General features: G+C 43.1%; 2 protein-coding genes across 2 annotated transcripts; one reads left to right on the top strand and one right to left on the bottom strand.

The window, feature by feature from the left end:
• The first annotated feature begins 8326 nt into the window (after positions 1-8326).
• On the top strand, positions 8327-20910 carry EMILIN1 (elastin microfibril interfacer 1). The gene is made up of 8 exons (XM_029283935.1): positions 8327-8436; positions 12541-12666; positions 13586-13779; positions 15937-17934; positions 18450-18548; positions 19288-19305; positions 19798-19932; positions 20363-20910. The coding sequence occupies exons 1-8, from the start codon at positions 8327-8329 to the stop codon at positions 20716-20718; spliced, it is 3036 nt and encodes a 1011-aa protein (XP_029139768.1). The 3' UTR covers positions 20719-20910.
• An 11578-nt stretch (positions 20911-32488) lies between these two features.
• LOC107286453 (cGMP-dependent protein kinase 2) lies at positions 32489-67216 on the bottom strand. The gene is made up of 21 exons (XM_029283933.1): positions 67141-67216; positions 65607-65751; positions 65266-65432; positions 62049-62162; positions 60529-60634; positions 59938-60001; positions 59730-59807; positions 58438-58526; positions 57715-57780; positions 55139-55170; positions 53636-53647; positions 50983-51025; positions 47067-47196; positions 44464-44606; positions 39061-39150; positions 37930-38071; positions 36624-36787; positions 36052-36168; positions 34262-34324; positions 33028-33103; positions 32489-32924 (listed from the first exon to the last, which is right to left on the bottom strand). Exons 1-21 carry the CDS (start codon positions 67214-67216, stop codon positions 32838-32840), a joined length of 2004 nt encoding a protein of 667 aa, XP_029139766.1. The 3' UTR covers positions 32489-32837.
• Positions 67217-71625: the final 4409 nt, after the last annotated feature.

Here is a 71625-nt window from a genome sequence, read left to right as displayed (position 1 = left end):
TTTTTTTTAATTATTTCTTCCTCTGGTGGCACTGCTTCATTTTTCCAATATTGCGCGAAGACTATTCTTGCTGCTGTTATGACGTGTAAAGCCAAATATAAACTTTGTTTATTAGTCTTTTCTGGCATTATACCTAGTAGAAAAAGTTCAGGTTTAAATTCCACATGTTCTCCCAACATTTTTTCTAACCAAACATGTATCTTTTTCCAATAAGCCTTTGCTTTACCACATGTCCACCAAATATGATAATACGTGCCTGAGTTATGTTTACATTTCCAGCATCTATCTGACATCTACAGATGGGCACATCTACAGATGCAAAATAGATAAGAAAAAGACGTGAAACTGTATGGGCTTTATAAAGAACAAACTGTATTTGATAAGATATTGTTAACTTCTGATGAGAAATTAATTAAGAAAATGTATAATTTTTTGTTAATTTTGGAGATGGAAAGTGAACAAGTCAAAGAAACAATGACAAGGTGGGCGGAAAATTTTGGTTATAATATAGGACTAGAAAAATGGCAAAAATTATGGGAGAGAAACTATAAATTGACAATGTCAACTTCGTATAAAGAAAATGTATATAAAATGTTTTATAGATGGCACTTGCCACCAGCAAGATTAGCAAAAATGTTTAAATTGTTGTCAGTTCTTAGTGACAACCTGGATAGATTTCCTCCATGGTGATTTTGTCCTAATCTGGTCCTTCAGCTCTCCCAATGTTTCCCACTTGCCATTCTCCACTTTGCTGCTGGTCATCTTTTGTTCCCCTTCCATCTTTCTCAGCATTAAAGCTTTCTGCAGAGAGTTAAGTCTTCACATAATTGTCCAAAGTTAGATCATTTGAACCTGATCATTTGTGCCTTGAGTGAGAAGTCTGAGCTGATCTGTTCAGTGATCCATTTGTTTGCTTTCTTCGCTGTATTCTGAGTTTTCCCCAACACCAAAGTTCAAAAGCATCAATACTCTATCTTGCTTCCTCAAAGTCTGTATCATATGTTATATGTTACATACTTATAATCAAGATAGCAGCATTTAGTGGTGATTTAGAACAAAAATAGTGGGCTTAAGGATTGGCAATGGAGGCAGCAAATGTTTCCCACCAACTCAAAAGACAGGTAGATGGTGTTTCTCTCAGCAGTAAAAGGGAGCCCTCTATCTCAAGATGATTTCAGATGGACAATTACTACTCCAATTTTCCCTAAGTAAAATGAAAATAAATAGATGCTGTCAGAAAATACTGGAAGGTTACATTTGCAAGGTATCTGGAGAGTTCCCCCTTGCTTTCTATTCAGTACATACCGAAGGTTTATTGAACAACAAAATCCCAAGAGGAGGAAACGCAGCATCCAAAGATCCCAAGATAAACCTAATCAGAGTGAATGAGAAGGCCATAGGAAGCAACAACTGGCAATTAGAGGAGCTCTGATTCTCTTGGATTTTATGATGGCAACATTTACTGTAGGTACAAAACTCCAGAGTCAGAAACGAAATCTCCCATGCTTGTATCTAGCTGGAAACCCGTCTTATTTTACCATAGGAAATGTACCATGCTCAGGTGGGCAACTTGATTTGAAATGGTACAGGGTTTCTTGCTTGAGCAGTGGGTTGAACTAGAAGAGCTCCTAGGTCCCTTCCAATTCTGTTATTCTGTTATTTTCTCAGCTCCGTGTTGCTGTCCCTGTCTTAATCCAGGAGCAGAGATGTCCACCGGGTATGGTAAAAAATAGCAAACAGGGTAGTCGGCACTGCATTTAAAGCTCCACACAATGTCATAAGAGTTTTGATCTCACTGTTGGAGCTGTCATCTTGATCTTTTTTTACCATACCCTGCATAAACCCCTGCCCACCAACCTTTCAAAAGAAACTCTAGATATGCAGCCTGCAGAGCTGAACATTTGGATTTAATCATAATCACAGTGCTCTGCAACTGAATCCTAGCCTGGAAATGTGACCACAGGGAGAAAAAAAAAAGGCTTTACTTAAAACTAGCCTCTCTCCTGGCCAGAGGCCCTGGAGGGGGCCAAATTTAAAGGGCTTCCTTCTCTTCTCCTAGGACCTGAATGATGGCCCACAGGACTGTCCAGCAAATCGGGAGTAACCCTGGACACAGCTCTCCCTTTTCCCCCCAGAAGAATCAGGACCCTGGAACTATAGAAGCCCCCCCCATGCCCTGATCCACCAGGGCTTCAAGGTTCTCTTTCAGAAGCCCAGGTCAGCTCTGCCCCTGCTCCAGGTATTCTGCTCCTTGAGGTCAGTCGGAAGAATCGTCAGGATCTTCCACATGTAGTAATCTTGGAGTAAGACACCAAGTGCCCCATGACTGCTTTCTTTTCTGAGATCATGTGCATTGCTGTGGCTTCCTTAGCCTGTGGTCTTCCACCACCAAATAATATTAAAGTTGTGGTGAGAGGCCAGGCTGGGTGTTTCCTTCAATCTGAGGGTAAGGAGCATGGATGGCACGTACTTTATGTATATCCGTACACACAGTAAACAAAACGTATATTTTATTTAAACGTGGGCACATTTAAAAGAGTTGTGATTTTATGATTTCTTTAAACTGAAGAATTACAAAAGCCCCACTGCACTGCAAACAAAGCTAGTTTAAAACTATTTAGACATCTTCACTGAGGAAAGACGGCAGTGGCCTTTTCCTCTCTATCTCCCACATGATATTATTGCTCATTTTCCTAGTCAGTAAGACTTGACTGGTTAGCTGGCTGGCTGCCTCTCTGATTATGTCATTCTTCTTTGATTTATGACATCATCATTTCTACAGAGGCAAATTAAGCCACAGTAAACCATCACTGATTTCTTGTGCGTACTTAATCATATGCCAACAATATCTTATATTTCTAGCCTGCACACAATATCCTAAGTCACTCTGGAGCTACTCTTGTATTATTATTATTATTATTATTTATTGTATTTTTACCCCGCCCTTCTCCTTGCGGACTCAGGGCGGCTAACAGCCTAATAAAAACAAATACAAAAATACAAAAAATACTATCATTAAAAAACATAATTAAAAAGAAATATTAATTTGGCCTATTGTTATTTTAAAATTATTTTAAAAACCCAGCTAAAAATTTCCCCTTAGGCCAGTCCTGCTAGCTGAAATAGCCATGTCTTAAGGGCGCGGCGGAAGGAAGGGAGATCCGGGATCACCCTGATCTCTGGGGGTAGTTCATTCCATAGGGTGGGAGCTCCCACCGAGAAGGCCCTCCCGCTGGGGGTCGCCAGCCGGCACTGTCTGGCTGACGGCACCCTGAGGAGACCCACTCTGTGGGAGCGTACTGGCCGATGGGAGGTAATCTGAGGCAGAAGGCAGTCTCGGAGATATCCAGGTCCGATGCCATGGATGTAATTGAGTTGACAAGTAAATAAGCTAACAAAATAAAATAAAATGTCATAAAAATAGATCATAGCTGCAGTGAGTTGAGAAGCAACATCTTTCACAACAAATGGTAAGGCAAAGACAGGTTAAGGTTGTTCTATCCCAAAGGCTGGAATGTAAAACCAAGTCTTCATTTTGTAAGGTAAAGGTTTCCCTGTCAGTTGTGTCCAATTCTAGGGCACGGTGCTCATCTTGGCTGAGGGAGCCAGTGTTGCCCAAAGACAATTGCCATGGTCATACGGCCAGCATGGCTATATGCCAAAGGTGCATGAAACGCTGTTACCTTCCTACCAAAGTGGTACCTATTAATCTACTTGCATTTGCATGCTTTCAAACTGCTGGGTGTGCAGGACCCCAAAGCAAAAAATGTTAGCTGCAATCTGTCATGCAGAGAAAGGCATTTGAAAGTGGGGGTCCACAACAACAAAGAAAACCTCCCACAACCTCACATCATGACTTTCTATCAGCCAAAGGATGTTAATGACCCCCACTACCCCCCCCCCCGCTGATCTTAATGTGCAATTAGTTACCAAGCGAGGTATTCTATCAATAGAAAAACCTCTTTAGCTGTTGACTTAATTTTCTAAATGTTGAAGTCCAACCTAGTAGCCAGAGCAGATCCTTTAGGATGTGTGTTACAGGATCTCCAAGAAATAGTCCAACTGGCCGTGCTTCTGCCAGATGCTCCAGTTTCCGCATTCTCTTCAAGGGCAGATCCACATAAAGTGGGTTCCAGGAGTCTAACTGGGAAGTTACTGGACCATAGATTACTGTGGCCAACTTCCTTGTTCAGGAAAGGTTGAAGCTGAGGGGCCACCCTCAGCTGACCAAAGGCATTCCTTAGTTTACTTAGGGCAGTCAAGCTTGGAGTTATTAGACTCTGGAGGTAGATATGTGTGCCTGATTTTATTTATTCTGGACAGCAAGAAATTCAAACGATCAAGCCCACACAAGGTTCTCCTTCCGTATTAGAATGACTTGGAGCAGGGATGGATATGTAAAAACTATGAGCCAAAGTTGTCTTCCCCACAATACTCATTGCAACTTCATTTAAACATTTTTCTCCTCTCGACTATTTTATGCTTGCTATCTCCCTGTACACCAAAATCTGCTGGTGCCTCCAGGATACTTACTCTCCCTCCCCCACCTAATGCAAACAATGAACTCACAGCCTGGAGTCTGTTTATGGAGGGAAAATAGAGTGTCCTGCACTTAAAGCCCTGATATGAGGGTCTTACAAGGGACATGGTTGGGGGGAGAGGCCTCACACAGTTCCATTCTTGGCTCCAGTACAGGAAGACTTGGTGGGAAATTAATGATTAATGGAATCATAGGGAGGCTAGATCAAGCCTCTATCCGAGGGCCAAGATCATTGCACAGTCTTGGATGGCAAGGGCCAAGCCTTGTGCTTGATGACAATTTTCAGTGTTTAACACTGAAATTATCCACTGAGTATGGAAACCTCTATTTCTTCTTCATCTGAGATAAGGGCAATTCTCATATACCTCGTGAGCATGGGGATACCAGGATGGGAAAGCAAAATTCATTGAATTTCTGCCCAATGTGCTGATGTAATAGATGTGTGTTCTTAGGTCAGAGAGCTTTTCATTCTGAATCTACTACCAGATGTAAGTCTCTCCCTCCCCCAGGGCAACCATCACTCATGCACAATGCTTTGATTATATAGGAAGGGGGGGTAATGAAATCCATAAGCCCGACTCTTGTTTGACTCCTCCTAATTTAGTCAAACTCTGCTAAGAAAACAGGAGTTAAGGGGCCCATTGTAAAAGATAGGGGTGCTGGATTCCCCCCCCAAATAATCTATAATTTGAGCTCTGTTCCATGCAAAAGGATCTGACCGGAGGTTGTTTCCTCTCACTCTGGGCCAAATATCTTGTCCCAAGATAAAAGTCATATTCATGTCCCTTAGCAATTTCCAGCTGGAAGTTGCAGCATGTGTTGTGTGTTGCATAGTTCTGGCTTGCGTGTCTTGTTCCTTTATTCCCCCTCCTGCTATTCAGAAGTGGGGGACCATTTTTTTTCCTGATGGTAGTTTGCTTTCCTCACACTGATGGCTTTTGCAGAGGGAAAAGCCAGCCAGCACCAGACACTAGCTCAGCATAGGGATGAACAAAACAACAGGAAAGGGGAGGCAAAGATAGCCTCTGCAGAGAAGAAGAACAGGAAAGTTTACCTGTTGTCTGTGGGTCTCAAAGATCTTTGGGGGAAGACTGGACTGTATTACAGTACCTTGTAGGTAAATAGCCCTGCAGCTGCACATCACGCAGGTATGTACTATGGCATACATACTATTTTCCTTACCCACATCTGTCTCAACTCATACTTCTTGTTCACATCTGTGCAACATTGACACCCTTTATGCATGAACTGAATGTTCCAGACACTCTGTTCAGGTATGCGATATGAACATACATAGATGAGAGGGACAGCACAGACATATGTTTCATTCCTCACCTGCACACATATATATAAGCAGTAAAGTCTCCTTCAAGCTGAGCTCAACTCCTGGTGACTTCCTGGCCACAGCAAACAGATTTTTGGCAGTCACATGGGGATATTTTCTTGGTGCCTTCTTCCAAGATTTTGTTTTAAATTCCAGTCTAGTCTATAGCCCTGAAATTTCCTGGTGGTCTCCCATCCAAATACTAATCTGGTGCAATTAGAATTTGTTGAGATTAGCCAAGGTTGGCTAGATGCTGCCACCTTACTGGATGTAACATCTGAAACTAGACAACTCTTCCTGGTCAACTGCTATGTTGGAAAATATAATGAATTCCATTGTTTCCAGTTGGAACTTTCTAGAAACCCCACCCAGCGCTTCTAGCTCTTGAAGATGGGAGGTATTATAGTCCAGGTACATCTACAGATTCGGAAAAGCTGGGAAAAGTCCTGCTGCCCTGACGTATCACACCCATCTCCTATTGCCAGTTCTACTGAGGCATAAGAAAGTAGCATTGAGAGTGGCTTTCTGGAGCTACTGTAGTCAGAACAGGAATTGTTATGCACATGGACTAGACGTCCTTTTAGAACAGTGGTTCTCAACCTGTGGGTCGGGACCCCATTTAAGGTCGATCGACCATTTCATGGGGGTCGCCAAGCAAGGCTGTCCGCCATTTTTTTTGTCCGCCATTTTTTTTCCCCTTTTCCGGCGGGTGCCTTACCTCCCTTGGGCTGGGCCAGCTGGTGGTCGGCCTGCTCCGTCTCTGCCACTTGCCAGCTACGCCTCGGCCGGCGCAGGGGGCGGAACCACGCATGCACAGCACTCCCAGGCAGGGAAAGTCCTCGACTTACGACCGGTTGGATAGTCCTCGACTTACGACCGGTTTAGTCCTCGACTTACGACCGGTTGGGGTCGCGGCATTAAAAAGGTTGAGAACCACTGTTTTAGAAGCTTGAAGAAAACACACTTCTTCCTTCTAGGATAGGGTGGTGGTGGTGGTGGTGGTGATGGGATCTAAGGTTTCCAGGACTGCCCTGGGAATAGCTACAAGCTGTTAGTAGGGAGAGGTCAAATAATATGCATTTGCCCATGAACTCAACCTTACTTGATATCTCACTCTGACATGTTCTGTTCTCCATATAAAGGGAATGGGGAATTCAGTTTCAAGGCCTTCTAAGGGAGATTTAATTTTGGTATCTCTCTTTTTTTGTTTTGCTCAGCCCTGTCTGGAAGCCCTCAGGCATTTTGAGCCTTCTAGGCAAAAACTTCCTATATACAGGAAATTTAAGAGGCTGGGGCGTAGCGCCATTAAGCCCAGATGGACTGAGACACTTTGTGTAAAATCAGGCCTCTCCAATAGTTGCAGGCTCCATGTTTCATTGCAATCCTGTTTGGGACATTGGAAAAAAATCCCAGCGTGGGATGGCTGGACTGTAGTCAAGGGGAGCAGGTGAGACTGACCAGGGAAGAGCAGCAAGATTGCAGGACTATGGAAACCAGTCAGAGAATACCACCCCACTTCTCAGAAACAAAGGCTCCCCTGTCTCCAATGTGTTTCTTTCTCACACACAGTCATGCACACATCTCTTTGGGGGCTAGCCAGACAGGCCGCTTGCTGGAAACTCTCCTGGCTAGTGACGTGGGAGAACCGGAGGGGCAGCAGACACCAAGACCCATGAATCGGACCCAGAGCTGAGATCATTTCCCCAGCCTTGGGGGGGGGAATGTGGCATGTTGAGGCACAGGGTCCCCGCATGGTGGGTACATGGCCTCTTGCCCTGTGGCAGGGACTTCACTCAGTAGCAGTGTTGTGCTGACTCCCTTGGGCTGGTCGGGCTTCATGCACACCCCCTCTCGTTTTTCCCATTCCTGCACACTCCCCCCCCTCGTTCCCATCCTGACTGTAACGAGAAGCAGATGTGAGCAAGCAGCCCAAACCCAGCACAGGAGGGAGGGGGTGGCCAAGCAGGAACTGAGACTGCAGAAAATCCCCATTTCGAACGAGGCTGGCTGGTGGAGGGGATGTTCAGAGGGCCAAGGCCAACCCAGGGGTGAGGGAGCCAGCGGTTGGGCAGAGAGCAGGGAAGCCCAGGATAGGGAAAGCTGGGGGGGGGGGAACAGGGCGCTGGGGCTCATAGCTGCCAGGCAGGAAGTTGGGGGGAGTGAGCAAGCCAGCTCTGGGAAGTTTGCAAAGCTGTCAGTGTGTGAGGAGTGAGCGGCTGCACAGAGCCCTCTCGGCCCGCGTTGTGCCTGCAGGCTGAGTGTCAGGGAGAGGGCCAGAAAGAAAGGAGGACTCCTGCTCTGCCAGCATCACTGGCCCTGCTGTCAAGGCCTAGGGGCCCAGGCCATGTGCAGCTGACCCGAGGACCCAGGGAGAGGACCACCAAGAACTGGGAATGGCCGGCCCTGGGGCCACCGCATGGCTCTGTATTTGGTGGGGCCTCCTGGCCAGGGAGGTCTGGGGCATGAACTATCCTCCCAGGTACAATCTATACACAGGAAGCAACCTGCCTTTCACACAGCTCCAAGGGACAGCACAAGCAACCAATGGGGCCCGAGTGGCCAGCCGCCACAGGTAAGACAGCTGACTATACAGACTATGGGAGATGCAGGGCTGGAGCAAAATCAAGCTGTCTGGAATAAGGGTCCTCCAGAAAGAAATGGAAAGGCAAAAAGTAGGAAGTCAGACTTCCACAGGCATAAATGCACTTCTGCGTCTGAGCTTCTGCAAAACTGGTTACTGCCTTCTGCTTCCCACCGGCCTGAGGGGAGGGCACTGGAAAAGACAGCTTTTATGTTCCTATGAGGTTTAAAGGATATGGAGAAGACCCAGGAGCTGGTTGGAAGAGGATGGAGGGTTGAAAAAAGGCCCCACCAGAGAAAGGCCTTATTTGCTTAAATATTGCATATTTTATATATGGCTGGCTATCCATCTCATGAGCGGCAAATCTTCATTGCATGTGATTGCAGGTTTAAAAGTACCCATTGCTTATCCCTCCATGTGAGTTTGGGGAAAAAATAAGATTCACACCATGTCAGTTTTAAAATTTAAATCTGAATAACGGCAAGCCATGAATAGTCTCATAATCTATTGCTTTTTATTGTAATGGACTTTATGTTATGTTATATTATATGTTTGTTATGGATGATTATACACTGGCTTGAAATCCCAAGAAAGATGCCTGACAGTGAACATGGAAAAGAGGTGGTGACAATGGTGTTTCCATAGCAACACACTTCAATTCCTGTCCATGTGCTTATCTTTCCCAACAGAAGGTGGAAAGAGGCTCTGGATGCAAATTAAGGGCTGAGGACTATCCCATGCCCAACATGATCCTAAACAATTGGTCTAGCTACCCACCCCATCAGCTTCCTCTTTTGTTTGGGGCAGTGGTCTTTCCCCACAAATGTGGGGTGAGCGTGGAGGCTTGCAATGGAGAGTCCTGCTTGCTAGATGTATCGTAAGCTGTTAATATTTGTGAGAATAAGACTTGGGGATGGGTTGTCTTTATGGGAGAAAGGGTTGTGCATCAAGATGACCACAAAATATTTGTGGGATGTTGAGGAATTGAGTTAAATGCTGAAGAATCAAATAATGGAAACAAGAGACAAGGTGGGAGTGGGGTGGGTGAAGGAAGTTTGCTGCTTTATCCAGTACTTCAGATTCTTTCTTAGCTAGTGTGGGGTGGGGGTGAGGGGGGGTGAGGAAAAGCAAAAACAGTTGGGGTTTGAATGGATACTGCTTTTTGAAGGGGGAATTAGATTCCAGGGTAAATTTGCAGCTAGTTTGGGAAATAGGAGCAGCATTGTACAGAGGCAGAAAGAAAGGGGCTCCAGAAAATAGTAACAAGAAATGGATCTTGGCAAGAGTTGTAGCTTAGGGGAGAAAAGCAAAGTAATACAAGACTTGTTCATTCATACAATCACCCTTCACTTCCTCCTCCCATCTTAACTACTCCATAACTTGCCCAGAATAGGATAGGTTTCTGCCCAAGATTTTTCCTAGTTAGGCCTCTTCTCATGGGCTGGTTTTGGAGATCTGGAGAATATTTATTTGTTGTTAGATTTATAGGCAGTCCTTCAGCCACACATCTATTGTAGTTTATAACAACCAAGACTAAAATCATCCATTATGGAAATGTACTGAATCAGTGCACAAACATTACACAAAAATAGCAGCCAGACAGAAACAACATATTATCTCAGATCTCCAAAGGCTGTCAAAACCAATGAGTTTTGCCATCTGCTGGAAATTCCCAACAGAGTGGGGCCTTCTGGCGGCTCTCAATGGAGGCAGAAATGTTGAGTGCCAGATAATGGGAAAAGGCTTATACTGAAGTCTGATTTGAACTGCCCCTATTCAAAATCTTCTCATGGTAATTATAATGCAGGAAAGGTTCTCAACACATGCTTAGAGGATCAATCTATTTATCATTTCGTATGAATTCCTTTCTCAAGTTGACCCTGGCATGCAGGAAATGCCCTAAATTTCCTCTTTTGAGGATGGGAAATATGATAAGGTGAACTGGGCAAACATTAACCGGTAGGAAAGTAACTTGTTAGTTCAGATTAATCTCTTCCAATAATGGAAAGAGGCATCCCTGCCTGGCCTTTGACCTGGCTGTTTTTTTTTAGCAGAATCTCTCTGCTAAGATCAAACCTCTCCTTGATTAAAGGCCCTTAGGCCTTAAGGATCCGTGGAGCAAAGGTGAAAAGCATTCTTGAGGCAATTCACCTGGATCCAATATGTAGTGCAACTGGGGTCTTGGTGACAAGGGAAGTAAGTAAGCAGGGAGTTAGGACTCCTTCATTAAGTGCATTGCCAAGAGACAAAAGAAGAGGGAATTGCTCTGGTGCCATTTCCTCTGTTACTCAAGATTTTGAGGGGTTCACTATACTACAGGAGGAGGAGGAGATAACACAGTTTTCTCTCACTAGGGCAGTGGGATTCCACAGATCATGAGCAACTTACTTAGTCTGTTCACCAAAGAGGATATTAAAGGCATTGTTCTACTCAAACCACCTAGTACAGGATCCCTTAGAACCTCTCTGACTATCCGCCTTCTCCCAGAGAACGCATTATTTTGTGTGGCAGTCTGTTCTACTGGCTGATAGCACATATAGTTGGGAAGTTCCTCCTGACATAATGCCTGAACTCCTTCCTTGTTATTTTAACCCATTGGTTCTGGTCCTGCCCTCTGGGGCAATGGAAAATAAATTCATTCCTTTTTCTTGTGACAGCAGTTCAGATAATTGAAGACTTCCGTCATTTCTCCCTTCAGTCTGTTGCTTTTTTCTGTCCAGATTCTTTTGCTGCTCATCATAGGGCTGAATGTCTATGAAGATTCTTAGTCATCAAGGTCATGGTTCTCCCAAAGGTGCTTTTTCACAAGGCAACTGGACTTTGTTTTTCCTAGATGTTTCACTTCTCATCCAAGAAGCTTCTTCATTTCTGACTGAATGGTGGAGGGTGGAAGGAGTTATATTCCTTGCAGTCATCTGGTTGTTAGCACTCTTTCTGAGAGTCATTGAGGCCACTTGGACTCAACTGTGCGTTCAAGGCCACCTGAGTAGTTCAAATGGGTCCTTCACCATTCAGCCAGAACTGAAGAACCTTCTTGAATGAAAAGCCAAATGTCTTCAAGGAAAAACAGAAGTCCAGTTGCCTTGTGAAAAAGCACCTTTTTTCATCATAGGGCTGGATTGCAGACCTTTATGGTTCCCAGTAGTCTTCCTCTGAGCTTACTCCGACTTGTCATTATCTTTTTGAACTATGGTACCCCCCTTTCCAAAATGGAGTCTGTGGAAAGGAACAATTACTTCCTATGATTTGAGTTTTATGCTTGTTAATGTAATGCAACGGCTCCCAACCTTTTCTATACCCCGTACCCCTAGAACGCTTCTGATATATTCTCCCTTACAAAAGTTCAAAATAACAGCAACAAATTATGCATATACACTATAATTTTGAAAACCCAAGTTTTCACACCCCCTGGAATATTGTCTCGCACTCCCGATTGGGAACCCCTGATGTAATGCAAGGTAGCATGTGCCTTTTTAGCAGCTGCATCACATTGCTGGCTCAACGTGGTCAACAGCAACAGAGTCTTTTCAGATGTTCTATTGAAGAGCCAAGTCTCCCCCATCCTGTGTTGTCTTTGTATAGCCATGCTCCACTTCTGTAGCTCAGCACGAAACTTCTCCACTCAGTACCTTTTTTGGTCTTTATCAACAATAACAACAATGAAGAAGAGTTTCTTTAGTTTAGATTAACATCAAAGTGTGCCTAGGCACATCTGCCTCTGGCTTTTACTTGAATCCCATGCTTTGTTTGGGGATTTAATTTATTTAAAACAAGCATTAAAATTTAAGGCCTCTCTCAAATCCTCATCCTCTCTAGAAGTTGAATCTTGTGCCAAATATGTCAAAGCAATGTTGCTCTTTATCTTTAGCAATGTGGAGTAGGCAGAAGTTAGAAACATGCTGCTCAGAGAATCTTGCTGAAAATGAAGCCGTTTAAGTCCTGGTCTCAACCCTGAATTAGAGCATCTCTGGCATGTGGGAATATGGAAGTGGGGTAGATTTTGGGCTTTGCTACTATTTGCTGTACACGGGCTGGAATAGAACAAAATAATTCAGTTGTGGATCAACCCAACCCTCCTTTCTTGCACCATTGCAGGAATTGGTGTGCTTATGTGGGGTCACGGAGTGTGAGCTGCGTGGTGGAGGATGGAGTCGACACGTATGTGAAACCAGATTATCAGCCATGTGTTTGGGGACAACTCCAGTGTCCTCGTGTTGTCACGTGAGTGAGGGGCGAGCGGGGAAAAGGGAACACCTGTGTAAGTCACTGTAGATCCCTTACTGTTCCGAGTCATTGCAGAGCATGTAGAATTGGGTTTGGACTGAAAACAGCAGCAGGGCAACGGAAAGCATTTGCCCCCTTCTCATTCCCAGTGATCCCAGCCTCACTGGCAAGTTGGTTTACTACCTGGGTGGAATAAGAGGTCATGACTTCTCTGGGCAAATGGGGAAGAGAGGCTGGATGCCTGTGGCTGTTGCCTAGCGTGTGCCCAGTCCATCAGGGAAATGCACTGATCCCAGTGCCAATAAAAGTTAATGGGCCATGCACATGGAAGTGATCTGCTGCCTCCTAGTGGTGATCTTGTGGGTTGCAAACAAATTATAAAGTTTTCTTCAAGTCAGATTTGACTTTTGGTGACTCTTTGACTGTATGTATTTGACTATATACAAATACATCCATGTGCTGTAATTATAGCAACAACACAGAAGTGGCTTGCCATTATCATCTTCTGGGATTTTTTTTTTTTTACTTCCCCGTCTAGACTACATCTTAAGGATTTCTGATGGTCTCCTACTTAAGCATTAACCAGGTTTGACTCTGTTTAGTTTTTTTAGATCAGTCATTGTCAAGCCTATCTGTCCAGAAGAGAGACCAATGCTTGTTCAAAGTAGATGAGCTTTTATCTTTTTCTGAGGAATATATGCAGGGCCCTCTGACTATCCATAGGTGAAAAGAACGCTGTAGAGAAGAGAACTACCTCACCCTAAGAAGGAAAATATCTAATGCTAGCAGTTTCCTTACCAGCTGCCTGCTAAGAATGTTACTACTTCTGCAAGCAAATAGTTAACCCACAAAAAGACCCCTGCCCCATTTCTTACTCCAAGCACAAATCCTCTTGGCTCTTCCTTCCACCTGACAGATATCGAAGTTTTGTGCGCCCACGCTATAAGGTGGCCTATAAGATGGTCTCAGACTTGGAGTGGCGCTGCTGCCCTGGCTATTCAGGCAATGACTGTGCCGAAAGCGGGACGCTACTTGCTACCAGCCGACCACGACCCCAGCCTGGTCAACCCAACCTATCCGGCTTTGGCAACCCACTCAGTGGTGGAGAAGGTAAATTCAAAAGGTGTAAATAAAATTTCCAGTTTGCTGTAATGGTATAATTGCTATCTTTTTAAAAAATCTACATGTGGTTTTCCTAGCATAAAAGAAAAGCTCTAAAATGAGGAACCCAGTGAGGTAAAGCATAACTATGTATGTGATCAGCATATGGAAATGTATATATACAGCATAAATCATAGCATTTGCCAGCTTCTTAAGAGATTGACTCTTTAAAGGTTGCCTTTTTAAAGACTGACGATTGCTCTGGGTTTATAACTTGGCAATATTGCAACACATCTTCACAGATTCTCACCTGGTTGGCTCCCAGCACCAACAACGCATCACTCTGGTTTCTCCTGCCACAAACATCTTCTCAGCCTAAATGTACATTAGAATAAATCTGATTCCTAGCATCGGGTATTTTCCCATGCTTCTTACTCCCATCCTGCTGCTTCTAGGGGAATCTGCATGAAATTGTCAGAGGAGATGAAGAACAGTGGAGCTCTTCGATCTTTAATGGGTGAAAATATGGCATTTTAGCAGGGCTTCTTTTCTCACCCCTCTGTGACAAGCTGCACCTGTCAAATCTCCTTCAAAATGACTACAATCTACCCAGTATCTTTGCAGCTGCTCATTGTTGAAGGAGGCTAATGGAAAGATAAATGCCAGATGTGGAGAGATTCAGGTTCTCACGAGATTATTTTAAAAAGGCTTAAGGATATGATTTTAAAGAGGATTCAATAAATGCATGGAGAGATGTCCTTAAGTTTTTCCTTATTCAAATGCAGTGCATTTTGGAAGACCAGATGTTGGAGGCAAGTTATAGAGGAAGCTATCATCAACTTCTTAGAAATATTAGCCATTTGCTATTGGAAGAAAGAGTGCTGAATGAGAGGGAGCTTTCGGCATAATCCAGCAAGTTTGTATCCTGTAGTTGCCTATTACTTGACCATAAGGCTGAAAAAAGCTATCAATCTTTACTTTTCTTCAGATTAAGTTCCAGGAAGGAACTTTTTTTTTTTCATTAGGGTAGAATAACTAAGTTATTCTAGAATAATTTAAAGTTACATTTTGTCCTGGCTAGTTAGTAAACTGTATTGTCCTCATTGGTGATTATGATAAAAACATCCTGGTAGATGAATAGCCAATGACATGTGTTTCTCACGTATGCTGCCCAGAGTTGCATAATCATGAGATGGGTAGCATATAAATGCAATAATAGAATCATACTAAAATACCCTTCTTATAGTTACTGATAATTATACTTGTTCATTATAGTTCTCCATAATTGGGGAGGGGGGACAATAATATCAATACCTCATGGTTCTGCGCTACTCTATTTGGAAAAGGTTTTACACTATACAAAGGACTGGTGTAACATGATTTAAATCACGGGCTGGAGATGATTAAAGATGATCAACGAGCATTGAGATGGCAATGAAAACTGCATGTAAGGAAAGGCTTATGTGATTTGTGCAAGAATATTCCAAGAATCAACAGCCCATTTTAAGCATTTCTGAATGCAGTTTTGGTTTCAGGAAAATGATCTAAGCATTTACTTGATTCTCAGGCCCTTCTAGTGAAATTTCCTAGTCCTTGGTGCTCTCTGAGCTTGGCTGTTTGTTTGCAGCTGATTCATTATTTAACTAGGTAATATCAGTGCAATGTTATGTGGGTTTGCTCCCTGTTTAGCACAGACAATGAATCATCTGCAAGCAAAAAGCCAAGATGAGAAAGCATCAAGGATTCCACTGCTCAACCCTGAACTACATATATATTTTTTCCTATTGTTTTTTCCCAGTGTAGGGCATCCCAAATAGAAGAGTTGGATTAAACTTCTACCGTGTCTTGATCATTGGTGTTATGCATGCTGCCCTCCAAACAAGAAGAGGGGAGCAGGTTAAGGGAAGTTATCTTAGAGCAGTGTTTCTCAACCTTGACAATTTTAAGGCATGTGGACTTCAACTCCCAGAATTCCACAGCCAGCAATGCTGGCTGTGGAATTCTGGGAGTTGAAGTCCACATGCCTTAAAATCGTCAAGGTTGAGAAACACTGTCTTAGAGTTAAGCAAGCCTCTCAGATTTAAGCTCCCCACCATTTTGTCAAGTTGACAAATTCAGGCCAAAGTGCCCTGATGCCTTTTTCAATCTCTCTCTCTCTCCCATTAGGACACAGGGACTCGGCGAAAGTACAACAGCTGGAAGAGAAAGTGCAGAGCCTGACCAAGCAACTGCAAGACTTGCAGTCCACCATGCAGGCCAACAACGCCAAGCTGACCGAAGACGTGCGCCGGGCAGTGGAGACCTCCCTGAACGGCAAGCAGCCCGCAGACGCCGCCGCCGCGGCCGCCCACCCGGAGATGAAGGAAACCCTCAACGAGATCCAGCGCCACTTGCAGCGCCTCGACAACCGCATCGCCAGCCACGAGAACGGGCGAGGCACGGGCGGCAGCGGGCCCGACGTCCGGGGCGAGGTCATCCGGGAGGTGGAGCGGCGCTTGCAGGACTCCTGCGCCTCCTGCCTGACGGGCGTGGAGGGCCTGAAGCGGCAGCAAGCCGACGACCACGACCGAACGCGGGCTCTGGAGAAGCTGTTTTCCTCCCAGGAGCAGCGGAACCGCGAAGCCGTCAGCGCCGTCCAGCAGCACGTGAGCCGCCTGGCCGAGCAGCTGCCCAAGGCCTGCTGCCCTCCGATGGCGACTCGGGTGGGCGAGCTGGAGCGCCGCCTGGAATCCGTGTCCGATTCGGTAACCGCGCTTCACGAGCACGTGGGAGGCCGGCCGCAGCCCCAGGGGCCCTGGAGCGTGGACAGCCGAATGACCGAAATGGAGAGCCGCGTCAACCTCACGCAGCGCAGCCTGGAGGAGCACTTGGTGGACTTGCAGGTCATGCTGCAGGGAGCGGACGATCGGCTCGGCCGGGCGGAGAGGCAGCTCGACTTCCTCTTCTCCCGGCTGAACGATTTCCAGAGCCACGTGGGCCGAGCCCTGGCCAACCTGTCGCGGGACGTCGGCGGGCTGAAGGACGGGAGCCTGCAGCAGCAGGGGGCGCTGGAGCGGGTCCGCGTCTCGGTTCACGCCTGCACCCAGATCTGCACCGAGCCGGGCAACCAGGACTCGCAGATCAGCAGCATCTTAAGCGACCTGGAACGGCGCGTGCTGGACAACGAGGGGCAGCTGCGGTTGCTGGGCTCCAACCTCCACCAGCTCGACGTGTCGGGGAAATTGCGAAACTTGCAAGGCTTGGTGGGAGCGAACAGCGAAGCCCTTGGCAAGCTGGCCGGAGAAATTGGCGAGCTTGAGAACCAGATGGTGATTTCCATGAGTGCGGGGCCGCCAGATTTAATGCGCTATTCCAATCGCACCAATCAGCGCTTGGATAAATTGGAGCAAGAGGTCGAAAGGTTGGAACGCCGTCCCTGCAGTCAGAGCTGCTCCCAGCTATGGGGGGAAATGAGACAGCTCAGGGAGCAAGTGGAAACCTGCCAAGCAGCCTGCCAGCCAATGGGGAAAAAGCCAGAACTGGGTACAGAGCAAGGGGAGACCTCCAAACCTTTGGATGGCTTCAGCGTGACTGGCGGCAGCTCCAGCATCCACCTGCAGTCTTTGCAGGGAGAGCTCTCCGAGGTGATCCTGGGCTTCAGCTCACTCAACGAGACACTGGCTGGGCTGCAGGCCACCGTGGAAAAGCATGAAACCGACATCCATGAGCTGGGCACTACCAAGGATCGCATCATCACCGAGATCAACCGCGTACAGCAGGAGGTGACGGAGCATGTGGGCGAGAGTGATGTGCGCTTCCAGGACCTGGGTCACGAGATCCATCGGTTTAGCGGTACTCTTCAAGTGGAGGCGTCAGACTGTCGGAGGGCCTCTGGAGGTCTGGCAGAGCGACTGACTAAGCTGGAAGGCACCTGTGAACGACTGGACCATGTCTCGGGGAGCTTGCGCAAGATTAAGGAAGGGCTGGACAAGCACATCTCGGCTTTGTGGGGCTGCATTCATGAAGTGAACGGGACTCTGCGCAGCCACGGAACCTTGTTAGAGAAGATCCACGGCAGCCAGTTGGGCACCATCCACCGCCACCTCAGTACTCTTAATGGCTCCCTTCATACTCTGAAGGGTCAGCTGCATGACCTCACCCTGCAGGACTTCACAGGTACTTTTAGCAGCTCTGATGGGGAAAGATGGACTAGGAATAGTAGCATGGGTTGATTTGAGGTAGGACTCAAGGTTGGCATAGTACAGGTAGTCCTCGACTTACGACCACAATGGAGTCCAACATTTCTTTTGTTAATTGAGATATTTGTTGTGAGTTTTGCCCCATTTTACAACTTTTCTTGCCACAGTTGCAGCTGTTACGTTAGTTACACAGTTGTTAAGTGCATCTGGTTTCCCCATTGATTTTGCTTGTCAGAAGGTCGCAAAAAGGGACCACATGATCCCGAGACACTGCGAACGTCATAAATATGAGTCAGTTGCCAAGCCTCCGAATTTTGATCACGTGACTATGGGGACACTGGAATGGCTGTAAATGTGAAAAACGGTTATAAGTCACTGTTGTAACTTTGAACGGTCACTAAATGAACTGTTGTAAGTCAAGGACTACCTGTATATCCTAGCCATCTTCCCCTTTCTTATGAGGTGCTATCTGGAATGACTGTCCTTTGTTCTAAATTTCAGGCCCTCCAGGTCTTCCAGGTCCCATGGGAAAACAGGGCCCCCCAGGCCCGATGGGAGGTCCTGGCAAGGATGGAAAGACTGGCATGGAGGGACCTCCAGGTGAGAAACTGGCCAAGTTCAATTACTGTTGGTGTTCTAGTCTGCGCCTTTAATATACGATGCTCCCAGGAAGATCAGCTTTACTGCTTAGCAAATGCTGTATCTCAGGGGTAGTCAACCTTGGCTCTTTTATGACTCGTGGACTTCAATTCCCAGAATTCCTGAGCCAGCATAGCTGGCTCAGGAATTCTGGGAGTTGAAGTCCACGAGTCATAAAAGAGCCAAGGTTGACTACCCCTGCTGTATCTCTTCAAACTCTCTGATTCCCTTTCATTCCATAGTCATCCTTGCCAAATATGTTAGTGATAAGAGTTTCAGTTTCCTCAACTAATGATTTTCAGACAGAAGAAAAACAGCTGCAACAGGTCTAGTTCTTGGATTAAACAGATGTTCTTACAAGGAAATTGAGATTGGAGATTTTTTTTTTATAGTGGATAATAAGGCTTAAAAAAAACAAGGAAGGTCTAGATTAGGATGATAATGGGAAGAATTGTACCAGAGCACTCTTGTTGGCATGCAGTATGCAAAAGTAACAGTTGCCAAACCTTCAACTATGAACTTAACTAGACCTCACTAAATGCAGTCTTGGCGCATCAAGGGCACGTTTTCTCCTTATTTGACCTGCAGTGTTAACTATCAACACTGTAGGAAGTACAATCCAATAAGGGCAAGACACTATAGCTTATCCCACCTCATGGGCATACCTGTATTCATCTGATTCCTTTTCTTTCTTTTGCAGGTTTCCCTGGAAAACAAGGTAATAAAGACCAGATAACGAGATGTGGAAGAGAAGTAATTTCTATTCTTGGAGGAAACTGAAGGCTTAAACTTAGGAAATTGGAACTACTAAATCCTGTGTTCTATCTAGTTTAGAACTGGTAGCAATAGTGCTTTAAAATCTCTATCAGAAAAGGAGTTTAGTGCTAAACCTGGCTGATATCAGGATAGCTTACATGCTTTACTACTGCACTATGATAAATGGAAGTCTCCTTTTCAGCCAATTTCTTTCGTCTCCCCTGTTTCTGTAATGTTATGGGGTAGGGATGGGGTAATGAAGGAGAGCGAGGAGAATATTTACAGGCTGTTGCTTGAATTATAGAAGCTAGGAGAGATCACACTTTTGATTGCCGTGTTTCATGTAAATGGACCAATGTGATTAAATTGAAAAGCTGATAGATTAGGATAGTGTAGGCAGAGAAGGAAAGCAAGTAGTAGAAGGTGATTCTTTCTCCTCCCAATTCTCTTGTAGGACCACCAGGTCCACCTGGAAGAGTGCCAAAAGTCTCCTTCTCAGCGGCTCTAACAACCTGGCATTTCAGTACTGGAACCATCATCTTTGACAAGGAACTGGTGAACGATGGAAATTTCTATAACCCAAATACAGGTCAGTGAATATAAGATGCAAAAAATGTATGGAATGGGATGATTGTCATAATAGCATGAAGGAGCCTGCAGCTGGGTCAGACCACTTGTTTAGCATCCTATTTCCCATGGAAGGGTAATAGCCAACCAGCCATTTTAGGATGAACCTGAATGCTGCAATCTTTTTTCACTAAGGTGCCCTAGCCACTAAAATTCAGCATGCCCTCTCCACTACTGAAGTTGCATATTGCCATTTTGACCATGACCCACTGATTACAATGGTCTCCCATGGAATTTTCTTCTTCAAGCTCTTTTTTTCTGTCAGATCAGCCCCTAGCCACCTCTGAAATTAAGACTTTGTCTCCAACTCCTAATGTGTACTCTGTAAGCTAGGATTAAAGGCAAAATCTCTTTCTTTGCCCAATGATTCTTCTGTCTTTTTCTCCCTTCAGGAATTTTCACAGCTCCTGTTTCTGGCCGCTATCTGGTCAGCGCAATTTTGACTGGGCACAGAGGTGAGAAGGTTGAGGCGGTGCTCTCCCTTTCCAACAAGGCCATTGCCCGCAGCGACTCAGCTGGATATCAGCCTGAAGGACTGGAGAACAAACCAGTGGCTGAAAGCCAACCAAGTGCTGGTGCTTTGGCAGTCTTCACTCTCATTGTCCCAATGGAGTCTGATGAGACCCTCTGTGTGGACCTCGTGTCTGGCCAGCTAGCCCACTCTCCAGATGAGCCACTGACAGTTTTCAGTGCTGCCTTGCTTTATGAGGAAGATTTGGGGGTCCATATAGTTCCTCAATGGGGGTAGGGAGCATCCCAAAGCAGCCCACAGCCCAGCAGGGAAAGGGATACCAAGGAACCCCAACTTGCACCCTAATAACACTTCTGTTCTTCCTTTCTGGGCTGGTATCACCCAGTGATAACTAGGATGGTAGAGATATAGTGATTAAGGTGTTGGATTAGGACTAGGGAAAAGCAAGGTCAAGTCTTCTCTTAGCCATGGAAATTCACGGGGTGACTTTGGGCCATTTACTCTTTCAGGCCAACCTACCTCACAGGGTTGCTGTTGTGGGGATAAAACAACAGGAGTTCCCATGGAAGCTGCCTTGAACCTTGGTGGAAAGGCAAGGTATAAATCTAATAAACCAATACATTGGCAGCTTTTGCCACCCCAGATTTGAAGCTGTCAGCTAACTTTCTGAGAACTTAAGTAGTCTCAAACAAACTTTTTCCTGGCACTTCCTATTTCCCTCCTGCCAGCCCTAAGGCATGAACCATGGAGAGTTTCCGCCTTTCTAAGGCCCTGCAGGCTACGCTATAGGTGTATTAGTACTCCCTGCATTGTCTAGAAGAAAAAGGCAGGAAGTGCAGCTGCCTAGACCAAAAAAACACATTGTCTAGGACAGTGATGGCAAACCTATGACATGCATGTCAAAGCTGACACACCACAACATTTTGAGTAACTCTCCAGAGTTTATGCCAACATTCAACAGCTATTCTCAAAAGCACACCCCATTCTCCTGCGATTTTCAGAGGCTGTGGAGGCCAGGCAAGAATGAGGTGTGCTTTGATACAGCTGCTGGGTCCTCCAGAAGTCGAGCAAGAGGGTCATGCTATTACATAGCCTCCTAAGCCTCTGAAAATCATGCAAGAACAGATCGTGCTTTTGTGTGGTTTCTGGAGGCTGTGAAAGCCATGGAAAAGCATTCTCCAAAGCCACTTCAAAGCCTTACCTGACCTGAAGCAAAGTGAGGTAGGCTGCAAGAACCAGTTTACAGAAGGAGAACATCCCCTAAAGATAAGTGGCACATAGCAGATGCTGGGGAATGTTGGGCCATGGGAGCAATTCTGCCATAGCCTGAAGCTTTTGTGCCTTTATTAGCGGCAGTGGTGGTGCTAGGGATGAAGTTGAGGCCTGGGCTAATGTTCAGGGTGGCCTAGATGGGGTAGATAGAGAATTATTTCTCTTTTGTTTGGTGTGTGTGTGTGTGTGTGAGAGAGAGAGAGAGAGAGAGAGGTCAGCAGAGTCAAGTGTTTTCTGAAGTTTTGACATGTCGAGCCAAAAAGTTCGCCATCATTGGTTTAGGAATTAGCCCTTCCTTACTTGCTGTGGAATGGAGGGAAGAATCCTTTTTGTTATTTATCTGTGTCTGTCATTTCCCGGAGAAAATGCCCACTGCTCCTCTCTTTTTGCATTGCCAACTGACTCCCTGCTTTGCCCACATTTTCTCACAACCCGCGCTGTCTCATCTACGTAATCATTTCTGCTGCCAAGCTGCCAAAAACCAGGCCAATTTGCTATAGATTTAAGAGTCCTGGATTTCCAAGCCACAAAGCCACTAATTCCTACAATAAACGAGGAAGAAAAGATATCTTTTGCGAATCTCTTTGGCAGAGTTGTAAGCAGAGGAAGGTGATGATGAATGGAAGTACTTCCACCTCTCTCTGTTTCGTCCCTTATGTATATGCTGTATAATGGCTAAACTCAGCTAATGATATAATTATTGAATAAAGTTTTTTTTTTAAAAAAAGGATGCACCTTTCTTTTCATTTGTGTGGTGTGTGGCAAATTCAATCATGTAAGAAAGGGGGAGGAAGATTACTGTTCTTTCTTCCCTTGTAGTGGCATCTCCAGATAGCCTGGAGGGAGGTGTTAAGAGGGTGCTGAGTTTATAGAGTCTTTGCACTGCAGAAAGCAACATGATCTACCTCTGAATCCCCAAAGCCTTATCTGACTGTGCCCAAGGGAATGTGAGAAATCTGGCAAGATTCTTGTAACACAGGTGACTAACACTAAAGCTGCTGTTTTGAGACTATTCACAAGTGGTTCTGGTTGCTTGCATTGATATCCCCTGATGCAACTGTCTCAGACAAGTAACAGACCAAATTAAGAAATACTTGACCTCCTAAAATGGGACTCCTTCTAAGGACCTCATAAGTGATCTCCTGTGGATAAGAGAGAAAGGCAGAGTAAAATTTTAGAATAAGAGTAAGAGTACTGTAAGTAATTCAACCAACTTGCCTAGTTGTGTAGGGCCAGAAAGATGTTGGCTCTCTTTAGTAATAAACATGTTCAAGTACAAACAAATGCATGGAATCTTTTTGTCCCATTTTGGGCATGGGTCAACAGAAGATGCATGTTGTTTGAGTCCAATGGTCATTTAGAAGAAAGATTGATTAATGTTCTTAATCAAGGAAGATTCCAATTGACTAAGAACTCCAGACTGCCCAAGCAAACAGACTGTTCTCAGATGAAAAATTGTGCTGTGTATTACTTTCTTGTCAGCCCAACTGAAGCAAAGGGATAAGACTGTAGATGAGCAAAGCATGTATAACGATCACTACCATCAGACTGAGTCCTACCATTAGACAGATTTTGAATATAAATGAGTCCCAAATGATTGGTTGCTACAGTACTCGATTTTTACTACTGATTTGACAGTCTGACTTTTAATCAGTCTGTGTGGTTTTAGGTACCATACATCTTAATATGGGTGGTGTTGATGAGGCAGTGTCATTTGCTGTTTTACTTCAAAAATAAATAGATCTTGATACCGATTAGCATGAAGCAGGAATATTCCCATAGAATGCGTTGTGGGGGAATCAGTGTGTGCAATTAGTATCATTAGGATTTTCTATAATTTGATAATTGAAATATCTGATTTGGCAGGTTGGCTTAATTTATCAGGATTCTGAAACTGCAGCTAAGAAATGAGCAGGTGAGTTCAAAAAGAGAAAGCAATACTGCTCTCTGTTACAAAATATATTCTCTCCACACTCATAGCATAGGTTACCCTATGAAGCCCAGATCTGAATTCTGCCTGGTTAATGTGACAATTGGATGTTAGAACTGTCAATAAAAATATAGAGGAGAAAAGAGAAGATTTTCAACCAGGAATAAAAGTCATTTTGAAAAAAACAACAACATGAAATCATCCCCACAACAGCGAAAGTACATGACAGTGCCTAATACAATATTCTGACATATTTTTTAAAAGCATTGTGTCTACAACCATCCTTAAGTCTTCTTCATCCCAAATTATTTTTTTAAAAAATACATTATTTTAAAACATGAATGGTAACAGTTGGGAGTTAGATAATCCTAGGCAAAGCAGAATGTAATGAAGAAAACAGTTCTCCCCATTCTCTGATTAAAAACCCTGATTTGGCAATTGCATATGAAAAATATATTGACAGTACAAAAATGTTGGTCTGTAAATACACACAACTGTCCTTTTGTTCAAATATTCTGAGGATAGGGCTATTTGAATGATTGCTAAGAAGTTAAATCGGGGTTTTGTTTTTTTTACAGTAAAGAGACCAATGAAAGGCCCTTTTTTTAGTAGCCATCTATCTCATCTCTCAGCAGATGCATCTTGAGGGAGACTTCTGAAGATTATATTAACATCTGGGCAAGAGTGTGTGGAGGAAAAGTGTGGTCCCAGACTGATTAATGTTTTAAGGGGAATATTAACACTTTGAACCGAGTCTGGAAATGAACTTAAAATATATCATGAGGCATAGACCTGACATAACATGATAATATCAGCCAGTTCCTGTTAACCATCTCGCTGTCTTATTTTAAGTCTGTTGAAATTACTGGCATTTTCAAAGACAATTCACTGTACAACATACTGTTAAAATTCAAACAAAATATTACCAGTTTCTTCCAAAACTGTCTGGAGTTGCATGTTAATTCAAGTATTTTCCCAGGAAGATCTATAATTCAGATCTTGTGCATCCTAGATAGGCCTAATTACGCCTGTTCAAATGGCTGGCTTATTCCTTCTCATCAAGCAGGAATATATCATTCCCTGGACACAGCTGGACATCACATATAAGTGAGCCCTCACAGATAATCAGTAAGGTTTGTCCAAGCAACTTTAAAATAAGCAACTTGGTATAAAAACCCATCCTGACTCTAGAACTTTATAAGAGCTTTATAAAAGCTATGATCTATTCATAATTCCTGTGGACCCCGCTCAAGCAATGCTTATATGCTATGTCCTGGATGGAAGGGAGGGACTGCCAATAATCTTTCCAGCCATCCTCACCACTCTCTGCACCGCCTTCCTGTCTGAAGCAGACTGTAATGCAATATGACAGGATGCTCTCGATCGTCCCTCTGTAGAAAGTGGTAAGGACAGGGGAAGGAAGATGTGCTTTTCTCATGCGATGCAGAAAATGCAGGCGCTGCTGTGCCCCCTTCACCAGTGTCTCGCTGTTGAGCGACCAAGCCAGCCTGTGCAGCTAACGAATAGTTAGCATAATATATCTGAAGTAGATCAGTTTCAGCTGCTCATTTGTGTCTCAAGTGAGAACTCTGGGTTGATTTATTCAATGATTCCTCTATTTGCTATCTTGGCTGTCCACAGTAGTCTCAGGAGTCTTCTCCAAAAACAAAAGTTCTAAAGCATAAATTATTCTTCTTATCTTGCTTCTTCAAAATCCAATTTTCCCTTCTATAGATTGTGACAGAGAATATCATGGCTTGCCTAATTCTGATCTCTGTAAGTATAAACTCATCACTCCATTTGAATATTTTTTCAAGGCCATAATGACATCTATCAAGTGCTAGACTGTGGTGTATTACTTCACTGCTTGTTCCTTTATTGTGACGGATGATCCGGAGTGCCATAAATAATGGATTGCAATCTTGTGGCTACACACAGTAGTTATCTTATATGTTTGTACATTATATGTTTTTGTTTTACATTATCTATGTTACTTTTATTTTCTATTTCATTGTAAGTCACCCAGAGTCACATATTTGAGGTGGGTGGCTATACAAGTAGAATAAATAAATAGACAAGCTTTCTCCCTAGAGGCACGATCTTAAAAGGATCTTATCTCTGTTATTTAAGGAGCCCTTTTGATATAATTAAAGATCTACTGTGCCACCCAAATTTCCCCTTTGGTGAAATGCAGAGACAAAGTTTTCTTTCTTGTTTATTTCCATCTATTTTAATGTATGTATCTTATGTTAATTGTTTTATTAGCATATAGCATTAACATGATTGCTTTGGTAGCATTTTTACATATGGCCTTAAACTGTTTCAAGATAGCAATATAAGTATTTTGTTTAATGACTGTCCTGTTTAATGACCATTTGAAGTTACTATGGCTCTGAAAAAGGAACTTGATGATTGTCCTTACACTTATGACTATTTCAGAGTGCCCATGAACACCTGACTGAGATTCAGGCAATTTGCAGCTGGCAGGGATTTATGAATCCTGCAGTGTCCCAGAATCACATGGCTGTCATTCATGTGATCTTACCAGCCAGCTTCCAATAAGCAAAATCAATAGAGAAATTGGCAGTAAAATTGCAAATTGTGATCTTCTGATGTCTTGTTTAATGACTTTGAGTGATCTGCTTAACAACTGCAGTGGAAGTGTAATCATAAACCCCGTTGTGGTCATGTGATCTCTTAGTGACCAAGTGACAGAGGTGCTAGGTATCGATCGAGGATTACCTGTATACAAATGTTTTAAGTGAATAAATGAATGTTCTTGGGTGAACAATTAAAAGTCACCCGGTAAGACTAAAATAAACAGATTGCATTAATTGTAGATTAAAAGCCATGACTGATGAAAAGCGTTTCTTTTTCAAAATGCCTTTCAAATTTCACAGCATGTAATTGAGATTCCATATTTTTTTCTTCTTAGTCCAGATGAATCATTCAGAAAAGCACTGCAGGATAACAGATCTAGCAGAAAGAAAAGAATCCCTCAGAGCCCTACAGAGACTCTTAGATATTTTAACATTTAATTTCACTTGCAGAGTGGAAGGGTCCAAAGCATTTAAACCTTAGGAGGAAATATCTAATCTTCACAAAAAGGTAGAAATTTCCAACCAGTTTCAGATTCTGCCCAATCAAGAAAATTAAGTCAAAGGCCCGTCTCATATGTACTGAGCCAATGAATTATTGGGATGGAAGAGAGTAGTTTGGTACCCAACCCACACAAGATAAAAGCACTCATTTGGCAGTTGAACAGACTAGAAACTGGTAGCAGACCAGTTCTACTTGAGTGGAAAGAGACACATTAATATATCAAAAGAATTGTAGGCCACAAAGGAATAGCTGACATTACTTATGTCAACTAGTTATCAGTCAGTGGAGAAAGATGTGTGAGCACCTATCCGCCATAAGATTTAAGAAAGCATGTTAACTGCTTTTAATATTTCTGATGGGGTTATTGATGGGGAATTGTTGCTGATGGGGGTGGTAAATGTGATTCCTGGTTTTCGTATGAAAGGAACTGTGCATAGCCTAATACAGTGATGGCGAACCTTTTAGAGACTGAGTGCCCAAACTGCAACCCAAAACCAACTTATTTATCGCTGGGTGCCAGGTGGGTGTGGCCCACTGGGTGGGTGTGGCTGTGGTGGTCATGGCAGACTGGGTGGGTGTGGCCATGGTGGGCGTGGTCACCTCAATGTTGTTTGTGGGGAGGGACGCCTGTGGGGGCCAGGCAGGTTTGGGGGAGATCCAGGGGATCTGGCAGGTGGGGCAGTGGGCTGGGGCAGCTGCTGCCTGATACCATCGGCCCCTGCACACAGAGGCCAGCGAGCGCATGGGAGCCGACAGTGTCCATCTGCAGCCACAGCCTGCTGACCCCTTGACTGGCGTACTCTGGGGCTCCGCAGCCCGCCACCAGCAGTTCAGAGAAGCCGCCTCTGAGCTGGATGGCCGGCCGACAGCTGAGGAGGCGATGCAGTGGGTTGTGCCCGGGAAAAGGAGAGCATGCGAGGCCAGGAGGGATGGGACGTGGGGGAGGGAAACCAGCCATGCTGAGATGCATCCAGCCACATGGGACCTCGGCGAGTTAGCGGGCGGCTGGCTGAAGAGGGCAGTTGCCCTCTCCGGAGCATGGCACGCGTGCCCACAGAGAGGGCTCTGAGTGCCGCCTCTGGCACGCGTGCCATAGGTTTGCCACCACTGGCCTAATACAATACCTGTAAGTTTAAAAATAGACCAGCTTCTAACTGCAGCCTAACAAAAAACTCTCCCCTATTACATCCACCAAACTCACCAGGATGGAGAGGCAGGGTATGTTGTGGTCCCATATATTAGGGATATACATCTGGTGGGACCACGAAAAAGGCCTTCTTGGTGATGGCCCCTTCTCTATGGACCATCACTCCCCCAAGATCTGATTGGCCCCCACCTTATTGCTTTTCTGAAAAGCCCTGAAATATGGTTTCATCAGAGAGCCTGGGGATCATGAACGGAGATGGAGCTGATCAAGTGACTGATTTGTTTGCATTGCTGTTGCTATGGGGAAAGGGGTAGTGTGGATTTTTAATGTTGTAAGCCACCCAGAGTTGCCTGTATGTGAGTTGGGCAGCTTTCTAGTCTAGTCTAGTGTGTTGTGTGAATTGTGCTCTCTGGCACTGCCTGATACTTTCAGTGATATCATAGATTAAAGGGCCAAGTCCAGGAATCCATTGATTTATGCAGCTGTCTGCCAAGGTTCAGTTTTTAAATGATTAGGGAACAAGGGAAGAATACAGATAAGTTCAGATTTATACCTCTGAGTGAGATAGGTCTCCTTTTCCTCCTGCAGTAGATAGTATTTTATCTGGAGTGCAAAATAACAAGATCTTTCTGCTTGTTCCTTCTGCTCATTGGCACTAGAAAGACAAAAAGTCAGCTTCTGCACATAGAACATAATATATTATTATGCATTTCAGTAGACAATCTTCGCAGATCTCAAAACCTAAGTGAAATTGGATATGATTAATACTTGAATATCAGTCCACTAGAAAATAGCAGGGTTGACTACTCAGTTGAGAAATCTAAAAAACATCCTGGAAAAAAGCAATGGCAAATCACTATGTTGCCAAAAAATTAATACCTACGTATCAGTGAAAATATCAGGAGTCAGGCCTGACTTGAAAGAGATTTTATCTTAGGGAAGAAGCGATGCTACATATTTCCACATAGGTGCTGAACCAAACAGATTTTCAACTTGATTTAAGAAGGCTCTTAATTCAGTCCAACAGTCCTTTTTATCTTCTTAATATTGGTTGAAAAATCTAATAGATCAAAGTATGTATTATTGTTAGTTCTTAACCTGATCTGTTTCATTGCTTTTTGATTCAAATTATTGTGAGCCCAGAAAATTGGTTAACTCAATAACCAAGGTACATTATGTGAATGTAGCTAGTGTTGTTTCTTAGGAGAAATTTATGAGCTGGGTTCAGTCACAATACCACTTTCCTTATCAAAGCCTTTTATGTACTTTCCTAATCTCTTATTTTTTTATTACTATCCCTCCCTTGTCCTACCACCATTAGCTTCTCTGCACATTTGACCAACCCTTCTCTTCCCTCTTTCTTCTTGGCATGTTCAATTATGCAAATATCTTCTTCTCTATTTTCCAATCTACACATTTTCTCTATCATCCATCAGCTTTTGTTCCTTTCCTCTGAATTCCAGAAATGTGCCACTATTTATTCTTGCTGTTTTAATGCTCTTTTTTCTATCTCTGCTCTTCAGCCCTTCTTCTCTGGCTTTCTTCAAGCCTTGAAACATTCCTCATGAGACTCACCAATGACTTAATCATTAGTGCAACTGAGAAGGCCGTATGTAGTTATAATATTTCTTAGTGTTCACTTATTGGTACTGTTGATCATTTTTCTCTACTCAGTCCTATCAATGCATTAAGACTCCATGATTCTAGCTTCAGTTGTTTGTCTTATTTGCCTTAATTGGATTTTTAATATTCACAGAATGGGAAACATATTCCCCCACTTTCTTCCCTTCTGTTGAGGCTCCTCAGAGAGCAGCTGTTATTCTCTTTTTCTTTCTCTGCAGATCATTCTTGAGGGCCTCTGAAAATTCAGTGATTTTCAGTTTTGTCTCCATGAAGCAATAATCTGTATATGTATGATTGATTATCTGCCATCTTTACTGTTCTCCTTTCATTAATTCTACATTCCCAATCCTTTTTAAATACTCAGTTTAGATTATTCATCATTGTTTTAAGCTTAGTATATTCACAGCTAAATTCTTTCGTTCTTCCAAAACTCACTTCCTTCTTCACTCCTTTTTCCATTGCTTTCACCATACTGAACAATTCTTTCCCTTTTTTTTTGTTCCATCCTCATTTTGTAATAGAGATTTTGTTAAAGGCTGTGCTACCCCCTCATACTGTAGTGGACAAAGTGAAGCAGCAAGAAAGATATTAATACTCCAGAGTGAGAAAGGAGCAGAGATTTTGCTGAATGGCATCCTTTCCTTTCAGCAAAATCTCTAATCCACCTCTGCTTTACTAATTCTAGTTTTAGATTTAGACTTACTAATCCACTAATCAAGGAACCTCAAGAAATAGTAAATACTCAGCCAAGCTCTTTCTGCACCAATTGATAATTCAAGGGAAAGGTGGCCTCCTTGGGCTTGCCAGCAAGGACAAACAGCAATAGCACTTGGACTTATATACCACTCCACAGTGCTTTACAGCAGGGCTTTTCAACCAGTGGTATGGGTACCACCTGTGGTACATTGGCACCTGGCAGGTGGTACACAACCATCCTAGAAAAGTGGTAGCGGGGGAGGGGAATGGGCTGAACCGGTGGCAGCACCGCACAAGCCTGAGCGAGAGATGGCTGGAGCTGCAGGGCTGTCAGGGCTCAGCAGAAGCGCCAGGATCAGCGCCAGGCTCCAGTTGGAGCTCTGCTGAGCCCTGAAGAAGCACCAATCAGCTGGAAAGCAGCACTGATCCTGGCGCTTCTGCTGAGCCCAGAAGAAGCGCTGATCAGCTGAAATGTTGCAGCATCTCCAGGGTCTTGTGATTTACATTCAGATGCTTGGCAACTGATTCATATTTATGACGGTCACAGTGTCCCAGGATTATGTGAAGTAACCAAAACCTGCTGCAACCACCCAGCAGATGGGGGGGAAATAAAAACCAAACACCCCCCACCCCACCCCCGCTGCCAATCCTCAACAGAAATGCTCACAACAATGAAAACCTCGGACAGGAGGAAGAGCGCCGCTGAGTGGGCAGGCAGGTGTCTTGCTCGGCTGTGGCTTGGGGAGCACTTTTTTCAGTGCCGTTGTAACTTCAGACAGTCACTAAGCAAACTGTTGTAAGTCAAGGACTACCTGTACTTTATCACTTTTTTCCTTTTTTTTTTTTTTGGGTCATCAAGTTTTTGACACCTTGCTAGGTGACTGGTGGTACTCGGATGTTGCCATAACCTAAAAGTGGTACAATAGGTGAAAAGGTTGAAAAGTCCTGCTTTACAGCCCTCTCTAAGCGGTTTACAAAGTTAGCATGTTGCCAGCAACAATCTGGTTCCTCATTTTACCACCTAGGAAGGAGGGAAGGCTAAGTCAACCTTGAGCTGGTCAAAATTGAACTCCTGGCTGTTGGCATTTTAACCTGCAATAATGCATTCTAACCACTGCGCTACAATGATTAAGTACTGTGCCACCACAGCAAATAAAAGACATTCAACAATGACAAAAACTCTGTAGTAATGAAAGGCATCACAAGAGTTAAAATGCTCACCTTGGAAACCAATGACTGATAAGAGACAGTATCTTCAGGCATGCTGACATGCTTGTCCTCTCTCTTGGAAGAGGTGAAACATATGCTGTTTGTTCTCTTTTGCAGCTTCATATAAGACATATTCCAGATGTTTCAAGAGTTTAGCTTTCATTTTTAGAGAAAAGCTGGTATTAGCCCAGCTCCATGCAAATAAATGAACACAACAGCATGGATAGGAGGGTTTTTTGTTTCAGAGTAACTGACATCAGAACAACAGAACATGTCTTTATCAACCTTCCTTCCCCTACTGATATTTTTTTTTATTTTTCTACACTACAGTAAGGTTATTCACAAACTGGAGGAATACTAATATAGTTCTTTGAAAAGGAAAGCAAGTCTATGCTCATCAGGGCCATTTACCTACTCTCACCCCTTTAAGGAATTGTTTATTCAGAATCTGGTTTTGGTGGTTCATAATACTCAAGGGAAGGAATGTGTGTGCTGCATAGAAACTTGGGAAATAAATAAACATATAGTGCAGAAGTCCTACTTGTAATAACACCCATCTATCATTAATTTGGTAGCAGAAATCTTATTATTCCAAGTGTAGAGCTCTATTATAAAAGTGTACCTCTCATGAATTTAAAGGCCTGATCAGATCTGGGCAACCTATAGGCCCAGTCAAGGCCCTCAGTCTAATTTCAAATTCCTTCTTGTGTAAGGAATCAGTTCAGATCTCTGATCTTTACTGTTCGAGAGAGAGAAAGACAGACAGACAGAAGATGCTGCCAGAAGAAAAAAAATTGGTACCCTCATCCTAAACTCTCACCCAACCCTTTCTTTGCTTCAGTATTGACACTCTGCAGCCCCCTCCCCCTTCCCCTCAATCTCTTTAAAGAAAATGTGGCCAAAAAAGTTGCCCACCTAAAGAGGGAGCCATCTTTAAATCTAAGGACTGAAAGTAGAAAAGAATTGGAATCCAGAATGGAGATCAGCCAATCGCCCCCCACCCCGCCAGCACACACATACACACACTCTGCAGCCATGTCTGATTCATAGAAAGGAGGCTCAGGCTGTCCCCTGAATGTATTTATTCCCAACACTGAGCAGCACAACACAGGAAGACAACCATCCTCACTCACAGTGACTTTGCCCACTGCAATAATCTGTCGGAGAACCGAAGAGCAGTGGGGAGCGAAACAACAGGAGGGGCAGTCTAGTCTCTGCCAAGCACTGAAGAGAAAGGTAGAAAGGCAGGAGGATAGCAAGGCAGCAGGCCCCTCTTCAGGGGCATCTGGTTGTGGGAGTGGGAGAAGTTGCTGGGGTGACTCATGTCTCTCAGCTGTGCCTCCAAAAACCCATCCAGTCCACGGGACCTATAGGGAGATGCCTCTGGTCAGGCCTTTCCCCTGCAGTCCCAGAAACTCAGAAATCTTCATCCCAGCCAGAGAACTCCTCCTCAGGCAGCTGCCGTGAAACAGAGTACCGCTTGAAATTGGCGTAAGGAAAACCCTGGAGGAAGAACAAGAAACAAATAGTAGAAACAGGAGCAGCTTCCCAACCTGTTTGGTGTGGGAAAGCAGGAGGAAAGTGCTCTTGGAGGCCATTTTCATACCTGCTTGAGCAGCACTGTGGTGGGAGCCTCAATCTGACGCAGCGCTAGCTTCTTCCAGGAAAGGGAGTTGAACCACCTGAGGACAGAAGTGGCAATGAACTGCAAGCATCTAGACCAGTGTTTCTCATGGCTGGCTGGGGAATTCTGTGAGTTGAAGTCCACACATCTTAAAGTTGCCAAGGTTGAGAAACACTGGTCTACTAGGATCCAAAGCCAGATAAATGAAAGTGGCTGCAGATCCTACAGTTGAGCACTTAGATCCTATTGACAATTCTCACATTCCCCCTAGCCATAGAGCGAACATGTTCTAATAACCTTTTTAATGCTGTATTTTTAAGATATTTCCTTCACATTACCCATAATTCATAGCTGAGGCCACATAAGGGTTATTTAGCTGTTATTTAGCTGTTCCCATCATAGCATTTTTGAACTTGATATAATTTTTGCCATAAATACAATCTAGCATACTTCATCATCAATATGGTTGGTGACACTTCCAAAAGCTCAGATATATTGGCCACTTTGAACCACTGCTGGCGTGCCTCTCTCCCTTTATCCCTGGACACTATCCCCAATAACCATTTTGATACAAGCTTCAAGAAAAAGTGGGCACTTGTTCATGTAATGCCAGGTTTTTCATAGGATTTTTATACTTCTGGATTTAGCACTCCTTGGAAGATTGCTAGATTAATTTTCTGAGTTTAACATTAGAGCAGCAGACTCAAAAAAAAAGAAAAGGACTAATGTAGAGTATTAGCACTGATGATGTTACCTAGTTTGGTAATGAAACTTCTGCAAGTAAACAACCAAGTTCAGAGAGTATCATGGATGCCACAGTTCAGCCCTGAGCTACAAACATTCACTTCTGTAGGAATATTTAGTCTTAGTCAGTAGGCCATATGCAAATAAGAAACCACCACAATGCAAAGAACAATTATCTGATCAGTATCTTTGCTTACTCAAATAGTTCTCAAAAACAGTTCAGTAGGTCAAATGAGCATTATGCCTTGGAGTGAAAACAGGAAAGATGAGCATCTGGAAATACACTGATCTTCTTACCAACTTCTGTACATTTTGAATTACTCCTCAACTCCATCCTATTTTCCTATAGAATGTGGACCTTTTTTATTATTCCTGTGCCACCTTTTGGCAGAGACAGGTTCTGCAATTTCAGCTGGTAACTTTTCTCCGTCCAGGATTCTTCCTTATGAACGTACCTTCCTTATGAACGTACCTGTGCTTCCGAATGCCCCGGATCCCACTGCTGGTGTTGCCCAGTCTCTGCCCTGGTCGACGCCTGCCAAGGGGGAAGGGAGGGAAGAAGAAAAAAAACCCCAGTGTTTTCTTAGCAGACATCTGGTGGGATAAGTTGGTATAGAAGACGTAATGAAACGACTGAATTCTTTTTTTTAAATTTATGATTTATGATTTAATTTATGATTTTTTAATTTATGATTTAATTTAATTTTTTAATTTATGATTTACTAAACAAAAAGGAGGTGATGATACGGGGTTGGGGAGTGTCGGGATAAAAGTGTATAAAATGAACAGAAGAGACAGGAGTGACGTTTTCCTTGCACTTTTACAATATTAGCACGTGTGTTTCTTCCACTCAGTTTCTGACTCCTGGCAATTGCCTGGAAAAATCCTTACAGTTTTCTTGGCAAGGTTTTTTTGAAAGTGGTTTCCCATTGCCTCCTTCCCAGGGGTAAAAGGGAATGACTGGCCCAAAGATCCCCTGCTCATGTTGTACCTAAGGTGGGACTCACCGTCTCCTGGTTTCTAGCCTGAGGGGGCCCTTGGTGCTCCCTGAGCCTTGCTTGTTTTCTTGCAGACATTTCATTACCCAAACTAGTGATGCCTTAACCCAGTGATGGCGAACCTTTTAGAGACCGAGTGCCCAAACTGCAACCCAAAACTCACTTATTTATTGCCAGGTGCCATGGCCCACTGGGTGGGCGTGGCTGTGGTGGTCATGGCAGATTGGGTGGGTGTGGCCAAGGTGGGCACGGTCACCTCGATGTTGATCGTGGGGAGGGACCCCTGTGGGGGCCGGGCAGGGTTGGGGGAGATCCAGGGGGTTTCTGGCAGGTGGGGCGGTGGGCAGGAGGCTCGTCCTGTGGAGTGAGGTGAGGTAAGGTGAGGTAGGGGCTGGGGCGGATGTTGCCTGACACCATCAGCCCCCACACACAGAGGCCAGCGAGTGCATGGAAGCTGACAGTGTCTGTCAGCAGCTCCACAGCCCACAGCCAGCAGTTCAGAGAAACTGCTTCTGAGCTGGCCGGCCAGCCGACAGCTGAGGAGGTGATGCAGTGGGTTGTGCCCGGGAAAAGGAGAGCATGCGAGGCCAGGAGGGATGGAATGGGGAGGGAGGGAAACCAACCGTGCTGGGATGCATCCAGCCATGTGGGACCTCGGTGAGTTAGCAGGCGGCTGGTTGAAGAAGGATGGTTGCCATCTCCGGGGCATGGCACGCGTGCCCACAGAGAGGGCTCTGAGTGCCGCCTCTGGCACGTGTGCCATAGGTTCACCACCACGGCCTTAACCACTACACGAAACTGTCTCTCATTTATAATACTAGAAGTGGGGATTGTTTTAGCTGAACAGTAGGAAATTCAGGATGCCTCTGGATATCACCCATAGATTATCTTTGGTTTTACATGGGAACTTTTCAGAGGCACGGTGGGCATTTAACCAATTCTAAATACAGTGTCCTTTTTATGCTCTTGCTTCTTGGAAGAGGTGACCAGGGGCCTAGACTGTTTACACTACTTGCTTTTGCTAAATTGCAGTTGACACAGAAACTACAGATTAATCTGCAAGCAGGAGAAGTGCCATTATTAAAGCTCTCATCTACATTCTCCATTATGTTCTCATTACGCCAATTTGTCTTGTTTGAATTAGGTTGAGCATGGTTACCCACCCGATTCTTTTTTTCCATTTTTATTTAGGGCGGAACTTAATCATAGTACAGCCCTGTCTGCTCTCACATTGACTGGAATGAATGTCAGCAGGGAGACATACCTGCAAAGCTTGGCTACAAGGGAACATGCAGCCTCATTGACAAATGTAGGGAAAGAGAAGGCACCATCCATGATCCTGCTGTATATCTTTTGAGGTTCAGTACTGTGGAATGGCGGTCTAAGAAGGAGGAGAAGAGAAAAGAAAAACATGGATATATAGATACTACTGTTGGACAGACCCAGCCACTTCCTCACAACCAGAAGGTCCTCCTTAATGAAACTCACTCTTCCACTTGTCTAAATAGCATGATGGTGTATCATCAGAAGGAACAATCCTTGATATGTCCCAGCACCAAGTGAAATTGAATCTGTACCACTTCTGCTTGTACTGTCAGCCTGGTCAACTGGGCTCTAAGCAAATCCAATAAATGGCTCTGGCACCCCATTCAGAATCTATAGTGCATAGTTGATGCTTTGTCCCTCTTTCTCCAGTTCTTGCCAATTCTTTTTCCCAACTTCCTCTCCCTCACCAATTACTTCTAGGAAAGAAGAAGGGAAGAAGATGCACCAGGAAGTAGTGTGAGTGTCCCATTGCTATGCTCAATGTCTGAAAAAATGCAGAGACAGGCTTACCGTCCTACAAGCATTTCAAAGATGAGCACACCAAGTGTCCAGAAGTCCACAGCATAATCATGTCCTTCATGGCGCAAGATCTCAGGGGCCAAGTACTCAGGAGTCCCACAAAAGGAGTAAGTCTTCTCTCCACGTCTGAGTGCCTTGGCAAAGCCAAAGTCCACCTATCAAAAAAGCAGGGGGGGGGGAATAGTAGTTAGGAATGGAGGATAGAAAAATGACACTTGTTCTTCAGATGAGTCCCACTTCCCACTTCCCCCATCAACCTATATGTATATCAAGCTGGAGTCCCAAAATCTTTTTATTCAGAAAACAATGCAGAATTCTAGGGATGACCAACAACCTACATAACTTTAAAAAAAATATTAGAAAAATAAAGGGAGGAAGTGGAAGAGAGGTCAGGCATTGGTGGGACAGTAAACTTTTCTGTTTAGAGATATTCTGACTCTTTAAAAAAAAACCTACCTAACTGCACCAGTGAAGAAAAGCAAGAGAGAAAGCAATTTTCTCCATGTAGACTTGAGGTTTCCTGAAGATTTAAACCTGGCCGTTGTGGAAAGCACATGCACCAGGGACCCCGATAGCACATGTGTACCACCCCCAAAACTGGAAACTGAACCTCCAAAAATAATTAATAGGGTTAGGATGAAAGCTATATTTAATTTTATTTCACTGATACTTAAATGTAATTAAAAGTGAAAATAGTTGATGATTTTTCCAGGTGTGTATTTAATAATATTGTTTTTTCCGTCTGTCACATTGCAAATTACAATTTGGGAATTACTTTTGGCGGTCACTAGGATTTACATTCCAGGCTGAGATTGGACTGTATGTGCCCTGAAGCCTCAGACTGTACATTTCTGGACTCGCAGTGCAGATACAGCTGACTTGCTGCTTCTCAGGCAGATCCACTTTCAGAAATGGTCCAGGGGGGAAAAATAAGAAAAAAGCCACTCACATCCAATGGGTAAGACAATCAAGTTCAGAGATGTTTTATATGGGAATGGCAATAGAGGGGGCCTCATCTCATAGTCTATCAATGGAAATCCTCACATCCTCATCAGCTCATGGAAAGAAAAGTCACTGGTGGTTGTTTTCTTAGGAGCAGGTTGGAGGGATAAAGCAGTAGGAAAATCCACAAATATCACCATTTGGATATGACACCTGGGTTGGACAGCACTGATGCCATAGCTGAAGAAGAGCTTGAAATCTGGACATCAATGTCATTTCCAGCTGTTTTCAGCATGGCAAATAAGCAGCTTAGGGCTGCTGTGTGAAAAATGCTTTATTCCTCAACCTCTGTTACCAGTTTTACGTAGCCCTTGGCATCCAACATGAGATTCTCAGGTTTCAGGTCACGATACACAATGCCCTGTCCGTGCAAGTAGTCCAGAGCCTCAACCACACAAGCAGAACAGAAGATGGCCACAGGTTCTGAGAAGCAGCGGCTGGAAATAAAAAAAGATTTAAGTGGTAGAGTTTATATTACTGGCTGTTCTCATGCAACATACTTAACCCAGGATAATCATAGATCTAGTGACTGCATTTGATTCAATATATTGTGCAAATCCAGAACGCGGATTAGTTCAGTAACCAGGTGGTATTAACACATCTGGTACAAATGATTCAGTTCACATTATCTCCAGTTTGGGCCAGGAAAGATCCTATGTACCCTTCTGGATTGCTGCTCCTTGATATAGCTTAAGCAACTTCCTTCATGGACAGGATGGAGTGGGAAGCTGCTTCATCAGCTCCATCTTTTCTCTACTGCCCATCCCTCACAAGCAATTGTATGACAGGCCTCACCCCACTCATTAGACTAGTTAAAGTGGAATTGGGTTTTCATGATTAAGCAAATTGTGTGGACCTTCCTATTATTTTAGAATGTTGTTGTATGAGTACATTAAACTATGATACAATTTTACATGTTAGGGGTATAACATGTTTCAGGGGATAGCAATTGCCTGCACACCTACAACATTTTGAGTTATTCCAACAAAGCCATAAAAAAATCTAACCAAAGTTTACACTAAGGGTCACATGTTAGTTCTTTATCAGACTTGGTCCAATTGTGCTTTGTTAGCCAAGTTGTAAGATTCAGTATGTTGTGTGAACCCAGCCAATGTCTACATGGAAAGCTTGAAATCACCCAAAAGTTAGATGGTGGTAAGTAATTAAGGGCAGCATAGAGAGAACAATGCACTGTATGGGACTTTTCCTTGGCATTGGAGCTTTGGGCCTGAAGTATATATCCTAAGTGAAAGGTATATTTTGTGGGCCAAGAAGCAAAACTAGCAGCTCCCATGTTAGCAGTTTCTTATGGCCCACAACCTCCTTGACCTTGGAATAACTGGTAAAGACATGCAGGTGATCATTTTCTGCCCCACCCTTCCATCCTGTCCCACCCTGCCCAGGTCCCCTGACTGCATCTTCATACACTTCTCGCAGCTTGGCCCATAGTTCGCCTCCTTGACAAAACTCCAGCAGCAGGTAGACATGGCGGCTATCTCGAAAGGTTGAAAAGAGCCTAAAGAGAATAAAAGAGGGTGAAGAGAGATGGACAGAATTAGTCCCAGTGGTAGCAAAATGAACTAAAGCACTTTAGTCCAATCAGCAGTGGACAGGACAATCCATATTCTTCCTCAAAGCCCCTTTGCCTTATTAGGCTTCGGGATAGTTTAATGAAGAGAAGGACGAGGGGTCACATGATAGCCGTGTTCCAATATCTCAGGGGTTGCCACATAGAAGAGGGAGTCAAGCTATTCTCCAAAGCGCCTGAAGACAGGACGAGAAGCAACGGATGGAAACTAACCAAAGAGAGAAGCAATCTAGAACTAAGGAGAAATTTCCTGACAGAACAATTAATAAGTGGAACAACCTGCCTTCAGAAGCTGTGAATGCTCCAACACTGGAAGTTTTTAAGAAGAGACTGGACAACCATTTGTCTGAAATGGTATAGGATTTCCTGCCTGAGCAGAGGGGTGGACTAGATCAGAGGCACCAGGGACCAGTTCCATGGAGATAGGATTTTCCGTGGACTGGAGGGGGCATGGTTTTGTGTGCTGCCTGCATCTCGCGGATGGGGCTTTGCTTGTTTGGGTGGACCGGTTGCTGGCATGCTGAGGCCCGGTATGGGGACCCCTAGACTAATGACCTCCAAGGTCCCTTCCAACATTATTATTATTATTATTATTATTATTATTATTATTATTATTATTATTGTTGTTGTTGTTGTTGTTGTTGTTGTTGTTGTTCTCTCTGCAAAAGCCATCATGCTCAGAGAAAGCACTTTAACAGGAAGTCATTTTAAACCTTGGAGCATGATCAAAAACAATCCCTTCTTTGCTTTTTCAGCTCCTGTAGAGAATGCTCCTCAGGCTATTTTTGCTTTGCAAAAGCATTTGACCAGCTCCACAGCTGGAACAGACTATGTTGTTTTGTTTGACTAGATCAGTGTTTTTCAACCTTGGCAACTTTAAGATGTGTGGACATCAGCTCCTAGATTTCCCCAGCCAATACAAAGCAATAAAAAGAGCAAAATGCACAAGTACAACACTATTAACATCACATTTGCTGAATAGAGTAAGTTCTGTGTTTCTTGGCCACTATGTAAATGAATATATGGAATATAAATAACACATTAAGCATTCTACAGAACCCTAGGGGTTAATTCAATTCAATTACCTATGAAAATCCAATGCAACTCTAAGTGCCATATGAACATAAATTATCTTCCAATCTTCAAGATAGTTGCAACCATAATAATTTCAGCTTGTGAGGGTTTTTTCCCCATAGTTTCCTATTTTATTGTTCCTTCTCAAGCTGGGATAAACAGTCACTATCTTGTTTGAATTTGCAGATATGGCCACCATGCTAGATCAATACCTTGTTCTTGTAAATCTTGTCTGTCTTTCAATTTTCCTTCATTGTCCAAAATATCTTTATAAGTCACAACTTTATCGTAGTTAATTAAATTTGGGCAAGCAAAAGCTTCCATTGTTGAAAGCTATCCAGGTATCTTAATATAAATTTTTTCTTTTCTTTTTTCCCATTCTGAAAGAAGTGCATTCCTTATAAAATGGTTTTGAAAGTAATTATGTATTTTATTCTTCCCATACCACAGAAAGGCATGCCAACCAGTTTGTCGGTCATGCCCCTCTAGGTACAATAGTCTTTTGTCTCTAAGCATTATCCATTCTTTAAGCCATGTTAAAATAGTTGCTTGGTAGTGTAACATCCAGTCTGGCAGTCCAAATCCCCCACTTTCTTTCGCTTCTTGTAGCATTTTCAATCTAATTCTAGCTTTTTTTCCTTGCCAGATAATTTTCAGTATTGTTGTATTCAGTTCATCAAAAAAGGCTTTTCCCAACCTTACAGGAATCGTTTGAAATAAAAAGAGTATTTTGGTAAAATACTCATTTTCACTGTTGCTATTCTCCCCAACATTGAAAGCTGGAAGTTTTTCCACTTTTTTAAATTCAATTTTATTTGTTTTAGCAGTCTTACATAGTTATCTTCTTTTATTGTTCATATCTTGCTGTTAGATAAATTCCCAAATATTTAACTTTTTTAACTATTTCAAGATTTGTTTTTTTTGTTAGTTGATTTTTTTGTTTTTCTGTTGGATTCTTTGTTAGCACTTTAGTCTTTTCTCTGTTTATTGTCAACCCTGCCACTTCTCCAAATTTTTCTATTTTCTCCATAACTTTAGTGCTTGTTTTCAATGGATCTTCCAATATGAAAACCAAATCATATTTTTCATCTTTTATCTCCAGTCCTTTAATTTCTATATCTTGTCTAATATTTCTATTCAGTACTTCCAGTGTTAGTATAAATTGTAATGGAGATAGTGGGCATCCCTGCCCTGTGCCCTTTTTAATGTTGAAGTTTTTTGTAAGATCTCCATTTACAATTATTTTGGCTGTTTGTTTACAATAAATTGTTTTGATTAAATTTATAAAGTTTTTTCCAAAGTCCATTTCTGCAAGTTGCTGGAACATAAATTGCCAGTTTACATTGTCAAATGCTTTCTGTGCATCAAGGAACATTAAAACCATCTGTTTCCCAGAATGAATTTCATAGTATTCTAACATATCAAGAATCATTCTTAAATTATTTTTTTATCTGTCTTTTAGATAGAAAACCATTTTGGTTTGTATGTATAAATTCGATCAAAAATTTCTTTAGTCTTTCTGCTATTATTGAGGTGAAGATTTTATAATCTACATTTAATAGTGATATTGGTCTATACTTTTTTATTTGCGTTAAATCAGAGTCTTCTTTGGGTATTAAAGTAATGTTGGCTTCAGTCCATGTATTTGGTATTTTAGCCTCCAGGAGTATTTCATTACACAGTTCTTTCAGGATCGAACTTAATACATCTTGTAATGATTTATAAAACTCTGCAAGTAATCCATCTGGGCCAGGAGTCTTATCATTTTTTTGATGATGTTACCTTGATTGGGTAATAAAACATTGACAAAAAAACAATCAAGCTCAGGGAGCACCAAGGACCCCTCAATTCTGTGAGTTTTATTGAAGAATGAATTAGGATTTGAAATGATCTTACAGGGCTGAACCAACAGGACTGAATGCAAGGGAGATAAAAGTGACATTCTGTGTTTAGTTATAAAGGATATCATAGGATTAAAGGGGATGTCTGGATGGAGTACATGTGAAAATGTGTGTTTTCCAGCTAAACTGATAGTAACCAGCAGCAATTTGAAAATATATCGAATCTGACACACTTCACCAAAAATGCTACTGGAGGCCAATCAAATGTCTCTTGAAGCAGGATTAGCTGGGCATCTATTGGCAATTTTAGGCTGTTATGAGCATGTCTTCTTCCCCTTCAATTCTCTAATATACATCTCCACAGTTTTTTTCCTCCTCCAACCCTGCAGAAAGCTGAAAGACCTGCAGTCTTCTGAAAGAGAAGACTCTCTTTTATAGACCCAACATCCACATGTTTGAAAAGTTGATCACCGGGCTAGTGGAGATTCCAGGGTTGAAAGAGAAATACTGCCCTATTTGACCAGTGCTTATTTAGTACTTCTTCAAAGCTCTATTCATTCAACTCTATTCATTTCAATTCCATTTGAATCAATTTCTGGCATGGTTGGTGGATGGTTTCCTACCATTGGACAATGTCCTGAAAAAACGGTAGCAAGTTCAGAGAATTTACTCAATCATTTTGAGAAATGTCCTACATAAGACAAAAGAGTTCTATGTGAACTCAAGGACAAGTAGATTGTAGTTTAACTTTCCTTTGGGGAAAGCCACTCATTAATGAGGAAAATAGGAAAAACATTTGAGGAAACTAATTTTGCCATGCTTGAGCTTGATTTTAAGAGAGATGAAAGCTGGAAGCAATTGAATACATATTTGAAACTTTAAAATACCCAGAGCAATGATAAATAGGGTTCAGTGGCAAGAGAAACAACAGTAATGGGCCAACTAAAAGGACCTCAAAGACGGACGTTCTCTAAATGGAGATGCTTAAAGTGCACTTGCAGGCCATTCCAGTGAGAAAAAATGGAGGACAGGAAACAAAAAACCCTTAGTGAAGTTCTGTAAATAAAAGGACACAAACTGAAGTGGTCACCTAGCAAGCCTAGGCTTAGAACTGTAAGAAGGTTTGTAGGAAAGCTAGACTTCATGTTTATGTTCATAAACTTTGGAATGGTGAGATTGGCAAACAATGCTAAGAATGGCTCAAATACCTTCTTAAATATTTTAAAAATAAAAGGAAAACAAAAGACATACACACTGCTAAATAAAAAAAGGACATAGTAACAGAAAACAAGAAAAAGACACCGTTGATCAACCATTAAGAGAGATCCATCTTCTCCAGCAAGGCAGTTTGTCTTTCACATTTTAAACTTAGCAACTTCAAGATGTGTGAACTTCAACTCCCAGAATTTCACAGCATAGTGGTTCGGGAATTCTAGGTGTAGAATTCCACACATCTTAATGTTGGCAAAGTGGAGAAACACTGGATTAGATGTTTCCCTTGTATCTCATTCACCATTATAGGAATTTTGGGATCCTATTAATCAAGGGGGTGGCTTTTTTTTTTACAAAATCAATTTATTTTTATCTTGTCTTTCCTCCTAGCTGCTTTCTTTCAGACTCTTACAAGCTTACCCAAGCTATTAAAAAGATCACATCAAACAAGTCAGAAACAGTGTTGACTAATGGTCTTGTACTTTGAGAGTTGAAATAGCAACTATTACCCTTGTCTTTGAATGAGACTAACCACCAAAAATATATCCAATGAAATCTCAGTTCTGAGGCTGATTTTATGCTGCAGATCTCATGACTGAAATACCTAGTCCAGCTTTTGTTACTTCTTACTACCCATCTTTGTACTATTTTGCATGATGACATTTTCTAAAACCTTGGCCACTCATTTGCATCAGTGTGGAAGGCTCTGCAAAAGATATTATCCAACTATGGATTTGTTGTTGTTTTTTCAAAATGCAGGAATTATGTCTGCTTTTACATACTAGGCAAGATCTTTGCAGGGCTCTTGTTAAATATACTCAGTTCTCTTCTCCAGTCAGCATAACTGAGAATGGTATTAGCTTTGGGGGTCATAATAGCTAGGGCTACTATACCTTGGCTCAAAATTCTGGACAACCTCTAGACAACAAGAATGAGTCCTAATGATCATCCAGATTTATGATCGTCTTCATCGAGGCAGTTAAAAAGCTTCAGACTGGCCATTGAAACCTGGGTCATGATCGCTGCCATCTCCGCAGTTCCAGCCCTCAGCTCATGCCCACCCCAGAGTTCATCCTTCCTTCCTTCCTTCCTTCCACAGCATGGCAATTCCAACCTGACAATGAAGGGGCAGCAGCTTTGCTGAAGGACTTTCTTCTCCATCAAAACATGGTCCTGCTGACGCTTCTGCACCACATGGTCCTTCCTCAGGCGCTTGAGGGCAAAGAAATAGTCCTGGCCCTCCACTGCGTTTCGGACCTGCAGAAGAAGGAAAGTAGCTCAGAAATTCTCACTCTTATGACCCAAACAGCAAGGTGCCTGAAAACCCAGATGTATTTGATGGCCTTCTCTTAGTGAGCAAATGGGAAGATGAAATAGAAGCGGGGCAGAGAGGCTTTATCCAGAAGTGGGAAATTGAAGACCTTATTCTGTCCTCTTGGAAGAAAAGTACTGGCAACCCCACTTCCAGTAAAGGGGAAACTAACCCCCCCTTCTTCATTTACTATTTCAATAGCATAAGAATATCCTGTCAGCCTTAATGTTTCCCCTTCAGTTCATGACAGCTGCTGTATTTTGAATCTAGCCTAAGATTTAAACATCTTGTGCCAATACTTCTTATATCGCAAGCTCATTTTTTTTCCTGCTTAAACATAAAGCTAGATTTGTAACTTTATCATGGTACTATGCTATGCGCCTTTATGCAATGATGTGTTCATGTGACCAGATCAGCCTTTATCAGTCATTGGTAGATTCCCAGAGGGGTAGCTCTCTTAGGCAGCAAGGTGGGAAATTCATGTAATTAGCTTCTTCAAAAAAAATTCCCCACTACCATTGAGGCTACTTTATTTTGTTAACTAGCTAGGACTGTAATGAAAGTCAGATCATCAAATCTCTATCCCCCAAAGCCATTAGGAACATATTTCTTATTCCATTATCAGTTTCCTCCCAATTAAGCTGACCCCCCACTGTTAAAAGAACATCTTCACTTTGCTGCAGATATGGGAAGATTGCAGGAGTAGCAGAACTGCAAGGTATTCCTTAAAGGGCCAGCAGGCAGCAACTCCTGGCATAGACCAGTAGAAGTGGGGAGATGAGCAAAGCTTAACTAGCAGGTCCAAGGTCTTCCAAGAGCCTTCTTCTCTCCAAATGCTCTTGGGGGCATCTCTGTCAATTGCTCTTTAGATTGCAGGCTCTTATGTAATGATCAGTCTTATTTGCAATATTTCTATATATGAGAATATAGTTGTATGTAGGTCAGTTACAGACATAATGCTGCCATGCACAGCATGTTAAACTTGATTAATGTTGATTTTGTTAAGTTTTTGAAAACAGGTTTTTCACAGTAGATCCTCAGCTGTCACACTGATGGCATTTTTTCAGTTTGCTCAGTCACCATTTCCATCAAACCTTTTCTAATCCCCATATCCACACATTCATCTATCTACCTTGAACTTCTAATAATCTTCTGCCTAGATTTTGCCACAGCACTTTTGAGCATGCCAGTGTGCTGGGAAGACTGGGTGGAACAGAAACTTCCATGGGACTAATTTCTCAATAAATATACCCTTGTTGAACCCAACCAAGACTTATCTTAACTCAATTTTTTTCAGTCAAATGCCTTTGGTGTACTCATAATTCTTGCAAATGGCATTTGGAGGCATGCTGTCCCTCATACAAAATATTAAAGATGAACAGCTGTTGAAATACTTGTCCCTGGGATTTTATCTAATTTCCCTTTAAAGCTGTCCAAGTAAATGGCTATCGCCACAATCTTGGGTAACGGAATTTAAGTAGTCAGTTATACAATGTGTGAAGAAATACCTCTTTGTTTGTTCTAATCTAAAGCTACTTCCAATTATTCATTGGATAACCTTTGATCCTAATACACTGAGAGACTCTTTTCTATCAGCTTTCTGCACACCGGATTTTATGCATCTTGCTTATATCCACTCTCATTATTTTTTCTACCTAAGCTAAATAGTTCTAAATATTTTAGTCTTTTCTCATGAGGCAAGTTTCAAGGTTTTTTTTTTTTTTTTGTGGTCCTCTTCTACATTTTTTCCACCTCTATTTTGTTCTCATTCAACTATGGAGACCAGAATTTCACACAGTATTCCTGGTTAATACATATATCCCATAGATTTCTACAATGCTACTTTATCATAAATTGAGGCAAGACTGATGATAGTTGGCAACAACCTAAAATGATATAACAATTATGAAGTTGGACCAGGACTAGAGAGGCTCAGAATCAGGTTCTTCCTCAAGCATGGAAAGCACTGGGTCTCCTTGGATCAGTTATTCTTTCTCAGCAAAACATATCTTGAGGGGTCTTTGGTGTTCTCTGAGCTTGATAGTTTTCTTGCAGATATTTTATTACCCAAACTAGGTATCATTATCAGTGCTGTCATCATGATGTTGCCTAGTTTGGGTAATGAAACATCTGCAAGAAAATAACCAAGCTCAGAGAACACCAAACACCTCTCATTTCAACCCTGAGCTTACACATCTTCTCCTTTAAAGTAAACTACACTTTGCCAAGTTCCTGTTGTTGGAAAAACTGGAGGTGGAATAGTATGTACACCATCCTGAGTTTCAGGAGGAAAGGTGTAATGTAAAACCAACAGCAGATTTCTGGTGTCAGGCCACCTAAGCTGTGAGATAAATCAAACTAGATGCAATTTTACCCTATCCACCCACACCCAAGCCATTCTTTACCAGCTCAACAGTGCCAAAGCCACCAGTGCCCAAAACCACTGGCCTCCCTCTCTGCTCCCCATCCTCATAGAAAACAGGCAGAAGATCCTGGAGTTGCACTGGACTTGGGGGGCCCTCTAGGAAGGAACCCCTAGGAAGAAGAAAGAATAAGGAGGGGAAGAGAGAGATTGTCCATCAATAATACGAAGATTCAGGATTTCCCAAGACCAATGTTAGTAATCTTTCTTCCACAGACAGCAAACCATCAACCTGCTACAAAATGAACCAGGAAAGCCACAGAAAAAATTATATTCTTCCTCTAACAGTCCAACATCAAACATTCTCAGTGTTGGTGCCGAGAAACACAATGTCTTTAATCTGGGGGACCAGGTCTGGATATTTATTTGAACATCCCCTTTACTTTCTTTTAAATGAAGTTACAGTATTATGCACTTTTTTCTTCATTGCTTATATGGGCTGAAGTCAGTAACATAATAATCAGGTTTGTCTCAGAAAATCTGCAAAATCAGATTTAGCTATATTTCAGCTCATTAGATTTGTCACTTGAAATAAAAAATAGCCACATGTTCATTTCAAAGACTGCATAGTACTTTGAATCGAATAGGTTAGCTTCACACATGACACTACAAACCTAACCAAGGATAACATGCTTGTCCATGCAGCTGCTAAACTGCCAATTGTCCTTGTTCAACATTTTGTGTGAATGTAGTCACAGGAAGGCCTTTCTTGGATTAGGGTTTTTAATTGGTCACTTGATGCGCTTCATTTTCAGAGATTAACCTTGCTCAAAGCAGCCGCCTAGCAAAATAAGAGCAACACATACACAAAACCCCAACCTCGGCAGCTGCTTGTTCCTCCGGGCAGCCTCATTTTTCCTTCTCAAAAATTAGCTGAATTTCGGCAGCTGCATCCTCTTCTGCGGGGGCAGGTGTATAAGATTGACCTAAATGTGACTTTGTATTCAATGTGAATGTTGTAAAAATGCAAATAGCAGTCACTGGGAAGGGAAATGGCTTTTCATTACAAAAGTATTGTGAAGGAAAAAAAATCATAGCAGCACAGCCCTTCCCTTCTCAAAGCAAAGATCAGCTGAAAAGGTACTACTTTCCACAGCAGTGACTCTCAAAGTGTGATCCATTGCAGCCTCCTCACATGTGTGGGTCAGAGCCCGCTCATTGTCTCAGCCCTTGGCTTTCCTCTGCATGCTGACACTTAGTCCCCATGTGCCTGGCAATCAGTGGATGGATCAGGGGCTGAAAACTGCAAGCAATAACGCAAGTAGCACTGTGAGATTAATATTAAACGAATCCAACAATAATGAACAAGTTTGGTTAGCAGCTGTCAGTCTGCATGTGTAATGCTAAGTGGATGTGAGATCTCTCGCAGGCAACCATAAAAAGTGCAAATAGGCACTGTTACGATGAATACCAAAAAATTGGATTTCATGGAGAATGACTTTTAATAGCACTCAGGGATTTCTAACATTTTGGATCAGTAAGTTTGTCTTGCACATTCTGTTCTTTTATCATGTGGTGCCCATTTATTGAACTGATAAATAAAGCCTTAATTTGGCATTAAAATGTTTGATTCAAAATTTCACACAAAAAACCTTTAAAAATAGAGGTAATAGGAAGGCATACATAACCCAACTCAACTCAACCATAATCATCCCATTTGCCAAAACAAATATGAATGTGAACACCTATGTTCTTAAACACAAAAACATAGGGATTATTTAATCATGTGGTCCATGATCAGAGTAAGTTTGAAAAATAGGGATATATTTCCCTCCTTGGCTATAGAATCAAGACAAATTGTCGTACGTAGTCAGGACATGAATCCACAGTATACTAAACCTAAATCTTGTTGAAGTTGACAAGATACAAACATGCTAAGAAAATAACTGGGTTCTAAAACATGCTGGCTTACAAACTATCCAACCCCCATTTTATCACAGACTAACATGTACTTCAGGCCCAGCCAGGGCATGATTTAGGATTTTGGAAACTTTCTACACCTCACTAACTCTTTTGCCAGAATTCTGAATAAGCTGTTCATTTTCAATCCATGCCTTTCCTCACTGTGAGATGCTTTCCTGAGAAAACAAACTTCATGACCGTCTATAAGCATAGAGAAACCTCACTTCCTCTATGATGGTGAACTCTATGAATTTTTTCCTTTTTCAGTCCTACCATCAGAAGATTATTCTCAACAGCACAGACAATCTATCACAAGTTTCTGGAGCCATCATATTCAATTCACAAGGGGAAAATAGTCATTGCTAATTTGCCTTTGTCATTTGTGAAATACCTGCTAGTTAGATGCTTTAGTTTGAGTTATCTATTATTGTCAGCTTTTCAACCCACAAGAGTTCTTAAAGTGAAGAATAATATTAGACAGCCATCTAAATAATATAAGCTGAAATATTATTTTAACAGCAGACAAATACATAAAACCTAGCAACTGCTCTGACTACTTAAGTCAGGAATCTCTCATCCACAGCGACCATCCTTCTGGAACCTCAACTGGAGATGGAAAAATGAATGACATGGTAGTCCACTGAGAACTTAGTGCTAAATAAAGCCTTCACATTTAGGTAGTATGCCAATCCAGAGAACCATCTGGGTGACTCCTTTTTTAAAAAGGTTGGTGGTGGACTAGATAAACCAGGGTGGGCTACCAACAATCTTAGAACCAGACAGTATATGGTCTTTAGCTATTTCATGTAGCAACAGTAGTAGCAAATATCTTTTGCAGAACACCAGTTTGAATCCATTGTTTCCTACAGTCTCATCCACCATGGATATCATTACTGTCACTGAAATGCAGCCCAAAAGGAAAATGATTCCCCAACCATAAAACAGATTCATCCTGGTTCAGTTCAACAAGGATAGCCTCACTCAATAAAGAGTTCCTGCATTGCTTGTACTTTGATACAGCTGATATCTGCATTTCCTCCAGGGTCTTGGGGCTGCATAGAAAGAGTTGACAGTTTTTGCCTTTGGCTGCATGTATTGCTTGACTTCTTTAATTGAGACAGCTGCATTTAAATCCTTTTTGGTTTGCCATTGGCATCTCTGTTTTCCACTTGCAGCCTACCAACTTTTGACTTGTATAGGTTGATGACCATTCCTCAGAGCAGTGTGGCACCTAAGCTTTGAGATTTTATGCCCCTAAAACTGCTCTTATAATTCCTATTTAGTGCTATTTAATCTATAAGATGTACAAAAAATAAAGCTGATACTTTGTGGAAATGTTCCAGATTATGGTCATGATGTTTTCTTGATTAGCCGGGAGGGGGGGGAATATTCCCATGTTGGTGTGATATGCTGATCTCAACAAGGCAAATGGACTGTTAGCAGAGCTCTGTTTTTATGAATAACTTCACTGCTGCTACTCCTGTTGTCTAGGGCAACCTCTAGATTATTTACCGCCCCCTGAACTGAAATCAAAGCATTAGTAAGTGCCTGGAACTGGCAGGAAAAAGGCATCGTTTTGATAAAACCCTGGAGGTTACAAGCAACAAGAGAAATCCCAATATGTCCTTTAATTGGGCAAACCTAGAACTTTAAAACCTAGAACTGTTGTTTCTATTGGATAAATAGCCCCTGGAAATATTGTCAACAAGCTTAGACTTAAACAAAAAACAGGAACTTTGAGGTGTTGCCTTCCATTGGTTTTTGTAACTTTTATAACCACAGAAGAATAGGATGTCTGCTAAACAAGCCATGGAACAGCAACCTGTGGCCTGCCATCAGTGCAAAAACTAACCAAGTAAGGTGTTATTTGTCCTAACAGCTCTCAGCCTTACTTGATCACTTTTCCATGAATGTGCTCCCAGGATCAGCAACAGCAACTGAGGTGGATACCCAGCAATGACACACCAGTATATTCATAAAGAAGGTTTAACACTGACCGTCTTGTTTCAGAAAGAGGGAGATCCTCTTGTACCATGACTTCTCTGGGAGGGTGGGAAAGGAGAAGAAAAAGAAGACATTAATGGAATAAAACTTTCCTTACACACCCTTCTTCAGCTCTGAAGAATTCACACACACAGGATGCTTTCTCATGGATGTTGGACAGACGGATATGGAGGTTTTTCTCAGAATGGGAGCAAGTTACCAAAGCAAGAATAAGCCATATTTCTCAGACTGAAGCCTAAGACAAAATCTACACCTACAGAAATCATAGAAGGAGGCAAAACCTGATCCTTTCACTTTAGGATTCCATAGGAAGAAATAAACTTAATTTGTGCTGTTATTTGGCAAGAAAAAGGAACTTCCCAGGCCCAACACTGCAGACAGAAATAAAGCATCCTTCATTTTTAATTAATAGAACAGAAGGAAGATCACCTAGTAGATCCCAACTAAAGGACAAAGCCTTTTAGTAGGAATGGAGGAGAGAAAAATTAAAAATTATCATCTCCTGATTATACTCATAAACAAAACAGGGACTTGGATACTTTTTTTTCACTCACCACATTTATTTTCTGAACTTACAAAATACAATGAATTATAAATTAACCAAACTAGCTGAGTCTGTGCAACATGCTAAGCTATCCCCAGCAAAATAATGAATCTAACAAACAAACACATTAAGGTTAGTTCAAATTAAACAAGCTCAACATATATTACATGAATGCAGTTGGTTGATCTTTAATTGATCTGGTTAAGCATGTTTTGTGAACGTAACTAGTATATATTTTGAACCAATCCAAATGAAAGCCAGATAAATGTTCTTCACAAGATCACTAAATCAAGTTTTCTTTAAGCTATCAAACAGGATAGTCAGTTCTGTATTCCCCCCCCCCACAGGCAATTATTTATCAAATTCAATTTGTACACTGACCTACTCTGAAATGATCGTTTGTGGTTCACAAAAAAACCCAACAATAAAAGAAAGCAAAGATTGCATAACCAGACAGCTACAAAAATACAACAAAACAACTAAAATCATATTTATGGGAATCAAATGTATCTTATGCCTACAATACTGGGATGATAAGTAATCAATGCAGAATCATAGTTAGGACTCTACTTTAAAGTGTTATCATCAGTCACCAAGCCAACAATAAAATTCAAGGGTAAGATTTTCTGCTCCCATTGGCTAGCCTTATGCTACCATAGACACAATGCCAGCCAATGGTGCTGTCATCGTTTACAGTGAACAGGGCACACTAAGGACAGTGATTGATGGATTCCTCCAGCTTTGTTTTCCTCCCCTCCCTCCATATGTTAGCAGCCAGTGGGAAAACATCCACCAATTACTCTGCTTAATACGGAATGATAGGGGAGGAAGAAAATTTTGACAGATGGTTAAATAAGTAGGTTTAGTCCTCTGACACAACTCGTTCTGGTTTGGTGCTGTTTTGCATGGAGGCATTCAAAGAAAGGCTAAATATCAGCTGACCTCAGAGAATATTTGGGCAAGGGTGGACAAGCACTATTCCAGAACAGTGCCGTTTTCAAATATCACTTAACTCCATGTTCCTTTGATTGCACCCCTACTAAACTGTTATGTCAAACCGGAGTTGATCATTGATGCCTTCTGAATATGAGCTCAGCACTTTACCTGCCAGATCCCTGAGCTGATCCCTGGTTCAGAGACATGGATTAGCCAGAACACAAAGCAGCTAGAAGAGAACTCTCTCACACACACTTCTCTGCACAACTCTACCCCTGCTGGTCAGTTGTGCTGTCCAAAACAGAATTACTCTGAAAAACAATGCCCAGGGGCCAGATGGGAAAAAGCATGCCCATACCAGCCTAAACTGGCCAATAAATCAAAAGTTTATCTCATTCCTTATGGATTGCTTGCCTGCAACTCTAACCAAATAGACAGTAAAGATGCCAAAAGGAACCCATGATACAGTAACTCTAGAGTGATTTGTTGCTTGTCTAAAGGAAAAAAATACTATTACAACAATGGAGCAGCTACAGGCCCTTATAGGTTGTATGTAGATACAGTATACTATTAGGAGGATTATTAGCCTATTATTTATACTGGCCAGTAGAAGGCAGTGCATAATCAATTATGTATTGTCTCCAGGTGGTCAATATAAATAAAAGCATCACACAGGATAAACACTGTGTGAAAACAGTCATGTCTTGTGTGCAGAGTGTTAGACATTTTAAGACTTAATTTGGTTTACTAATTATGCCTTTTTCAAATTACAACGCAAATAAAAAATTGGAACTAAGTCCCACCTTCAGAATCATTATACAAGGCTATATTTTAAAAAATAGTTTCATCTTTACAAAGTATCCATCCTCAAGACCATATAAAATCTAATTTTATGTGCCTCTTCCACACACAAGACTTGGGGCCCAGGTTTGAATGGTTTTGTACAGGAAATAAGACATATTTATATTTACCTGGGCATACCAATGTTGTACCTTTAAGCTGCTCCTATCCCATGTTGATGCTACTTAGACTCTAAACTGATTTAAGAAAATTCTGTCTGGATTGTGATGCTTCAGAAGCAACTTGCTGGGTATTCATTCTGCACTGATATCTTTCATGATAATAGACAATATTTATTTATTTTATTTCTCATCTTTAGAAACCACCCATCTCTCTCCCTTACTGTTGTGTCCTCTCAAAATTCTGTGCCAGGAAAGCAATTGCCAATCATAGTCCTTTCTCTGGGCAGGTTTTACTGAACAGATGTACTTTTATATGTATGTATAGAAATGCATGTTTGTAAAATTAAATTAATGTACAGAAAATTAAAGCATTTGAATAAAAATGAATCCAGGCATCTTTAAAATAAAAAAAAATCCTTTCCCCCCCCCCATTTTCCTAAGTTTGGCGCAATAGCTTGCGTGCCATTATTACTGTATTGCAGGAACCTCTCAGATGAGATGGGTATAACATTTTCCTGACATACAGAAGGTCACTGGTCGAAACATAGCAGATTTTTATATTATTATTAGGGGGTATTTTGCCCAGAGCCACCCAGGATCCTTAGTGCTCTCTGAGCTCAGCTTTTTTTTTTTTTTTTGGGCAGACAATTCATTACCCAAACTAGGTAACATGATCAATGTACTGATATTATCTAGTCTGGGTGATGAAATGTCTGCAAGAAAACAATCAAGCTCAGAAAGCATCAAGGACACCTCAAATTGTATATTTTGCTGAGAAAGAATATACTGTTTCATAGTCTTCCTGATACTAGAGAAAGGAAGGTTTTATTTCAGCTCCAAAATAGGTACTCTGCAGTTCTTATTCACATGGGCTATTTGGAACAGGAGAAGGAAGGAAGGAAGGAAGGAAGGAAGGAAGGAAGGAAGGAAGGAAGGAAGGAAGGAAGGAAGGAAGGAAGGAAGGGAGGGAGGGAGGGAGGGAGGGAGGAAAGAAAGAAGGAAAGAAGGAAAGAAGGAAAGAAGGAAAGCGTGTTTCAGTGGTGCAGCAGTGAACTTTTTAAAAAAAGCCTGACGGAAAAGTGGATAGCTCTGGGGAAAGAATATTAATTTCAAAAATGTATTTGTGCCAGGTTCTCAACCAGTGAGACTTTGCATGTCAGGGAAATGCTGCTGGGAGACCACTGGCAACAGAGATTAGAGAGTTGCAAGGCAGCAGCCCTTAAGCCAGCTGAAAAGACATTTCTGCCACTGCACATAGTAATCAATCAAAGTGCCAGAGTTGCCTGTAGCAATGTTTCTCAACCTCAGCCACTTTAAGATGCATGGGCATCAACTCCTAGAATTCCTCATCCACCATTCTAGTTGGGAAATTCTGGGAGTTGAAGTCCACATATCTTAAAGTCAACGAAGTTGAGAAATACAGTGCCTAGAAGAAAGTAAAGCACAGGAGGCAAATCAGATAACAAATCCTGTGACTGCACAAACAGGAAAAATGGAATAGGAATAGATGGATGGGAATCACATGCAGCGGGCCTAGGATGAGTAGAGGAGAGTGTTGCCCATGTCTGCCTTCCAAAAACAATTGGTAGTTCATACTTGCGGCTGGGGAACTTTGTGCAAATGCATCTTTTGTTGAACTGCCTCAGTGATCACAACACAGAGCCCCATTCAACCCACCCCAGAAGCAGGGAAATACTTACGGCTCACAAGCACACATTGGACTCAGCTCTTGGAAATCCCTGGAAAAGGGCAGGGGGTGGATTCAGAAGACAGGAGATATTAATGAAAATTCAGTTTGGAACTATTCACAGGCCCCCATCCAGGTAGCCCTTGATTTACGACCTCAACTGGGAGCAGAAGTTCAGTTGCTAAGCAAGGTGGTCGTTAAGAGAATTGTGCACAATGCTGTGACTTTTCTAGCCACAGTTGTTAAGTGAATCATGCGGTTGTTTAACAAATCCAGCTTCCTCTGTTGACTTTGCTTATCGGAAGCCAGCTGGGAAGGTCGCAAATGGTGGTCACATGACCCTAAGAAGCTGCAACTATGGTAAATACATGCTGGTTGCGAAGCGCTTGAATTCTGATCATGTCACCATGGAGATGCTGCGACAGCCATAAGTGTGAGGACTGGTTTGTCAATTTTTTTTCCAGTGCCATTGTAACGGTTTGCTAAATAAATGGTTGTAAGTCAAAGACTACCTATATCCCCCTCCCCACTATAAGAGGAGCTGCCACTTAGAAGAACTATCTCCTCAAGGCAAGAATCCAGATTAAAGCATCGGCAAGAAATAATCTGTTCAGTCTCTGTTTAGATGCATCAGGAAAAGAGAAGCTCTGCAGCTCCCTTGATAACTGGTTCCAGATTTTGCAATTTGAAACACATCATGCAGCATGACAAATATAATCATTTTTAGTCTAGTTTCTAAATGTCTACAGATATTGCAAATCAGTTAAATGTATTAAAAGGGGGGGAATCAGAAACCCAATAGTTTTCTTTTATTACTTTTCTTTTCCTCCCCCCCCGATAATTAAATTGTTAAATTTGCTCTACTTTTCACTTTTATTAATAGGTGTTTCACACATACACACACAAACACACCCACACACACACACACACACAGAGAGAGTAACAATATAAGGGAGACTTTAATAAGTAATCAGCTATTCCAACACTGGAAGTTTTTAAGAAGAGACTGGACAGCCATTTGTCCGAAATGGTATAGGGTTTCCTGCCTGAGCAGGGGGTTGGACCAGATGACCTTCAAGGTCCCTTCCAACTTTACTATTATTATTATTATTATTATTATTATTATTATTATTATTATTATTATTATTATTATTATTGAAATCTCTAGTATAACAATTATTTTGATGTGAGTTGTAGTGGTTCTTTTTCAATGTTACATTGAACTTTGGATGAAAAAGCTAAATAATTTTGTACGTGTAAAATTGCCAGTATAAATTGTAATTAACATTGATAGACTATTTTCTCTCTTTTCTATCCTCAATATTCTAAGCTATTTAAATAATAGAATGTTAATAATTTTTAACATATTGTGCAAACATCAATGAAAGGAAACAGTATATAATCATACAGTATAATAAGATTTATAACAACATAATAAAAAGGGGGGGAAAGACATCTTTTCCCTTTTTCCATTAGAAACAAGTTTGCCATACACGTTATTATTATTATTCAAGTGTAAGCTATTTGAATATTGATTGCAAAAGTGGAGCATAAACACCAACATAATATAACAACCAATTCTACCCTTTTTGAAAGGCAAGTAGTGAAAGTAATTGTTGACATCCCTACTTCATTTTAAAATCTGGATTCCTATAATAGCCTGAGCTACCAATTACTCAAACTCTTTTCAGCCTGGAATGTTGTGAGAATCCAGCCATTATATTTCAAACAATAACCTAATCAGAGGGCTGTCTCGCTATTATACAGTTATTAAAAAATTTAGTCGTTGATGTAAAGCTGTGCAAGTTAAGATAGAAAAGAGCCATAAATTGTCCCTAACTTACATGCTGGGTGGGTAACCATGGTCCTAATACCATATGGCCTCTTTTGTGAAGTCCCCATAATGTCCCTTGACCGCTGCTGAAAACCGATGGCATAATTTCTCAGCATTTAAGGAAGGAAGCACATGAAACCTATACACAGTAAGCTCTGCAATGAGCTTAGGATAGAAGACCCTCCAAGCCAAGAAAGAAAAGTCTCTTTGATGTGACTCTTGAGCTTTCCACAAAGTTGTTGATTCTTGAATTGGCACTGCAACCTGACCTAAAAATGTTCAATCCTCTTGTGTTTCACAGCTATTCATTTCGTACCCTCTGCATCCATATGCCTACTGAAGATAATCCCAGACACTGATGAAATGTTCTTAGTCCATCATCACTGTGGCTGCAGCAAAATCACACAAAAGATTCTCACAAGCACCCTGTGCATTTTCTACAGTTCAGCTTCAGTACAATCATTCTTTGATTTGTGAGGTGTTGGGCAGCTCTTGAGTGCCTTTGCTTCTCTGGAGCTAACATATCTGTCACCTTTCCTTTCACTTTCCTGCCAGCCCATCATCAGTAAATGTTTTCTACAGAGTGGAAAATGAGGCAGGCTAGGTTAGAAGCAGCCTCTACAATACTATTTCAGGGAGTTTGCATTTCTGACTCTAGGGAGAAATCATAGGATCGTTTAAGGCCAGTTCTAACCAGAGGTTCCATGATACACCTTTGCACATTCAGACTCCATACATGGAAGAAGTCAACATTACACTTACTCTTTAGCTACTGCAATGCAGGTTACTTCACCCTGTGCTCGACAGCTGGCTGTCCGGCGGATGTTGCTGCAAGTGTAGAGAAGTGAAAAAATGGCAAAAAAAGGAAATTCATACTTTACCCTCTTGAGATCTCTGATTAATAAGACTACAGCCCACAGCTGAAGAACAGTGTGGGATGTATTGATATACAAGGAAATACAAAGATATATAGGAGCCATGGTGGTTCAGTGGCTAGAATGCAGTATTGCAGGCTAACTCTGCATTCCCACTGCCAGGAGTTCGATCCTGACCAGCTCAAGATCAACTCAGCCTTCCGTCCTTCTGAGGTCGGTAATATGAGGATCCAGATTGTTGGGGGCCAATATGCTGACATTTGTAAACCACTCAGAGAATGCTGTAAAGCACTGTAGAGTGGTATATAAGCCTAAGTGTTAGTGCTAGTGCTATGCACATGTAACTCCTCATCCAAAAACACACCAGCATAAGGATCCTCCCTGAGAAGATTGATCTGGAGCAAGGGAAGATTCCTGCAAGGAAGAGGTTCAGTGGGATCCATGTCCAAAACTCTTGACCCATGTGGATCTTCCATCCTCCTGGCCCAGTCAGCTTTTGTCTAGCAAAACGTTATATCAATATGCACATTCAATACTATGATATTTCTGTTACCTCCAGTGGGCATCTGTATCAACCAGTGCACAAAGCCTGCCAGGGTCCCATGCTTACCGGATGAGGGAAAGCTCCCCAAAGTGGTCTCCAGCCTTTAGCACTCGAATGTGCTCCTCCTGTCCATCTACATTCCGGGTCACCTCAACCTGCAGAGGCCAGGAAAGAAATGAGGACTAGGCAGCATGGCAAGAAGGAAGAAGGGGACTGGTCCCCAGCTTGGCACTTGAGAGCAGCCAGACACAGTAAGCTATTTTTGTACCAGGTACAGTAGATGGGAAAGGGGTAAAAAAGCTCATACTGGTTATATACACAAAACACACTGAACTGTAGACTTTGGTTGAGAAAATGCAACTGTTGTATTCACATAACATGCTATGCCCAAGGAAATGAAGTAACATAATGGTTTGATGTGATGGCTTGGTTTGCACGAGACACTAAAAGGGTGACTACGTTTCTGTGATGTGCTGAGCCACAAACCACCAAACCACATTTTAGCCTAGTTTGGCAAACCACTTTCATGCTGTTGTTAAGAACACTTAGATCCATGAAATTCTTAAGAATTGAATTCAAGTTTGGCCATAGCTACATTACTATGTTTTGTAACGCTCTTTCCAATTTTGTGTAGGATACTGGACAGTCCAGGAGTCAAGGATGTAAGCAGGAGAAATCATCAATTTGCTTGAGATTGTGGAAGGATCTTTCAAAGTAAACAAAGGAGCAGGAAAGCAGAGAGCCTCTAGCAAACAGCTCTCAAAATGTCAGAGAAATCCTGTGTCCGGTCAAGCAGAGCTCTAGGTAGGAAGGCTATTAAAAAGAGGGGACTCTGCTTTAAGCTTGTTTGCCAGGCACATGCCCTGACTTGGAGCTTTGTGCCTTCACCCTACACATGTAGAAAGATAACTGTTAGGACAGTGGTTCTCAACCTTTTTAATGCCGCGACCCCCAACCGGTCGTAAGTCGAGGACTAAACCGGTCGTAAGTCGAGGACTAAACCGGTCGTAAGTCGAGGACTACCCAACCGGTTGTAAGTCGAGGACTTTCCCTGCCCGGGAGCGCCGCGCATGCATGGTTCCGCCCCCTGCGCCGGCCGAGGCGTAGCTGGCAAGCGGCAGAGATGGAGCAGGCCGACCACCAGCTGGCCCAGCTCAAGGGAGGTAAGGCACCCACCGGAAAAGGGGAAAAAAATGGTGGACAGCCTTGCTTGGCGACCCCCGTGAAATGGTCGATCGACCCCAAATGGGGTCGCGACCCATAGATTGAGAACCGCTGTGTTAGGAGAATGGTTGACATGAGAAAGTCTTCACTTTCTCAAAATCTCTTCATTGTTACTTTACTGTTCTGAGACTCACCTCTCCGATGAGAATGAAGAAAAAGGCTCTCCCCTCATCTCCTTCCTGGATGATGAATTCACTGGGCATGAAGGTGCGCTGCAAGAATGTACAGACTAATGTTCAGTCTCTTGAAAAGCACTGGGGGCCATCTCAGTGCTACCCCCTCTACTGCACGATCCTAGCCATCCTTGAGCCAGAAAGAGTCTTTTATTATGTTTGCAATTACCTCTTCTGCAGAGTCCAGCAGCTGTGAGAGAGCGGCATCAGACAGGCCTTGGAGAGGCTTCACCCTGGGATGACAATAGAAAGAGAAGTGGGGAGAGGGAGAGGGAGAAGGAGAGCACACAAGGAATGTTTTGGAAATCTATGACCCGGGAGCTGCAGGACTCTCTTCTGATTGCTCATACTAATTTGGAATAATTTCTGGAATCTGCTCTTCCCCCACACCTTCATTCCAGGTACGGTAATCCAGCAGTGTTGGAGAATGCACTCCTGGCACCCTCCTTTTCTTTCTTTTAATCCAAAATTCAGTTCTATAGCTCCTCAAACCCCAACCGGCTCTGCCACTCAGATCTTGCTTTAGAGGTAATGTTGCCTATTGTTTCTTCCACTGCTTCTTTTTCCAAAAGCCCAGCCAATATTCTTGGAATCATGGAAGAAATCAAGAAGGGAATATTCATCGCAGAACTGATACAGCTGTCCTGTCTACATTTAGTTACCTATTTGTACCTCACCCAACCTCTGGTGAACAAAAGTTACGTTCATTATTCTTTTTCCTTCCCTTGATCTCCCCTCCTTTTGTCCCCTTCCTACTTACCCTCGCAAGCCTGCGAGGGCCAAAGCACGTTTCCGCTTGGCGTTTTCTGTGATGATGCTGCGATATATCTGTCGGTCAATGGCCCACAACTGCACCACAGTGAGTGCTGAGAAGACAGAAGTTACGGTTAGCCAAGAAAAAAGATTTCACTATAGTTTAGCTTTAGTTCTTTTCCAGCATAAATCTTTCAACGTTTGGTAGTAACAACAAATGTTTTTATTTCTGGGTTTGTTTATTGTCATCAGCAACACTAGTGAGCAAACTGTTGACGTGGCCCCTGAAAGCATCTCTTCCTATATAAAGCTTAAATAGTTGATTTAAAAATGCACATTCTTTCACCTCTCACAGGGAACTGCCACATTTTAAAAAGGGTATTTCAGAAAGAAACTGTAATTTTCAAAAAGCAGCGTGGGCAGCTTTTGCCATTAACTTTCTGAAACACTCTTGTACATTGCGATTGACACACATAGCCTTCGAAATCCTGTAATATTTCCATTTTTTCCCGGTGCTCATTAAATAAGGACTCGAAGTTAGTGCTATGGTGCTCAAATAAGAGAGCTGAAATTCACAGGCATACACAAATCCCAATAGGACGAACACATTGAGACACATTATCAGCAACTAGCCATTCACACAGGAAGAAAACAGAGAAAAGCAGATTCTGCTTCTGTTCCAGAAGTAGAAGGAAAGGATGCAATTGTACAATTGCCATAGCAACAGAATCAAGAATGCCCCAGCCCAGCATGACTTGCAAAGGCAGGACACACCAAGGCCTGAGTGCTGTTGGAGGGCATCGTGAGGAAAGGGATATTTTGACACCATCTCATCCCAGAATTGCCCCATCTCCCCTGCCCAAGAAGCCAGAATCATCTTGGTGCCCCTGGTGGTCAGTACACTTGCCATAGGAAGCTACACTTCTTGGCACGCTAAACCTTAATGGGGAGGGAGGGGGCCGATGAGTGAATCTTAGACATGTTGTGCTAAATATAAAATACTTTATGTAAAATATAAACGCTTCCTCCCTCAGTTCTCAGGCTAATTATTTTAGATGGGTGAAAATATTCCCTAGCCGTTACATTTTATGAATAACTACTATCAAATATTGCATAACATTCCAGAGGCATAATTGTGATAGTCTTTTGTGGCAAAGCCAAATAAGATTGAGCAATGTGAAGACAAATGAATTCCGTGTGTGTGATAGCTTCTGTCCCAATCTGTTGGTTCAATTTTATGGTGTCACAGATCTTCGTTGTTTTGCCGTATTTGTTTTCTTTAAGAATGCATCAACCCCTAGCTATCATTTCTTCTCTTCCATTTTTTCCTATCCCCCTCCACTTTTACCTTCTGAACCAATCCGAAAAGAGTTACACCTTAGGAAGACATGAAGGTGTTGGGAAATTGTAGAAATTGGTGGACATGAGACTCTTTTGTTGGAGAGAAGTGTGGCTGATAAAACTTGGAGCTGACATTAGCGGCAGAGAATTTTGACGAGCAGACACACATCACCATTCCTTCCTTACCCATGACAGTTGCCGTGCGCTGGCAGTTGTACAACACAGCCAGCTCTCCAAACACATCCCCTGGGAGCAGCCTGCGGAGATGGCGCCCCTTCTGCGTCACACCGAGCTCCCCCTCTGCAACATGAGAATAAGGGCTATGAAGATGTGTCATTGCCACCTGCAGCTTCATCACTTGTGGAATTAACTCCCTGACCCAAGATAAACACAAGCTGAACTGTTTCATGAAGGAGGAAGAGATCTCTCCATGGCTATTAGCCATGCTAGTAAAATGCTACCTTCCTGTAATTTGCTATTAACACTAATTCTTCCCATGCCCACACACAGTAATGGAGCAAAAGCGTACAAGTGCAGAAGTCTATCTGGTTTCACCACTACCATTAGCCACAGAAATTATATTTACAGACTATTTGTTTATTTATGAAATTTATATGCCACTCATCTCACTGTGGCTGTGACTCTGGGAGGCTTATAGAATGTGAAAAAGGTAAAAAAGATAAAACAAAATGATTAAAATTAAGAAAGATTAAATAAAGACTACAACTCAAGAGGATAGGCAACATAGGGCTGGGGATCTTCTCTCTACCCTGTCAGCCACCCCCAGCAAAGAGCACCCTTATTGAGGCTCCAGGCCAGCTGCAGAGCCAGGTTTTAAGGTTCTTCTGGAAGGCCAGGAGTGGGAGTGGGCTGACCTCACCTCAAGCTGGAGAATAATCCAAAGGGCAGGGGCCATAGCAGAAAAGGCTCTTCTCCTGGACCCTGCCTTTGGCAAACGGGATCCAAAGTAGGTTTCTTCCACTGGAGCGAGTGGAACAGGCCAATCCCATTGGGATGAGGGTGGCTCCTCAAATACCCTGGACCCATGCCTAAATTACGAGATAAGCAATTTGCTGGAGAGTGAACAAAGTTCTGAAGTGTGATGCTGAGCAATTTAGATATCAGGAAGATTCCTGTATCATTTCTGCAGACTCCAAGAATGGGCTGATAGAAAAGCACAGGCTCCTAGGATTCAGTAGGCAGAGTTATTGCATTGTGTATCTATGGCATACACAGAGCACCTGTTTTCAACCTGCCCTGCATTGTTATAATTTATCCAATTCTGTCTGAGAGTCAAGGCAGTATTATCAGCCCCACACTCTATGGCATTGGCCTTCATTTCCTAAAGCTCATTCAAGTGAGTAGAAGGGTTTCTGGAATGTGGCCAGCACTTCTAAGGTTCTCCAGGGAGCAATAAGCCAAGCTAATAAAAGCTTGATTGCAGTTTGGCTTCTCCTGTGGCACAAGGGGGATCAAGGTCTTGGTCTACAATTGCTGTGTTTCCATACCATAGTATGCCCAAACAAATAAACTATATTATTGCTTCCCTATTTTAGCTGACTGTTTCACACAAAGGGAAACAAGTGAAAACCAAACTGCTAATTTCATAAGTTCTGGTTAACGTGGTACTGTAATACCAAAGGACAAGGTAACATTTGAACCCTACCTCTTGTCTTGCTCCAGGTCTCTGCCTGATCTTCACAAGTACTGTCTACCTAATTGGTTATCATCCTGCGCTCTGTGGCAACATGAAGAAACAATGCAAGAGATCTGCTAACAAAGGTTGGAACTGGTTTCAGCAGTATGTTTAAGATACTCCAATATCCCATGAATTCAAAAGAGGATCTAGGCTGCATAAAAAAAAGAGCTCATTCACAAATGCTATGTAGCAGAAAAAATAGAAAACCCCTTGAGAAGGAGAGTTTTGTTAGTCTATGGTAGCAAAAACATGGTACCAGAAGGAAACTAGTAGCAGCTTCATTTTACATTTAGCCTTTCTTCTTCATTCTGACTTCCTCTCTCCACCCATCGGTTCTCAACTCAACTTCACTCCCGTGCCGAAAGCAAGAAGATGCTGTCAGTTGCTGGAGTTGCACCTCTCTCTCCCTCTTATCAATATTCCTTGAACAGTGGTTTGTTTATGTTTGATTTTCTCTGGGGGCTCAACCTCCCTGCCAAACTTCAAGGGAAATGTAACCCCATTGCATTAGGAAAACAGCTGCAATACAAATGATGTTGTAGCTCCTTGGCAACCAAGTGGTCAACTGCTTTCACACTGAACAGCCAGAGAGCAGGACATACAGTAGTTGGGAGAAGCTCCCTTTTAGCAAAAGGTAGCACGGGAAGCAGTTCACATCCCACGATACTGAAGAATACCTATCAAGAGCAGGCTGTCATTCTCATCTTCTCTAAGTGGATGGGTCTTTGCTTAAGCCGAGTTTAATTAGTAAATCACAAGTGGTTGAATTTGTATTATCAAAGCCATGCTCACAATCTGCAATTCTGAGATAACAACATGCTGAAACATTTTTTTCAAATTTCAGTTGACTGTGATATGAATCTTTTCATCATCTCATATAAGCTCTCTTCTCCTTTGAATCTACCTGCACTCAGAGCACACAAAAAAAATCATCATATACTATATGGGGAAAGGGGATACAGGAGTGACCTCCATTTTTTTCGGCTGCATTATGCCGTGCCTGGTTTGGTAAATTCTGTAAATTCCCAGTACCACGAACCTTTGATAACAGAAAGTAAACAGTCGCCTTATCAAATTACAAATTTCTCAGAAGACATTTGTCAGAGAAAAGACTCACATTTTGACATTTTCTTCTGACACGCAGCCTTTTGAAAAAAGGTCACTAGAGAATTTTCTTCAGGAACCCTATCAATTTTTTTGTTGGGGGGGGATGGCAATTATCCACTGCCCACACACAAAATGCAAACAAAATACCCTCAGAGAGCATCATTCCAGGACTTTCTGAACAATATAGAATGAAGATCAGCCTACACTTACAATTTGGTAACAAAAAACTAACAAAAAGTAATTTTAGGGCAAACAAAGAAAAGAAGCCCTGAGCTTCGTGTGGAGAAATTGTTGGAGAATTTCATCTGGGAAAATGCAGTTAAATGGTCTTCCCTTTCTGGTTTTTCATTTCTCATAGAGGCAGTAATCAGTTAACTGAAGGCAAAGCAAAATGAATGGATAATGAATAGGGGGGAAAAAACCCTCCTTTTTTAATTGAATATCCGCTGAACCTGTTTGGAATGAAGCTCACAGTGCTGCAAACAATGACGTGGTAGGAGAAGGGCTAATGAATCATCCAGGTGGGGATGAGTGATGGAACTGGCTAGTAGGCAAATACCCTTCTTGCCCCCTCCACCTGCCACATAGCCCCCTCACCAGCCACGATGTACATAGCATGTCCCTCATCGCCCTCAGCCACTACAGTGTCACCAGGCTGGCGCTGCTCTGGAGTGAAGCTCTCCACTAGTGTCTGGCTCTGACCATCACCCAGACACCGCAGGAATTCATTGCGTTTAACTGCTTCCAGAATTAGACTGGCATCTCTGGGATAAGGGAAGAAAAAGACCCAATGGTTATTCCTGCAGCTTCCCCACACTCCATCCCAGCATGTCACAGGACATCCCCATTATCACAAGCAGGGACAGGAGTTCCAAATTCTGTCTCCTGCTTATAACCCTGAAGACAGATATCCCGCTTAAGCAGACAATACGTGTTACCTTGGGGATTTGGGGACACATGGCATCTGCCAATCAGCATCAGTAATAAGGGGCTCAGGGACAATGACTTTCCCCCTGCCTCTTCTGGCTTCTTCCATTGGGGAGTGATCCAGAGCACTCTCATTCGTTGGCCCTGGAGCATGCTCTGAATTAACTGTGATTGAAGAGACAAACAAACAAACAAAAGCCTTAATCTGGAATCTTTAAACATCTCCCCTTTTTCTCTCAACCACTCTAATCCTCTGCCATCCCAACAAATCTGGGTGATACTTAACTGAAGAAAGTTTTCTTCAAATATTGGACTAGGAAGGAAGAAACCTGGGGTTGGTGACTGCATACACTTAATTTGCTTGATTAATCCATTTTGTGGGTTTGCAGAATATAATGAACTATAAATTAATTCACATCTACCAGCACTGACACAAAAAGAGCCCTGATCGAAGGTTAGCAGGAATCAAGTGTAGTTTGTTGTGTGAAAGTGTCTGCTTGGTCTTTATCTGATCTGCTTAAATGTGCTGTGTGAACACAGCCACTTACAGTAGTAAATTTGAGTCCGTTTTTTCCCCCTCAAACCAACCAACCAACAAAATGAAATGTTCTAAGGATTAAAAGGGAAAGCAGGTAGATAACTGTCACTTCTCTGAAGAAAGCACTGGGCGTTCATTAAGCAAATGACTGAAATGCATTGTTGTCCTCCCTGCGTAGGACTTCATGATGGGGTGCCTCGAGTGATGCCAATGGAAGGTTCATTTTAGGAAGATGCCCAGCCTGACATGGGGCTTGTGGTCAACACCGCTGCCTCCTGCCTCCGTTCTGGAGCTGTCAGAAGGAGCAGGGCTCCTCAAGATGCGACCAGGCAGCAATAATGTATGGAAGAGGAAGCCCCTAACTATCAGTCAGGAAAAGCTTCAGGAACACCTGTTGAACTGTTGCAGAGTTCCCTTTGGTGTGGAAACACAGAGCGAGTCTTTGGAGGAGAAAGGACTAGTGGTAGTAAAATAAAACTGAAAAGCCTCGGTAGTGGACTGGGGTGGATGGTGGGAGCAAGTAGCATCCTGTCAAAGACTGAACAAACAGATCTCTGCCGACACAGAACATAGTCCTAAAAACAAGGCAGATTTGCTAGAAGGAATCTGGACAGACATCCCCATCACCCACCCACCCACCCACCCCCTCATCCTGGAGACAAGGGTAGGTGGAAGTGGACCATATGTGGGGCCGGGGGGCGACATTTGACACCCCCTCCTACCACAATCTCCTGCGCAAGCTTCATTCTAATGAATAGGAGCTGCGCATCGGCGTGCCCGATTGTATCTCGCTTTCATTCGCGGGAAGAGCAATTCGGATGTTCTGCCTGGGCACCGGCCCTGCCTCGAGCCAGCCCGACATCGAGAGAAAAGCTTGCAAAGGGCCTGAGGCGGTGATTCCTCTTTTTTCGAACAGGCGCTCCGCCTTCTGATCCGCGGGGAGTAGGGGACTTTGGATGGGGTTCCTCTTATCCGTCCCCCTACCCTTCCGAGCTGGATCGCTTTACCTGGCTGGGGTAGCGCCACGCTCTCCAGAAACTCCCTTTCCTCCTGAAGGCGCAGATCCCGCAGCCGAAGGTCCATGGTCGGTCTCAGAGGTTCGACTCGCGAGTCAGGCTGTAGCGGAGAGTTGCCCTGGGGTCTGCAAAGAGACAGGTCGGAGGGATTTTTAAAAGTCACCCAACAGTTCAGGGATCCCGCGATCCAACTCGCTGCGCTGCCCACCGCGGAAGGGAGCAGCAGTCAGTCCCCCCGATCCCCTCCAGGAGAGCAACGCGCCGAAGACCACGGGAGACTGAGGACCCTGCACCGGGCTGAGCTGCCCGAGGCAACGGCGGCTGCAGGAGCGTCTCTGTGCCCCTTCCCATTCCGCATGGTCCTACCCCGCTCGTGACTTCCTGGGATCCCCCCACGAGGTGCCCCACGGCCCGCCCGGCCGCCCGCCCGTCCGCCCGCGCAGGCGGCACCTGAAGCTTCGCTCCAAAGTGCTGCGAAGTGCTGCGGCGCCTCCACACTCCGCGCTGCCAGCCGCTCCAACTGCGGAGTGAGGGGCTGCCTGCCGGAGAGGGGAGGGCGGAGGCAGTGAGTCACCCCGGTGTCCGTGGGTGGGGGGAGGGGGCAGGTGGGCGTGCCAACGTCTTTACCGAGCCTCGGGCCCGGCGAGCCTCCCTGCCCTCGGCGCTCCACCGCCATTCCTGATGCCAACGTGTTACTAGGCAACCGGCAGGCTCCGATGCAGGTCGGGCACTCGCTGGCTTTTCCCACAGTCCGCGGCGAGGGCTTCCCTGAGGACTAGCGCGCCAAGTAGGTCTGGAGAGGAGACAAAGGTGCTCGGCCCCCTGGAGCGCCTTCCCGACGTGAGGCGGGGGATTAAGGGGCGCAGGTCACTTGGGGCCAGGCTCAGCCCCTTTGCCACATTGAAGTCCACAGTGAAATCAAGTCCAAATGGTGGCTGTTACATTCACACAATACACTTAACTTGTTACTGAATTAGGCCTTTGGCTTGGTTCACATAATACACTGGCCCGTGAAGTAACCACAGTACGCTGTCACTCCCCCCCCCCATCTAACCAGGTTTAACCCTAACCATTGGAATGTTACACAAGTGTAGCCTCTAGGTCTTTTTCCCATGGTGCAAACACAGCCAGCAGACTCCTTTCAATGGCTGCCCAAGAAGGCGCATGACGCAGTCGACCCAGGAGACACCACTGTCTGTGAAGAGTGGTAGCAGCAGCCACATTTGAATAGATCTCCATATTTTGCAGACGGCTTGTCGCATTCTGGAAGTTGGGGAGCCGTTGCGGAGCCCTCAGTGGCAGAAACTCACCATGAGGATCTGCCGGGAATCGACACTCCACTACCAGGGTCACACTTGCGCTTGTATGCTCACAAGGCCTGAGTGAGCGGCCGCCAGCCTTGCTTTCTAGTCCTACACCAACCAGACCAGCGGCCTGAGTTTGGGAGAGTCGCCTTCCCCTCACCTGGTCTGGACTTAAATGAGGTGGTTTAATAACACACATATCCCAACACACATTCCAACAATCCACTCTTAAATCATGAGAAGTAGGAGCCAGAGTGCAGGCAGATAATGTTAGACCCTGGTCTTAAAGGTCTTTCCATCTGAGACTGTCACCGTTTTATTTTAGAATAAACAGCAGTCTCTTTCTGAAATAAATATTATTTAGTCTCCCGGAATCTAAAACTCAGCCAACTGTCTCTGCACAAAGTGTCCCAAAAAAAAAAGGAGAAGAGGAAGAAGGTTACGATGAGCAGCTTGCCGTTAAAGTTAACAACTATATTTCCTTTCCAATTCCACATGGATCTGCCTGGCATAACAATATAAAACCGCAATAAATCCTAGTCCAACAATTTAAGTCCTAGAGCCAGCTACATAAAGGATATAATACTGGAAAAGGTCTTCAAAAGGAGAGAAGAGAGACAGGGGAGGGGAATGGGGGGGGAGAGATTCCCCCCCTGCTCTCTTAGGGGTCCTCTGGAGCCCTCCTTAGCTGTCAGGCCAACTCCTTAAATCAGTGTCTCTAACCTAAGCAACTTTAAGATGTCAGGATTTCAGCTTCAGATATCTTAAAGTTGTTAACGTTGAGAAACACTGTGTTAGACCCTGAGCCATAACTGCAGTAAGTTTGGGGGAAGCCCTCTTCCTTCATACTCAGCAATCAGCCTAAAGAGAGATCAAGTCATATCTTCCTGAGATCTGAGCATAAATAAAAATAAGGCTGCTCAGTTATATTCCAGCACCAGCTCTCCTAAGATAACAAAGGCAAAGATCCTCTTAGGCCAGGGTGGTGGCTTAGAGTTACATTTATTATTTTTGGAGTGGTGGAACACCGCAAAATAAGTAAAGCCACATCATATATAGATCTGCTGGTTTTGAGGGGGACAATTTGTGGGGATTTCTTTAGGGTTTTTTTTTTTTACCAATAATTCCACTAAAGGGACTATACTATAGTTTTCATGTGGTTCCTGGCTTAAAAGGTGCTGTCATTTCCCAGCCTTTAGGTTAAAGGGAGCTAGAGAGCTGGAAGACAGTTTCCAAGTAGCCAGTGATACGTTCCTAAGGCAGGCAAAATAAGGTGTCTGTCTCAGCAGGTTGTAAGTGTCACAAAGAACAAAAAAAAACTACTGTTTTCATTTGCTATATTGGGATTGTACTGTCACAGACTGGGAAAAGAGCTTGACAAATGTTCTGTCTCATGTATTACAATAAATTGGCTAGCATAGGTTTGGAAGAGGATACCATTTTCAGCTCTGCTTCAAGCAGTAAAGCACTGCAAACCCCATCCTTAGACTCTGTGTGAACATTGATTAACTTCTTTTGTCTGAACACTGCCCATTGAGTTTGTGCCATGTGCAGTCTGAAAAGGGCAGACCTACAATGTGGCAAGGGAAAGGATCAATGCCTCGTTTGCTGCACACTGGTCCATAAAAACATTGCCATTACATGTGCAATTGCAGATGAGCTATCTTGTCTGGGCATTGGTTCAGCTGGAGGCGGGTGGAAATGTTTAACATGATGATTTTCTTTTCACATGGCTACTTTCACATTTGTGCAAAAATTACTAACAATCCTGCAACTTGATAATGCAGCCAGCAGCTGCAAAAAGGGGAAGGGTAAAAAGCATGTCCAAAAACTGAAGCTTCTCTGTCCTTTTGAAAATGCACAGCCTGGCTCGAGAGCTGAAGACTGTGAGCCCCAAAAGAGCAAAGCTGGGGAAATGCTAGCCTTTTATACAAGCTAAGTCAGATGTACAGCTGACTTCGCTGGTTCTAAACAGTCCAGTGGGAACATGGCAGGCACTCTGCATGTTCTCAGAGCTATTTTTCTACTTGCTTCAGTTATTTTAGAACAGAGATCTGGTTTTAAAGAAAGATTACCAGGTGAGGTTTTTCAGCTAATTAAGCTTCAGCATACATTCCCATGAAATACACTTTTACTGGCATCTGAGGAACAATACTTGCCAAAACAGACTGACAGTTTCAGAGCCACTCAGCTACAAAGACAGACAAGGAAACCACAGACATCTGTGTTGATGTTCACGTGTGATGGGGTGAACGAGCTGTGCGTCTGTCTCCTTCCACCAAGGGATTTTCAGAAAATGGAATATGTGTCTGATGCCCAGTTCTAAGCCTTGGCCTGGGATAGATTTTGCATCTTTCCTTTCTCTCCCCATCAAAAGGTCTATGCTGGTGCAGAATTTCAGGGCTAATACACGATTGGTCTCCCTCCATTCTCCCAGGAACACCTTTGAACAAACCTGTCCCTTGTGGGGATCCATTTCAGCTCTGGAAGCCTTGCATGTTCCCTGCTGCTGTCAGCCACACCTTGGCTGTCAGTTATACATTAATCCAGGTGTTGCTTAATCCTCCTCTCTGCATTCCCCCTCCCCACCCCCCACCAAAGGATGTCTCTCCTGTAAGAGCCTGGAGTTGCCTTCTCAGCTCCCTGCTGACAAGAAGGAAAATGGGTGGGAGCCTTGCTCACAGCAGGACTTCTTCAGAGCCACAGTGTCTTCATGCTGCAAATGCAGAGAAAGGTCTGCGATAGAAAATGAAACCCTTGAAGTACCTGGCCCATATTTATACACACGCACAAACAGGAATGCCTCTGCCTTGTGCAAAGTCCCAGGATTGCAAAAGACTTTATGTGACTATAAAAGGAGAGCAGGCCAGCAAACAGGTTTATTACAAGGGCAGGAGTGAAACAGGTATCAGGGGTTGAACCTGAAGGGGAGGTCTGATCCCACAACAAGAGGCCTCTTGTCTGCCCTGAAGAGACAGCCACTTAGAGCCAAACCTTGAAAACAACCCACGAGGACGAGAGATCAATGTTGGTAGTTCTATTGCCTACAGTACTTCCCATATAAATGATGGAAAATACAAAAAAGTATACAGGACTTTTCTACCTTTTTTTTTCTATTTCTTTTGGTCTAAACCAGTGGTTCTCAACCAGTGGGTCGGGACCCCATTTGGGG

The sequence above is a fragment of the Protobothrops mucrosquamatus genome, unplaced genomic scaffold, assembly GCF_001527695.2.
Source record: "Protobothrops mucrosquamatus isolate PMUCROS unplaced genomic scaffold, P.Mucros_1.0 scaffold286, whole genome shotgun sequence".
Lineage (NCBI taxonomy): Eukaryota > Metazoa > Chordata > Lepidosauria > Squamata > Viperidae > Protobothrops > Protobothrops mucrosquamatus.
This window is presented reverse-complemented; position numbering and strand designations above follow the sequence as displayed.

What these genes read in the sequence shown, in the direction of transcription:
- EMILIN1 (XM_029283935.1), top strand. Translation starts at nt 8,327, where the DNA reads ATGAACTATCCTCCCAGGTACAATCTATACACAGGAAGCAACCTGCCT. An exon ending in GGACTTCACAGGTACTTTTA is followed by an intron (nt 17,935 to 18,449) that starts GCAGCTCTGATG and finishes TCTAAATTTCAG; the next exon opens with GCCCTCCAGGTCTTCCAGGT. An exon ending in TTTCTATAACCCAAATACAG is followed by an intron (nt 19,933 to 20,362) that starts GTCAGTGAATAT and finishes TTCTCCCTTCAG; the next exon opens with GAATTTTCACAGCTCCTGTT.
- LOC107286453 (XM_029283933.1), bottom strand. Translation starts at nt 67,216, where the DNA reads ATGGACCTTCGGCTGCGGGATCTGCGCCTTCAGGAGGAAAGGGAGTTT. An exon ending in GCTTTGGCACTGTTGAGCTG is followed by an intron (nt 44,607 to 47,066) that starts GTAAAGAATGGC and finishes CTTCTTCTGCAG; the next exon opens with GTCCGAAACGCAGTGGAGGG. An exon ending in CTTGTAGCCAAGCTTTGCAG is followed by an intron (nt 34,325 to 36,051) that starts GTATGTCTCCCT and finishes CCCCCTTGGCAG; the next exon opens with GCGTCGACCAGGGCAGAGAC.